Source organism: Rhinoraja longicauda, chromosome 16 (assembly GCF_053455715.1).
Source record: "Rhinoraja longicauda isolate Sanriku21f chromosome 16, sRhiLon1.1, whole genome shotgun sequence".
NCBI classification, from domain to species: Eukaryota; Metazoa; Chordata; class Chondrichthyes; order Rajiformes; family Arhynchobatidae; genus Rhinoraja; species Rhinoraja longicauda.
In genome coordinates, this window is record NC_135968.1 from 40,176,481 (window position 1) to 40,248,569 (window position 72,089).

Below are 72,089 nucleotides of genomic sequence, written 5' to 3' on the forward strand. Positions count from 1 at the left end.
GCCCTACCCTCATCAATCACCTTTGTCACCTTCTCAAAATGAAACTCGATCAAGTTAGTCACATTTGACCTGCTGTGGACAAAAGCCTGGTGATTGTCCCTAATTATCTCATTCTCTTCCAAATATGAGTGAATCCTCTTCCAAAGAATCCTCTCCAATAGCCTCCCACTCATTGATGTGGTCTGTGTTATTTAATACACTGTACATGCTCTATATTAGTGGCCCGGCCAAAATATAGGTGAGAAATGGCAATTATCACAAAATGCTGGAGTAACTCAGCGGGTCAGGCAGCATCTCAGGAAAGAAGGAATGGGCGACGTTTCAGGTCGAGACCCTTCTTCAGACTGATCTAGAAAAGGCAGTTATTAATTAAAAACTATTATCAAATTCTCATTTACTGCCAAAGTCAGTTCTTTTCACAACAGAAGTGATAGAAAGCCTTGAGTTTCCCAATCTCCCATTATTTATTCATCTTTGAAGTGGTGCATGCATAACATATCTACACTGTGTGATCAGTAGCTGGAATTTTGATTACAGTCGTAATAAGTAACAGCAGCAATCTCTGCACATCAAGAAATTAAACATTGCTGGCTGTAATGCTAATTACCCACAAGATTTGATTTTTCTTAAAATATTTATTGTTGCAAATATTTATCCTTTGAATGCTTAAAGTGCATGATTTCTGTTGGGTAAAATGTGAATCAGCCTTATTAAACATATAATCACATAAAAACGATATAAACCTGTTTGGTATATTGATGTTTGCTAAACTCTGCAGGAATATGACAGTTCTCGTCCTAAAATGTTAATGCTTCTATTACTTCATCTATCATGTCATTGTCAACCTTCCTTCATCAGCCTTACTCTTGTCAGAAGCAGTGACCAAGAAGAATGAAATAAAATAGATTGATTTCGTTTATATTTACATGCACATTATTACATGTTAATAACACTGGGTGTTTTCTACATGGATTCCAGTAAGTATATGTAATAATAATATTAATACATGTGTTTATTTCACAAAATGCTGGAGTAACTCAGCAGGTCAGGCAGCATCTCAGGAGAGATGGAATGGGTGACGTTTCGGGTCAAGACCCTTCTACATGTGTTAATGCATATGCAGAGCTAAGAATAATGTGCTATAATATTATTGCACACTATTATTAGCTCAGCATGCGTATTCACTGTAAGGCTGGGTTTAATATATTGCTGGGTCCCAGGGAATTATGTTTGGAGTCCTTGTTCTGTTGTTCCATAGGCAACAAATGTGATTTCTTATTGATGTGTAAGAAGGAACTGCAGATGCTGGTTTAAATTGAAGGTAGACACAAAAAGCTGGAGTAACTCAGCGGGACCGGCAGCATCTCTGGAGAGAAGGAATGGGTGACGTTTCGGGTTGAGACGTCTGAAGAAGGATCTCCACCCGAAATGTCACCCATTCCTTCTCTCCAGAGATGCTGCTTGTCCCGCTGAGTTACTCCAGCTTTTTGTGTCTATCTCTGATTTAAGTATCTCCAGTAGACATAGGCCAAAGCAAGTATTGTGAGTGAGCTGGGAATGAATGCATCCAACACAAATCTTCCCCATTTTTCAGAAGGAAACCAATTTCAGAACTGCATCGAAGAAAAGTATGTACCCAATTGGAGAGTGGTGAGGGACAACAATAATTTACATTTGCACAACTGTCTAGAGATCAGAATGCACAACACTATACCTCAGCACACTATGCAATTCCATTTCAATGAAAAATCTGCTCTAGAGGGAAATTAGCTGCTTATTGCTGGTTGCATATTTTCTTATAGACAATAGACAATAGGTGCAGGAGGAGGCCATTCGGCCCTTCGAGCCAGCACCGCCATTCAATGTGATCATGGCTGATCATTCTCAATCAGTACCCCGTTCCTGCCTTCTCCCCATACCCCCTGACTCCGCTATCCTTAAGAGCTCTATCTAGCTCTCTCTTGAATGCATTCAGAGAATTGGCCTCCACTGCCTTCTGAGGCAGAGAATTCCACAGATTCACAACTCTCTGACTGAAAAAGTTTTTCCTCATCTCAGTTCTAAATGGCCTACCCCTTATTCTTAAACTGTGGCCCCTTGTTCTGGACTCCCCCAACATTGCGAACATGTTTCCTGCCTCTAAAGTGTCCAACCCCTTAATAATCTTATACCTTTCGATAAGATCTCCTCTCATCCTTCTAAATTCCAGTGTATACAAGCCTAGTCGCTCCAGTCTTTCAACATATGACAGTCCCGTCATTCCGGGAATTAACCTAGTAAACCTACGCTGCACGCCCTTTTCTTTCTGGTTCTTATCACATCAAACACACGGAGGGATGTGCAGTGGTACCCAATGCATGCTGGTGCAATGTGCCACGCATTTGAGACCCGTGATTGTCACAGGACCCTGAGAAACATTGAAAATGGGTGCAGGAAGAGGCCATTTGGCCCTTCGAGCCAGCACCGCCATTCATTGTGATCATGGCTGATCATCCACAATCAGTAACCCGTGTCTGCCTTCTCCCCATATCCCTTGATTCCGCTAGCCCCTAGAGCTCTATCTAACTCATAGAGCTCTATCTAACTTCTGTTGCAGCAGGCATTTGCAGATGTTGTGAGGTCGGCTGTGAACTGGATCCACCTCATTTGAGCCATCTTACATCTTTCCTATTGCCACCTCTTTTTTACTTTTCCGTTTTTCCTATCCAACATGACTTCTGCATGACATCAATCCCTTAACCACTAGCCACTGTTCCTAAACCACCGAATACCAATCCATCAGCCTGACCTCCTCTGTCAAAACCCGCAAGACCTCAAAACCCACGACCACGAATGAATATTGATCCGCTGCCTCTATCAACCATTGATTATCTATCAAGAGCTCCTCCCCACGCCTCTTTGACCTCCTACCTGACCTTGTGCTGAAAAATGTTGTGACACAGCTGGAGCACATTTCCGACTGAATTATGAAGTAGAAAACCCCCAAGAAACATCTTCACCGACGTTCTCACCACTCCATTAACAGCCATTTATTTGCTAGTGCCATTAGATTTTGATGGCAACAACTTTTTTTTAAAATCCAAGGCGCAGGTGTGTTTAGAAGTACAACACGAAGAGGAGAATTCAAAACAAAAGAAGGAAGAGGGGTGACCAGGTTCCGGGCCAGAAATGTACTTTACGAGTGATTTTGAAATGAGTGATGATAGAGGGAATTCTGAGTAAATGAAGTGGCCTGGGATTAGGTAAAGGATGAGCAAACAACAGAGGAATGAAGAGGTCAGGAGTCAGGGTAGAAGTCAAAAAGGTGCCGGTGCCTGGCAATTGGTGTTATAGTCGTACAGTGTGGAAACAGGCTCTTTGGCCAACTTGCCCACTCAGGCCAACATTTCCTAGCTACACTAGTCCCACCTGCCCACGTTTGGCCCATATCCCCGCAACCCTGTCCCATCCTGCTGTTGCAGAATAAAGTTTAGCCGAGCTGGTCAATGGAAAACAGAGCGTTTGGAGAAAGAGAAGCTGGCCAGAAGGTCGTTGGAGGATTTAAGGTGGTGAAATGCAAAGTAGGGGAAGGATTCAGCAGTAGAAGAAGGTACAATGAAACTGGAAGTGCAAAGTATGATTCAGCATAATCAACATGGCTTTGGTTGTTGGTTTTTGAGGAGATGGCCAAGAGAAATGATGAAGGCTGGGTGGCAGACTTTGCGTACATGAACTTTAGCAAAGCCCTGCATAATATAGTTGTTTGGTCCAGAATGCTGGAATACTTAGGATCGAGGGTGGGTACAATAGATAATAAACAATAGGTGCAGGAGGAGGCCATTCGGCCCTTCGAGCCAGCACCGCCATTCAATGTGATCATGGCTGATCATTCTCAATCAGTACCCCGTTCCTGCTTTCTCCCCATACCCCCTGACTCCGCTATCCTTAAGAGCTCTATCTAGCTCTCTCTTGAATGCATTCAGAGAATTGGCCTCCACTGCCTTCTGAGGCAGAGAATTCCACAGATTCACAACTCTCTGACTGAAAAAGTTTTTCCTCATCTCAGTTCTAAATAGCCTACCCCTTATTCTTAAACTGTGGCCCCTTGTTCTGGACTCCCCCAACATTGCGAATATATTTCCTGCCTCTAACTTGTCCAACCCCTTAATAATCTTATACGTTTCTATAAGATCTCTCATCCTTCTAAATTCCAGTGTATACAAGGTACAAAAGGAGATTGGTGGTAGGGGGCAGAGGGTGGTAGTGAAGGGTTGCTTTTCAGATTGGAGACCTATAACCTATTGGTGTGCTACATTGGTGTACTAGTTCCTCTATTCATCAGATCTGATTTGGAAAAGAATGTAGAGGACATGATTGGGAGGTTTGTGAATGACGTAGGAATTGGTGGAAGAGTGGACAGTGAAGAAAGTTGTTTAAGGTTACAACAGGATCTAGATCAATTGAGAAAGCAGACAAGAGAATGGCTGATGGTATTTAAGTTTGCAGAGATTAATCCAGGCCAGGGCATACACAGTAAATGGCAGAGGCCTGGGAATATTACTGAATAGTTAAACCTTGGGGTGCAAGTACACAGTTTGCTGAAATGGCAACAAAGTTAGACAGAGTGTGGTGAAGAAGTTTTAGTTTAGTTTAGTTTAGTTTAGAGATACAGCGCGGAAACAGGCCCTTTCGACCTACCGGGTCCGCGCCGACCAGCGATCCCCGCACATTGACACTTTCCTATACCCACTAGGGACAATTTTTACATTTACCAAGCCAATTAACCTGCATACCTGTACGTCTTTGGGGTGTGGGAGGAAACCGACGATCTCGGGGGGAAAACCCACGCAGGTCACCGGGAGAACGTACAAGCTCCGTACAAACGGCACCCATAGTCGGAATGGAACCCGGGTCTCTGGTGCTGCATTCGCTGTAAGGCAGCAACTCCATCACCGCCCAGTTGTGACAGAGTGTGGTGAAAAAGAGGTATTGGCTCTAGGAGTTTGGATGCATTGTTCCAGTTGTACAAACTATTGGTTTGGTCACACTTGGAGTATCGTGTGCTGTTCCAGTCACCACACTCGAGGAACAATGTGGTTTTAGTTAGTGACCATGCAGAAAAATTCACAGGATTGTTGCCAGGACTAAGGGGCTTGAGTCATATGGAGAGATTGGATATGTTTCCACAGGTTTCCCTGGACCAAAGGAGTCTGAAGGGATGACCTTATAGAGGTTTATAAATATAGGAGGGACATGGGGACGGGAGATAGTCATGGTCAGAGAAGAGAAGTCTGAAGCCAAAGGGCACAGCACAGGTTTAAAGTGAGAAGGAAAATATCTAAAGGGAGTCAGAGGATGTTTTGTACACACAGAGGGTCGATGGAACAAGCTGCCAGCGGAGGTGGTAGAGGCAGGTATAGTTACAATGTGTAAACGACATTGGGCACGTACATGGATAGAAAAGGCTAAGGGGAATATGGGCCAAATACAGGCAAATGCAATTAGCATCTTGTTCGAAATGGACGAGTTGTACATAAAAAAAACTGTATAACTAGAATCTAGCAATGGCGGCACGGTGGCGCAGCGGTCGAGTTGCTGCCTTACAGCGAATGCAGCGCCGGAGACTCAGGTTCGATCCTGACTACGGGCGCCGTCTGTACGGAGTTTGTACGTTCTCCCCGTGACCTGCGTGGGTTTTCTCCGAGATCTTCGGTTTCCTCCCACACTCCAAAGACGTACAGGTATGTAGGTTAATTGACTGGGTAAAATGTTTTGTTTTTTTAATTGTCCCTAGTGTGTGTAGGATAGTGTTAATGTGCGGGGATCGCTGGGCGGCGCGGACTCGGTGGGCCGAAGGGCCTGTTTCCGCGCTGTATCTCTAAATCTAAATCTCTACGAAGATTCACATGTGAAGAATGGTCATGGGCAATGCCAATTGAGAATTGCTCACCACCATTACAAGTTACTTAAGCACAAGTTGTTGCTTCCAAAGAAAGTGAGAATGTGAACATTACCTTTGGGCAATGACCAGGCTGAATCAGCTTTGTCTCAATAAGGTTTTTAAGTGGAGTAACAATCTAAAGACACTGCTCCAGGGGGTTGATGTGGATCATCTATAATAGCTCTACAAGATAAAGATGTTCCAAGGGAGGGAAACTGTAGTTTAATTCCCATTGCCATCCAATGCTGACCTGGGGAATATGTACCAGAGTGTCGTCTTTTCTTGTCCTTTTTCTAAATTACAGTGGTGAAGGGCGATGTACATTACTTTGTTAGGTGTTTTGTATGCTAGTTCAGTTAATTCTAACTGATTGAGGACTGGAGCAAAGGTTGCCAGAATAATATTTTAAGAGCCCTTAATCTTCCATAATCAGCTTATTGTCATAATTCCACAGCCTCAGGTGCAGATTTGGATGGGTGGAGGAAAGCTGTTTAAAGATGAGAGGAGGATATTAAACACTGGTAAAGTTTAACCGGGTGTGGATAATTCAAAGAAGGTGGTAGTGAGGTAGAACAGTGAATGTATCAAAGACGCACAAGGTACTTGTTGCCATGGGAGAGGTCTAACATATTTGGGCATGCATCAAAGTCGTTAGGTGGGAACAGTTTAGGATTCATGGGCAAAAAAGGTAATGAAATGTGATAGAAAGTTCATCACATTGAACTTGATGACTGATGTCTGAAGAAAGGTCTCGACCCAAAACGTCATCCATTCCTTCTCTCCAGAGATGCTACCTGTCCCGCTGAGTTACTCCAGCATTTTGTGTCTACAAAGATATATTTATACTAGTGGGTCTATTGCCACCATTTGGGAATGGGAAACTTTGTGATGCTTCTTGTCTCCTTACATGGATATTGTCTTCTGCAACATGGACTTCATAGGGAAGAATCCACTTTGGAAATACCATTGATTGTAGTAATAATACCTTCTTGTCTCCTTACATGGATATTGTCTTTACATGGAAATCCCATTGATTGCAGTAATAATACCTTCTTGTCTCCTTACATGGATATTGTCTTTACATGGACTTGTCCCCTTCTTGTCTCCTTACAGGATTCATGGGCAAAAAAGGTAATGAAGTGTGATCGAAAGTTGTGCCACGATGAGGAGCAATTGGCATGCAGCCTCACGTTCTGGTTGTTTTGTTTAGTTTAGTTTAGAGATACAGCGCCGAAACAGGCCCTTCGGCCAACAGAGCACACGCCGACCAGCGATCCCCACACTTTAACACCATCCTACACACCAGGGACAATTGGCCTTTATACCAAGCCAATTAACCTACAAACCTGTATGTCTTTGGAGTGTGGGAGAAAACTGAAGATCTCGGAGAAAACCCACGCGGTCACGGGGAGAACGTTTAGATAGCGCCCGTAGTCGGGATCGAACCCAGGTCTCTGGCGCTGTGACCCCTGCAAGACAGCTATTCTACCGCTGCGCCAGCGTGCCGCCCCAGTGCTGCATGAGATGCTTGCCTGAATATCTGTGATCTATGCCAATCCGATATCCCACCCCCAATATTCCAGCGAGCAGTTGGAAGCAGATCTGAGGTAGTTACTGTCTCTGCAGCCTCATTGTCCTTGTATAAAGTAGCCAGTGTCTGACTCTCCCACTTTGCTGACCAGCAGCCAGTCAGTTTAGCAGCTCATGGTCTGTGCTGGGAAGCTGCAACAAGGCCTATAAATATGGCTGGTGAACCCTGAGTGGACTCACATAACCAGAGCATTCTGGCCCTTCATAGATACACGATGCCGGAGTAACTCAGCAGGACAGGCAGCATCTCTGGATCAAGGAAATGGGTGACGTTTCGGGTCGAGACACTGGAATTTAGAAGGATGAGGGGGATCATATTGAAACATATAAGATAATTAGGGGATTGGACACATTAGAGGCAGAAAACATGTTCCCAATGTTGGGGGAGTCCAGAACAAGGGGCCACAGTTTAAGAATAAGGGGTAGGCCATTTAGAACGGAGATGAGGAAGAACTTTTTCAGTCAGAGAGTGGTGAAGGTGTGGAATTCTCTGCCTCAGAAGGCAGTGGAGGCCAGTTCATTGGATGCTTTCAAGAGAGAGCTGGATAGAGCTCTTAAGGATAGCGGAGTGAGGGGGTATGGGGAGAAGGCAGGAACGGGGTACTGATTGAGAGTGATCAGCCATGATCGCATTGAATGGCGGTGCTGGCTCGAAGGGCTGAATGGCCTACTCCTGCACCTATTGTCTATTGTCTATTGTCATCCATTCCTTCTCTCCAGAGATGCTGCCTGTCCCGCTGGGTTACTCCGGCATTTTGTGTCTGTCTTCGGTGTAAACCAGCATCTGCAGTTCCTTCTAGCCTTCTAAATCCATTCTAGCCTTTAAACTTTGGAATTGAGGAGACATAACTTCATCCCAATTTGGACTAACCACCCAGTCGCCTAATCTAACAGTGGTCGGCAGGTGGCTGCAAACCTTTCCATTACTTTATACTATCTTTCTGGGATGGACTATGAAGATATGAGAGTAACAACAAGAGAGGCTTTAGGCTCTGCCATGCTCTGACAGCATGGCATATATTGACTGAGGTGATTCATATATTCATAAGTTCTAGGAGCAGAATAAGGCCATTTGGCCCATCAAGTCTTCTCCGCCTTTCAATCATGGCTGCTCCATCTCTCTCCCTAAGCCCTTGGCCCCATAACCCCTGACCCCCTTGCTAATCGAAGTACCATACAGCATTATTGTCAGGAAGGCACAAAGATATCTTTGTGTAGGAAAGAACTGCAGATGCTGGTTTAAATCGAGGGTAGACACAAAATGGTGGAGTAACTCAGTGGAACAGGCAGCATGTCTGGAGAGAAGGAATGGGTGACATTTCGGGTTGAGACCCTTCTTCAGACATCAGTCTGAAGAAGGGTCTCAACCCGAAACGTCACCCATTCCTTCTCTCCAGAGATGCTGCCTGTCCTGCTGAGTTACTCCAGCATTTTGTGTCTACAAAGATATCTTTATACTAGTGGGTCTATTGCCACCATTTAGGAATGGGAAACTTTGTGATGTTTCTTGTCTCCTTACATGGATATTGTCTTCTGCAACATGGACTTCATAGGGAGGAATTCACTTTGGAAATCCCATTGATTGCACTAATAATACCTTGAAAAAGGTTAAAGTAAACCAAGGTAGAAAGAACTTTAATTCAAGATCAAAAGCTGGTAATCCTAAATTTACCTCAAAAAACATCATTATCCCTATGCCAGACATCAAACATGAGTGGAAAATCTGATGCAAGAATTCAAAGTTGAAATCTCCAAAGTGATGTGAGTATTGAGGAGAAACTGGGCAGTTGTGTGGCCCGAACAGTTGATTTACTCATTGGAATTTATCCTCTCGGCTCCCACATGAAGAACCATTAATCATTAACATATCGCTGTCTTCAAACAGAGATATGTCTACAACTGGTTAAGGCAACAGTTTCAAATGAATTAACGCGTAATCTATTTATTCTTGAATTTTACAGGTGTTGGTGGTTTCTCCAGGGACATAAATCTTGCATCACAAACATGATACAAGATTCATTAATATATTAATACTTAATAATATCAATAGGGCGCAGCGGTAGAATTGCTGCCTTACAGCGCCACAGACCCGGGTTTGATCCTGACTGCAGGTGCTGTCTGTACGGAGTTTGTACATTCTCCCCTTGACCTTCAGGCAGCATTTCTAAACTAAACTAAAAAATCATTTGGAATATCATTTAGATGTCAAAAGACTACAGATTCGGGAAATCTGAAATTACAGAAAATACTGGGGATACTGCTGAGTATTTTTACATAGATACATACCTTTTATTTTTTAACATACATACAGTGTAGAAGACTATGAGCAGGTTATGGTTAAATCACAACTATTGTTATTAATCCCAATAATGCACAAAAACTTCAAACTGACCTAGAATGATGGATAGGTAGCATTCTTCACATGAGCATTTTAAACAATTAATCTGAGCAATCTTTATCCTTTTCCAAATGAGCACAAATCTACAGCGCTGAAGTATTCATTAATTTGGACCTAATTGACAGTTCTGCTCCGTGAATCCACAAACATTGCCAGAGGCTACATTGGAAAATTAATATGAAACGCTGGTATACTTTTTCTTATCCTATATACGAGACCAGAAGTCTGCACATGTGATTGTATGCTATTCATTAGATTTTCCACTCACATACAAATTAATGTTTTATGAATTTGCAGATATGTTGGTAAATTAATTGGTCTGACACATTAAGAAAAATTTGCTGGGTGGCTTTGAATCATTTTAGTCGAATAATGATTGAGTACAGTGGCACACGGCTCCTATCTTCTGGAAGATCAATTAAAACCGAACTGTTGGCATGTTTAACCACGATAGACAGATGGACAACTATCCCCAATGCTGGAATTAATTATTCTATATTGATTAGCAGTTGTTTAAAGCCTTTTGAATCCTCGCCCTTTGTGTTTTGATGGTGTTTTGAAAGGATTGGGTTTGTCCTTCAATTTCTCTGCAAGTTGCTAATTATGGTTTAGGCACATCTATTTCGTAGAAGCAATTTGACATTTTCATTTCAAGTCATTAACAAACCCTTTGGGATTGCAAAGTGCCATGTTTTGTGAGATGTGCCAAGCGAACACTGTCAGAAACCTCTGGAGGTTCCAGCTCATGAAAGAAAAACACATGATGAAACAATGCAAATTTTTATTTTTTTTGTTAACTCAGATTTGTATCAACGAACTGAAAGTAATAATTTGTGCGATGACTGGTTGTTTTTCAACCCATTTAAAAATGTTTGGTGTGGCAATGATGTTTTATGCTTTTGGGAATATAAATTACTTTTAAACGCACTAACACACTGATAAATATATACTTTTCAAATATGCTGACACAGTACCTCCAATCATGTAGTGCTTAGATCAATATTTCTCTTTGGTGGCATATAACATATAGCTGTGCCACAAATACAAATTATTAATGTATTTAATAATAATATTGTATTTCTTGGTGAGGTATGAAATATTCCTCTGAAGTAACATACTTCAATTCCTGAGAGCTGGTGCTATATTCAAAATGCTGAGTTGTGCTTTACATTTTACACTGTTGCAATTTAAAAATTCTATCCTTCCCCGCTTTCACTTTTCGCAACAAGGCACTGATTTGTGCACACTTTTGGAATCATCAACAATGAATGTATGCAGGCTTTTTACCTGTGGGAAGCGTTAATCCAACACCAATCTTCTCCCGAAGGTTGACACGAAAATGCTGGAGTAACTCAGCATTTAACTCAGCGGGACAGGCAGCATCTCTGGAGAGAAGGAATGGGTGATGTTTTGGGCTGAGTTACTCCAGCATTTTGTGTCTGCCTTCGATTTAAAACCAGCATCTGCAGTTCTTCCCTACTAATTTTCTCTCGGTACCTTTTCTAGTGCATTTTGCAGTGCTGAATAGGAATGAAGGCTCTTGTGCCCTTCTTCAGACCCTACTTCAGACGTCTTGACCCAAAACGTCACCCATTCCTTCTCTCCTGAGATGCTGCCTGACCTGCTGAGTTACTCCAGCATTTTGTGAAATAAATACATTCGATTTGTACCAGCATCTGCAGTTATTTTCTTACTCTGCTTCATTCTATTTCATTCAGCAAAAAACGGAAGGACAAAGACTTTGCTGAATTGTCACATGTGCAATAATGATATTGTAGACCATACACCAGATATCTAAATGAATAGAAGAAATGTCACATGGTTTCATTTAGTTTCGTATCGTTTAGTTTAGTTTATAGATACAGCATGGAAACAAGTCTCTCTGCCCACCGAGCCTGTGCCGACCAGCAATCCCAGCATGCTAACACCAACCTACACACACTAGGGACAATTCACAATTTAACCAAGCCAATTAGTCTACAAACCTGTACGTCTTTGGAGTGTGGGGAGAAACCAAAGATCTCGGATAAAACCCACGCAGGTCACAGGGAGAATGTACAGGCTCCGTTACAGACAGCACCCAGAGTCAGGATCAAACCCGGGTCTCTTGTGCCGTAAGGCAGTAGCTCTACCGCTGCACCACCTTGTCATCGTGATGAATTGAGCAATAATGATTTTGCAGATGTCACCAGATATCTAAATGAATTGAAGAATTGTCACATTGACTGACATTTAATTGTTGAGTCTAGTTTAGAGTTGCAGCATGGAAACAGGCCCTTTTTCCCCACCAAGTCTGAGCCGACCAGCGGTCCCAGCACACCAACACTATCCTAGACACGCAATTTACAAATTCAACGAGCCAATTAACCTATAAACCTGTACGCCTTTGGAGTGTGGGAGGAAACCAGAGCACCCGGGAAAATCCCACGCAGGTCACAGGGAGAACGTGGAAACTCCGTGCAGACAGCACCCGTAGTCAGAATCGAACATAGGCCTCTGGCACTGTAAGGCAGCAACTCTACCGCTGCGTCACTGTGCTGCCCTGGATTCTGGAGTTTGTACATTTCTTTAAATCGGTGCAAGTACTTGGATATTTGTTGTGTTCCTCGATTTGTCTGGAAGGATCTGGAGATACCTTGGCCAGAGGAGCTCTCTCATTGCCATCTTCAATTATCAAAATTAGCATCAGTACCCTCTCCTTCAGTCCTGCTATTACACGTATCTATTTGTTCTGGTTATGGTTATAAAGATACGCCTGCAACATGAATCAATGATTGATAGAGTATTACACTCTTAATAAATGCCTGTGATAATGCCTTTCAATATCTTGATGCTCCATTTAAACCCTGTATCGTCCACAAACATTTGCCAGGCTTCTGTGAAATGCTTGAAGCATGATGTACTGTATTTAGCAAGCAGACTATAAATGAAAATGGTGGGAAAAGAAATGTTTAACGGTAACTTCGCCCTCCTGATGTCTAGTTTTTTGTTTAAATTGTTTACGTAGCAGAGAAGAGATAAATAGTGAAGCTTTTTGGAAAGTATAAAAAGTACTTGCACACTGTGTAGAAAGCATTGCGTGCCAAGTGGATGTGCAGCAAGGAAAATCCTCCAGTCAAAATAATATTTAACCCCTGAACTTCTGTTGAGAAATATTGAAATAATTGAGCATTTGATAAAGCAATCCCTTATATTCTTCAAATTTTTTTTTTGCAGTATATTTTTGTCAGTTCTCTCCCCGAAATTTACTACCCAAACAAAGACCTCAACCAATGCTTCTTGAAGAAGTTGATCTGCACTGCGATACTATTAAATGATTGGAACTGTATCCCAGGAATATAGATTTGGGAGTCAGCATGGACCTCAAGTGGCAAGTGTCATAAGAAAATATGAGATGACCTGATGGTTCGGCCGAGCGGCCATTTTTTTAATAGCCTCGATGGTAACGTTGAATGGCGCAATTAATTAATTTCAGCTCTATCCAAGTCAGGTGTTCCTGTGGCGCAGTGGTAGAGTTGCTGCCTTACAGCGCCAGAGACCCGGGTTTGATCCTGACTATGGTTGCTTGTCTGTACGGAGTTTGTACGTTCTCCCCGTGACCTGCGTGGGTTTTCTCCGAGATCTCCGGTTTCCTCCCACACTCCAATGACGTGCAGGTTTGTGGGCTAATTGGCATGGTATAAATATAAAATTGTTCCTAGAGCGTGTAGAACATGCCTTAGTGTGCTGACTCGGTTGTCGCTGACTCGGTGGGCCGAAGGGCCTGTTTCCGCGCTGTATCTCTAAACTAAACTAAACTAAATGGGTTCACATATTAACTTTTAAACAATGCCACGGTATTGTCACACGAGCTGCCGTCTGAGTTAATTTTACTTGCCCTCCACATCCCTCGGTCTCGGCACTGAACCAGTACAAGCTGTGGCCAACTAACAGAACAGATCAGTGACAAACCTCAGATCTCATTGGCCTGGTCTCGACCCAAAAACGTCACCCATTCCTTCCATCCAGAGATGCTGCCTGTCCCGCTGAGTTACTCCACAATTGTGTGTCAATCTTCAATTTAAAACCAGTATCTGCAGTTCCTTCCTACACATTTTGCCTGTATAAACCCACTGAACTATCCAGTAGGGAAGTCAAGATGTTTTTCTTGGAAGCTATTGAACAGAAAAATGTATAAGAATAATTGAGAGACTTAAATTCTGCAAAGACAGAATGAAAAATGATCATAGAGACACCATACTCCCAAAATCTTTTATCGATTTAAAAACAAATTTTGGTGAATAGTTAAATCTTTATTGGATAATTAAGAATACTGTAACTAAAAAAAATAAATCATGTATTGATTTTTTTTGGTGATAACGATGTAAAGGAAGGAAACAATAACCTTCTACCATGTAAGAGGTTATTGAAGTCCCAAATAGTAAAAGTTTCAGTTTTAGGTTGGTTACTATAATTGAGTTTGGTCTCACTATTTCCTCATGTAACCGGACATTGTGGTCTTTTCCTGCTCAGCATCTCGACAAATGATAAACAGAGAAGAATTGCTGCAGGCCAACTCCTTGTTCAACGCGCTATATAATACATTGTGATTCTCCCTGTCTTCAGTCATCTTAGAGTCATAGAGTGATATAATGTGAAAACAGGCCCTTCGGCCCAACTTGCCCACACCGGCCAACATGTCCCAGCTACAAAGACCCACCTGCCAGCATTTGGCCCATGTCCCTCCAAACCTGTCCTGTCCATGTACCTGTTTAACTGTTTCTTAAATGTTGGGATAGTTCCTGCCTCAACTACCTCCTCTGGCAGCTTCTTCCATACACCCACCACCCTTTGTGTGAGAAAGTTACTTGCTCTTCTGAGCAAGCTGAGTACTTCAAAATGGGGAGCAAGTTCTAAAACCATTCGATCAACAGCTCTGGCTCTCTGCTTCTCCACTGCCGAGAATGCCTGCGCAGTGTGGGAGCGCTCAGCTCATGCAAAGAAGATTGATCCTGTGCTAAACACAAGCTGTCAATAGACAATAGGTGCAGGAGTAGGCTGTTCGGCCGTTCGAGCCAGCACCACCATTCAATGTGATCATGGCTGATCATTCTCAATCAGTACCCCGTTCCTGCCTTCTCCCCATACCCCCTGACTCCGCTATCCTTAAGAGCTCTATCTAGCTCTCTCTTGAATGCATTCAGAGAATTGGCCTCCACTGCCTTCTGAGACAGAGAATTCCACAGATTCACAACTCTCTGACTAAAAAGGTTTTTCCTCATCTGTGTTCTAAATGGCCTACCCCTTATTCTTAAACTGTGGCCCCTTGTTCTGGACTCCTCCAACATTGGGAACATGTTTCCTGCCTCTAACGTGTCAAACCCCTTAATAATCTTATATGTTTCGATAAGATCCCCTCTCATCCTTCTAAATTCCAGTGTATACAAGTCTAGTCGCTCCAGTCTTTCAACATATGACAGTCCCGCCATTCCGAGAATTAACCTAGTAAACCTACGCTGCACGCCCTCAATAGCTGCATCAGTGCATGCATGAACTACCAAGACTGACAACATCTACCCACTCTCTGGCATTGCACCTCCTGGAATCAGAAGAGTTGCAGCCAGTCAAAAAGAACACCTCAGACAATCGGAGGATGAAAGACACCCCCTACATGACCACTCTTTGCTACTTCAGCGTTTTAAATCACGCAGAAGTTTCCTCTCTTCTGTCCATCCCCTGGACTGCAGTGCATCGTCCAGAAGGCTCAAACTCTGGGAAGAGAGACTAGAGAAATCTCCGGAAGACACTCACATGGCAATCGATCCCTCTGAGAAGCTCCCACCAGGTTCCGACCAACCGTGGATAACCTGGCACAGTCTCAACAGACTGCGGACAGGCATGGGGAGGGGCAAATCAAACATGCTGAAGTGGGGATACACTGAAGATGTGGCAGACTGCGAGTGTGGACGGGGCCTCCAGACTATGGGACATCTCCTGAGCTGTGACATGCTGCATGACACACGCACTGTAAAGGATCTTGCAGAGGCCAACGACGTGGCACTAAAATTTGCTCGCTATTGGCAAACAGCTGTGTGATGACACGAATAAATAACCCCTCATATTCCTATTAAATATTTTCCCCTTCACCTTAAACCTATGGCCTCTGGTCCTCGATTCACCTACATCTTCGTCTGACCAAGAATGAAGTAGCAATTAAAAAAACTTTGGATGAAATTCAGAGCAAAATAATATTGAGTGAAAGAGTCATTCAGCACTATGAAATCAGGCCCTTCGGCCCAACTTGCCCACGCATCTATCCATACTAGTCCCAAACTAGCTACAAACTTTAATCACCTTTTCAACATATCAAAATAATGAATTTGCTTCCCCCTCAGCAAGAAAATAGATGTTCACTTCTATTCATTTTGCTCTGTTGAATCCCTGTCTAAACACTCTGCTGGATAAAGATTTTAGATAGATAAAATATGTAATGGAAGCACACTGTAGAAACGTCTGACAGAAATGCCTATCAGTGTTTGGGAAGAGTCATGGGAGCAAAATCATGTCTTTAACTCAGACACAGGTGTCGATCAAGAATATGTATCTCCAGGCAACAGGATGCTCAATCACACTGAAGGTTTGGGATTTGAGAGAAATGGCCAGTTTCAATGATCTGTGCAAATTGCTTTTAATAACCTTGCAGACAGGCCCCCTTTGCTATGAATATTGATTTCTCTAACTTCAGGTAGCCCCGGCATTCCCTCTCTCTCTCTCTCTCTCTCTCTATTCCTCCCCCACCCAAGTCGCACCAGCTTCTCGTTTTCACCCAACAAACAGCTGACAATGGCCTGTTTCCTTGTTCTTCATTGTTCTTTATCTCTCGACATCATCGTCTATCTCTCTCGTTTCCCTTATCCCTAACCGGTCTGAAGAAGGGTCTCGACCCGAAACGTCACCCATTCCTTCTCTCCAGAGATGCTGCCTGTCCCGCTGAATTACTCCAGCATTTTGTGTCTATCTTCGGTTTAAACCAACATCTGCAGTTCCTTCCTACCACTTTCACATGGAACGGCCAAAATCAAACGCTGCATACCAAGGATTCTGAAGCCATCCGTGTTTCAGCCTTGCTCTGAAGGGAGCATATTTGTCTGTCAGTAAATCAACGGCCTTTCCTTTTGCAAAAAAAACAACTGGCAAAATCACTGCCAGTAACAAAGAATGCACGTCAATATCTAATTACAGGCAAGCAAGATTTTGCTGTCAACAGCTATTTAGTTAAGCTTCTATTCCTATACGAATGCACACTCATTCTGACAATTTTAAATGTCTGTGGCTTTGGCATCGCTTTTCTTTAGCAAAAAGAATGTTGTCAGAAGGCACAGTTGGATGTTTTTATTCATTAGCTTTCTGATATCCAGAAAAAAATCTTCCCACCCGGAAAAAATAACGTTTAAAATAAGTGAAGTTATAAAGAAGGTGGGTTCAACTGAAAGAAAACTTTTAATTGTCATTAATTAATTATTTTAAGATGGTGTTCCACTTCCCTCCAATGCATCGTTCAGTGAGAGAGAGAAAATGCATGGCTTGAGTTTAGTTTAGATTTTTTTTAGTTTAGATTAGTTTAGAGATACAGTGCAGATACAGGCCATTTCGGCCCACTGGGTCCGCGCCGACCAGCGATCCCCACACATTAACACTATCCTATACCCATTTAAGGGCCTGTCCCACTTAGGCGATTTTAAGACGACTGCCGGTGACTAGGATGTCGCCGACAGTTCGCCGGGGTGTCGCGGGCATGATCGTGAGGAGTCTTCCAAAGAATCGTAGTGGATCTCGGCGTCGCTGGCAAACCAGTATGAAATTTCTCGGCGACAGCTGGCTTGTCGCCAGGTATCGTTGCTTATTGCGGGCGCTGTCGCATGCTGTCCCCAGGTTTGCTAGGTTGTCTTAGATGCATTTAGAAGCACATAATATTAAATTAAGTAAAGTCATTTGAAGATACCATCAAATACTTGTGTTTAACCAATTTATTTACCGTCAGGACATTTGACAGGTAGATTGGAGGCGACAGTTTGACGGTCAGGTAAGCGTGGGAATTTTCGCGATGTTAATGGCCATCAGCGATTACTTTTAAAGTAGGCTCCCAACCCAGAAACCAGATATGCATCTCCCGTACATTTTCAAAGAATGCCCACACTCCGCACAAAAATCCACGTTTAAAATTAAATTTCTCAATACTGCTATTAGTAAACCGGAAGTCAATCCAGTTTATGCCTTGTTACCGTGAAGCTTGGCTTTCAAGTAACCTGGGCAAGATGTTATATTTCAAAACTCTCAAGTAATTACCGACTTGTCAGTGATTTCAGCGAAAATTAGGACGCCGGAGAAGCATTGATAAGCGTGGAAATTTTGCGATGTTTCCGAAGACAGTCTAATCTCGACCTGACTCGGCATTGTCGTGGTCATTGTCGGAGGGTAAAAGAAAGTTTCGGCGATCTGCTACGACTTTGACAGTCGCCGGCAGTCGCCTTAAAATCGCCTAAAGTGGGACAGGCCCTTTACCAACCAAATTCACCTACAAACCTGTATGTCTTTGGAGTGTGGGAGGAAACTGAATATCTCGGAGAAAACCCACGCAGGTCACGGGGAGAACGTACAAACTCCGTCCAGACGGCGCCCATAGTCGGGACGGAACCCGGGTCTCCGGCGCTGCATTCACTGTAAGGCAGCAACTCTACCGCTGCGCCACCGTGTCGCACATCTCTGTCAGAGGTTTCTACGGTGAGCTTCCATTACATATTTTATCTATCTAAAATCTTTATTGAGGTGAACAGCAATGGGATATCTTGGCTGTGAATATAAGAATAATTATAAAAATACCATTCAATTGGAAAATCTTCTATCCACGAGTGATTGAACAGTGCCATCTAGACAATATCTCAGGATCTCAGATCATAGCTCAGGTCCATCAGCAAATAGAATAGGAGACAATCAATATCATGGTATTTATGGACAGTGGGACAGGTTTTGGACTCATCAATGGCATGGTAACCACCATCTAACAAGCAATAACTGCCTAGATCTTCAGAGTCCTTGTATGCCACAAGGTTCTGCAGACAGGTCATAGAAACATAGAAAATAGGTGCAGGAGGAGGCCATTTGGCCCTTTGAGCCAGCACCGCCATTCATTGTGATCATGGCTGATCATGGTCTTAGCATTGCAATTTGCCTTTTTGGACATTTGATGCTTCATTTTCTCTGCAACTGAACCTTTAATTTTAAGTGTATCCACCTAATCTGTCAATGTATTTTCTTCCCAGCTCAAAGAAAATTCCATTCTTCCTTCTGCTCGTTTCCCCCTGGCAATAGACAATAGGTGCAGGAGGTGGCCATTCGGCCCTTCGAGCCAGCACCGCCATTCAATGTGATCATGGCTGATCATTCTCAATCAGTACCCCGTTCCTGCCTTCTCCCCATACCCCCTGACTCCGCTATCCTTAAGAGCTCTATCTCGCTCTCTCTTGAATGCATTCAGAGAATTGGCCTCCACTGCCTTCTGAGGCAGAGAATTCCACAGATTCACAACTCTCTGACTGAAAAAGTTTTTCCTCATCTCAGTTCTAAATGGCCTACCCCTTATTCTTAAACTGTGGCCCCTTGTTCTGGACTCCCCCAACATTGGGAACATGTTTCCTGCCTCTAACGTGTCCAACCCTTTAATAATCTTATACGTTTCGATAAGATCTCCTCTCATCCTTCTAATAATGACGAATACCTTTACTTGCTTAAAACCGCCGAGCTCCACCGACTGTGGTTGCACAGCACGCTGTTTGGAAGATTCACTGCAGTCACCTGTCAAACAGCAGCTGCCCAGTTCATGCACTCCACCCGCCAGGCCAAGCATGGAAGGCTTGTGAGAATGTCCCCGTCTCCATTGCCTTGCAATTCGTACGCCATATCGAGGAAGCTTGCAACCTGACCGCTATTGTGGGAGCAACTTACATACAAATGGCAACAATTTGACACAAAGGGTGGCAAGTATTTGGAACGAGCTGCCGAAGGAGGTAGTTGAGGCAGGTACTACTCCAACGCTTGAGAAACATCTTGGCAGGTACATGGATAGGACAGGTTGAGAGGGATATAGGCCAGACACAGGCAAGTGAAACCTATACATCAGGAGGTGCAGATCAAGAGCAAGCAAGATTATGGGGGACCCCTACCACCCCAGCAAAGGACTGTTCCAGCTGCTACGGTCAGGCAAACGCCTCCACTGTCACGCTGTGAAAACAGAGAGGATGAGACGGAGTTTCTTCCCACAGGCCACCAGGACTGTTAACTCTTATATCACCAGGGACTAATTTACTGTATTAATTTATTTTTTGTGTTAAATAATATTTCTATTCTGTTTTGTAGGTTTAGCACAATCCGCAGGCGTTGCAACTTTCATTTCACTGCACATCTTGTATATGTATGTGACAAATAAACTTGACTTGACATGGAGATGAAAGGTTTACAGGAGATGTGGTGATGTGCAGTAAATGAACACCGATGGGTAAGGTCACATAAATGGAATGAAAGAGTTAATTTGGAATTCATGCTTCTACGACTCCTTGAAATATGATTACTACCTATCAAAAATCAAAGTTCGGCAGCAATGCAGGCGGTTGGGCAGCATCTGTGGATGGAAATGGACAGACGACATTATGGATCACATGTTGCCTGGCCCGTTGAGTTTCTCCAGCATTTTGTTTTTGCTCTAATTTTTCCAGCATCTGTCACCTCCAAGGGCGCAGCGGTAGAGTTGCTGCCTTACAGCGAATGCAGCGCCGGAGACTCGGGTACGATCCTGACTACGGGCGCCGTCTGTACGGAGTTTGTACGTTCTCCCCGTGACCTGTGTGGGTTTTCTCCGAGATCTTCGGTTTCCTCCCACTCTCCAAAGACGTACAGGTATGTAGGTTCATTGACTGGGTAAAATGTAAAAATTGTCCCTAGTGGGTGTAGGATAGTGTTAATGTGCGGGGATTGCTGGGCGGCGTGGATTCGGTGGGTCGAAGGGCCTGTTTCCGCGCTGTATCTCTAAATCTAAATTTAAATCTACTGCCTCTGTTATTCATACCCTCTCGCGCCTGCCCGGATAAACAGTTCAAATCTTTGAAGTATCAACAAGTCAGCCAGAAACTTGATTCGACGAGGTGTTCATTAACTCCAACTCTGAAACACTGGGTCAACTGCAGGGGATTGCATAATGGCTCCGGGATCGCCTGGCACGGTGGATCACTTAACCCCCCCCCCCCCCCCCCCCACCCTGTGCAGGGGCACTTAACAACAGAACCGTCTCCCTTGTGGAAAGAGATTCTTGTAAGTGAAACCACATTCAAAAAATGCTTCATCGGTCACTTAGGGAGGTTAAGAAGCAGAATATGTGAAGGCGACCAGTGTGGTTTGTCAAATGAACATGCCTTGACACACAAGACGCATGTAGATGTACGACACAACTTACAAGGATTGGTTGATGTCATAAATGGAGCCTGGGAAATAATATCAATTAAATCCCGTGTGTCAATAACCGTTGGGATGAGATGGAATACATTCTCTTTTCATGGTTTTTGCTTTGGAATTACAATAATTCAGTCCATCGTTAACATCTTTAATACTTACCAATTTCTACAGATGCACAGAGGAAAGCATTTCATTGCAACACAACTTGGTTTGGCAACCGCTCTGCCGTAGACCACAAGAAGTTGCAGAGAGTTTTGGTCTCAGTAAACCAGTCTCCCAATAACCCCTCCGCTCCCTCTCCCTCCCCCTCTCCCCACCACCACCCAGGGCCGCGATCTACACTGCGCACGGCGCTAGGAGAGCAGCTGATGTAATGAGGGACCACTCACACCCCAGAAACAAACGTACACACTACCAGATTCAAGAACAGCTTCTTCCACGCTGTTATCAGACTCTTGAACGCATCACGCATAAACTCAGAATATATCCCCAATCTCCCAATCAACATCAGTGTGGCCATTGCACTTTTTATCTGCAGTTTCTTTGTAGTTGTAACGCTATATTCTGCCCTCTGTCTCCTTTCTCTTTTCTGGCTAACCAGTTGTTCTCATGTTTGATTGTATTCATTATGGTTGATTTACCCGGATAGCATGAAAAACAAAGTTTTTCTTTGTGTCTCGGTATAGTAATTAACAATAATTAACCAATAAACAAAACTGCAATGCCCAAGAAATAGGTCATCCGGCACATTGGGTCCATATGAGCTCCCAGGAAAGCAATCATTTTAGTCCCATTCTCCGTTCCTTATTATTCTCCCATCCATATTCCCCTACAACACATTCTCTCTCACACATATCTATCAACATATCCTTGATCTACATTCAATAGACAATAGACAATAGGTGCAGGAGGAGGCCATTCGGCTCTTCGAGCCAGCACCACCATTCAATGTGATCATGGCTGATCATTCTCAATCAGTACCCCGTTCCTGCCTTCTCCCCATACCCCCTGACTCCGCAATAAAATGGAAAGAATGCTCATATTCCACCCATGTAAAAGCATATTGTGTGGAAATATTCAGCAGCCAGGATGTCAAGGATTTCAAAGGGCGCTGCAATATGTGTGGTCCTGATATTGGAAAGATTATTTTGGCTGTTTCGTTTTTCTTAGGTCAACTAGTTTTTCCACAAGATTCATTGAAACTGCCTTTTTCAGCATTCAGGCAGTCTATAACATTTATATTATTTGGAGAAAGAGGAGCTGGAATAAAAGAAGAAAGGATATCGGTGAGACAATAGATAATAGACAAATGACAATAGGTGCAGGAGGAGGCCACTCGGCCCTTCGAGCCAGCACCGCCATTCAATGTGATCATGGCTGATCATTCTCAATCAGTACCCCGTTCCTGCCTTCTCCCCATACCCCCTGACTCCGCTATCCTTAAGAGCTCTATCTAGCTCTCTCTTGAATGCATTCAGAGAATTGGCCTCCACTGCCCTCTGAGGCAGAGAATTCCACAGATTCACAACTCTCTGACTCTCTGAGGTGCAGTGACATCAATTCAAGACATCTACTGACATTCCTCATTCAAAATCCAATCTATGGGCGAGACAAACCTCCCTGCCTTTGACCAAGGAACCTCCTTCTGGAAGTTGTGATAAATGGAGTCGTCTTTTGGAAATAAGATTGGCACTTTGTGGGCGGCATGGTGGCACATTGGTAGAACCTACTGCCTTACAGTGCCAGAGACCTGGGTTTGAACCTGACTATGGGCACTTGTCTGTACGGAGTTTGTACGTTCTCCCCGTAACCTACGTGGGTTTTCTCCAAGTTCTTCGGTTTCCTCCCACATTCCAACGACATACAGGTTTGTAGGTTAATTGGCTTGGTATCAATGTAAAATTGTCCTAGTGTGTGTTGGGCAATGTTATTGTGCAGGGATTGCTGGTCGGCGCGGACCCGGTGGGCCGAAGGGCCCGTTTCCACTCTGTATCTCTAAACTCTAAACTCTCAATGGCATACAGGCCATCAACTTACTCCAGTCGTGAACCATCATACTCAGTCACTTGGTATCCAAAGTCTTGGACACCATCCATTAATGCGTCAATCAGTTCCCATTAACTGTCACGGATAGGGTTCGGAGCTGATTATCAACATTACTATTGTATTCCCTCATGAATGTGGAACCCTTAAGTTGCTTTCTGCTTTTGCTTTCTCACTTTCACTTTGCTGCTGTTCACCATTAAAATGTTATCTCCCTACGACAGCTACCTCCATGTATCTGAAATGGGTTGGAAGGATATGCAGATGCTGGTTTATACCGAGGATAGACACAAACTGCTGGAGCATCTCCACGGGACAAGCAGCATCTCTGGAGAGAAGGAATGGGCGACTGAAGTCTGAACCCGAAATCCATTCCTTCCCCCCTGCTGCCTGTCCCTCTGAGTTACTCCAGCATTTTGTGTCTGTCTTCCATGTACCTGAAAATGTATCCCAGCTGTTTGTTAGTCTAGTGGTTGACTCGACACGCTAAATCGTTCTCCCTGACTCCCCAGTCAGCCATGTTTACATTCGATACCCAGAATCCTTCTTCATGGAATCATTTGTTCAATCTCTTTAATTAAGGACCTAATGTGGGCCCTTAAGTTAATCATTCATGATTGAGAATGGGTTTACAGGGAAGTTCATATGGGAAAAGAGAAGTTTTCCACCTCAAACCACAAAGCAGTTGATCCTCAAAAGGGGAGTTTGCAATTGAGTCATTCCGCAGTGATTATCACAAGTACAGGCCTTCTACTGCCTTTCTGCTCCTCCATATTTAGTATCAAGTTGCCTCATCTCATGTACTATGGGGGCTTACCTAACAAAAATGTCTAACTGACTTCTATTGTGTGCTGGATTATCGATCTCAGACACGGTGGCGCAGCGGTAGAGTTGCTGCTTTACAGCGAATGCAGCGCCGGAGACTCAGGTTCGATCCTGACTACGGGTGCTGCACTGTGAGGAGTTTGTACGTTCTCCCCGTGACCTGCGTGGGTTTTCTCCGAGATCTTCGGTTTCCTCCCACACTCCAAAGACGTACAGGTATGTAGGTTAATTGGCTGGGTAAATGTAAAAATTGTCCCTAGTGGGTGTAGGATAGTGTTAATGTACGGGGATCACTGGGCGGCACGGACTTGGAGGGCCGAAAAGGCCTGTTTCCGGCTGTATATATATGATATGATATGATATGTATCATTTTGGTGATAGAGGATAAGCGGAAATGAGTGGAAGGTTGGCATGAACTCAGTGAGTCACTTTGTTTGACTCGCAATACAATACAATACAATACAATACAATATCCTTTATTGTCATTGTACAAGTACAACCAGATTTTGATTGGCGCTTCCGTATCGATACTATCAAATCAAATCAATCACGGAGAACATGCAAACAACAAGGGGGGTGGGGGGGGGGGGGGGAGGAAAAAGGAGAAGGGAGAACAAGGTAAAGTGCAAAAAAAAGGTTCATGCAGGGGTGAGTTGTGCCAGATGACCCTGGGGGCAGAGACAGATCATGGCGGGCTCTCAGCAGGACCGATTCAGAGCAGCTATAGCTCTAGGTGGTGTTGGTGGCCCATGTAAGGTCCTGTGAAATGTGTGTGCCCAGAAACCTGAAGCTGGACACCTTCACCACTTCATCCCCGTTGATGAGGACTGGAGCGTATTCCTCATTCTGTGACCTTCTGAAGTTGATAATTAGCTCCTTGGTCTTAGTAGTGTTTAGGGACAGGTTGTTCTCTGAGCACCAGCTCGCCAGGTTCTGCACCTCCGCTCTGTAGGCTGATTCATCGCCGTTGGAGATCAGCCCGATCACCGTTGTGTCATCCGCAAATTTGACGATGGTGTTAGTGGCGAATGCAGGGACACAGTCGTGTGTGAAGAGGGAGTAGAGGATGGGGCTCAATACACAACCCTGTGGTGTGCCGGTACTCAGGGTGGTGGTGGAGGACAGGTGGAGGCCCATTTTCACTGCCTGAGGGCGCTCCGACAGGAAATTCAGGATCCAGTTGCATATATGCGAGATGGGGCCTAGCTGGTGGAGTTTGGAGGTGAGCTTGGTGGGGATGACTGTGTTGAAGGCAGTCTATAAATAGCATCCTCACATGCGTGCCCTGTCTCTCCAGGTGAGTCAGGACGGTGTGAAGAGCCAGAGAGATGGCGTCCTCTGTGGATCTATTCGCTCTGTAAGCGAACTGATGTGGGTCCAGTGAGGCAGGGGTGATGGCTTTGATGTGGGAGAGGACCAGCCTTTCAAAGCACTTCATAACTATCGGTGTGAGGGCAACCGGGCGGTAGTCGTTCAGGTTGCTGATGCTTGTTTCTTTTGGCACCGGCACTATGGTGGACGACTACAGGCACTTCAGGACTGTTGCCAGAGATAAAAACAGGTTGAAGATGTTAGTGAATATCCCAGCAAGCTGGTCAGCACAGTCCTTAAGTAGATTTTTTTTTTTTTTTAGATTTAGAAATACAGCGCGGAAACAGGCCCTTCGGCCCACCGGGTCCGCGCCGCCCAGCGATCCCCGCACATTAACACTATCCTACACACACTCGGGACAATTTTTTTTTTTTTAAACATTTGCCCAGCCAATTAACCTACACACCTGTACGTCTTTGGAGTGTGGGAGGAGACCGAAGATCTCGGAGAAAACCCACGCAGGTCACGGGGTGAACGTACAATCTCCGTACAGACGGCGCCCGTAGTCGGGATCGAACCTGAGTCTCCGGCGCTGCATTCGCTGTAAGGCAGTAACTCTACCGCTGCGCCACCGTGCCGCCCTGGGAGTCCGTCCAGGCCTGCTGCTTTGCGTGGGTTGATCCTTTGCAGCGCGCACTGTACCTCATGTGAGCTCAGTCCATGCCGACCTTCCACTCATTCCCACTTATCCTTCTTTACTTACATTTTATTCCTTCTCTCCGGAGATGCTGCCTGAGCCGCTGAGTTACTCCAGCATTTTTGTTTTTGTAACATAGTTGTTTTTGTAACATTGATAAAATAAATCTGGATATTTAGCTGGGCCAGGATTGGGGTGATCTAATGTAACCAGAGCAACTCAGCACCATTCTTCCCACTCTCACAACCACCCAAAGTAAATTCTTAATGGAAATCTCTTCAGTTTTAGAGGGGAAAGTCTTTACTCTGCTGCTGGTCTTCATTGGGTGTGCAACAAAGACAAGTTTCCTTTTGCCTTTTTAGTCTTTTAAACTCTTTGTACTCACTGTTTCTGTTCCTGGTTTTCCTGGATGTTTCCTTTTGAACTTCAGACAACAACAAAAAATATTTGTTTGGTTTCTATAGGAATGACAATAGTTTGGAGGAAAGGCCGGGAATGGGGCATTTGGCTGACCCCTCAGCTCAGCCTCATATTGTGCCTCTTGTCCCTTTGTAAAAGAAGGAGACAGGGACATATCCTGACAACATCCAAGCAGCATCTGCTAGCCCTCTGTGTTACTAACTAAATTGGCTCAATATCACCATCTACATAATCAAAATATACTTAAAGGTAGAAGGGAAAATGGAGATTAAGACAAAGGATTTTTTTTTTTAAACTACAGACGTTGGACAATTAAGAAAACACAAAAATGCTAGAAATATGCAGCGGGTCAGACTGCACCTGTGCGAAGAGAGATAGAGTCAACATTTCAGGTTGGAGCCCCTTTGTTGGAATTGTGGTTTGACCCGTTGAATATTTCCAACATTTCTGTCTTTGTTTTAGATCATGTTTAGTGTAGAGATACAGGGTGGAAACTGGCCCTTCGGCCCACCGAGCCGGTGCTGACCAGATCACCTGTACACTAGTTCTGTTCGACACATTAGGGACAATTTACAGAAGCTAATTAACCTACAAACCTGCACGTCTTTGGGATGTGAGAGGTAACCAGGCAACCCAGAGAAAACCCACACGGTCTCAGGGAGAGTGTACAAACTTCATACAGACTGCACCCATGAGTTCAAGGTAGGCACAAAATGCTGGAGTAACTCAGCGGGTCAGGCAGCATCTCTGGAGAGAAGGAATGGGTGACCTTTTGGGTCGAGTCCCTTCTTCAGTCTCTACTTGAAAGGTCACCCATTCCTTCTCTCCAGAGAGAGAAAGCTACTCTGCGGCTGTGCTACCGTGCAGCATGGTAAATGTTTACATTTTACTTGCCAGCAGTCGCCTGTCAATTAGTTCAAGCCTAGAGATGTTTGAGGTGATAATGCCTCTGAGTTGAAGGTGAACGAGATTGCAGGTGCTGAATCTGGATTGACAAGTGAACGCTGGAAGAACACAGCAGGCCAAGCAGTATCTGTGGAGGCAAATGTTTTGGGTTGTGACCATGCATCAGGAATGTGAGGAAAGAAGAAAGATTGTCAGTTTGTTGTAATAAGATGGGAGGTGGGATAGAGGCTGGTCGATGATTGGTGGCACTAGACAGTAAGGGGCGTTGGGAGGTTGAACCACGTGTGTTGAGTGGTTGGGAAAGGTGAACAGAGGGGGAAGAAAACTGCTCCCTTTTGAAGAAGGATCACGACCTGAAACATCACCTATCCATTCACTCCACAGATACTGCCTGACCCACTGAGTAATGCAGCATTTTGTGTTTCATTGGAGAAGAAAACTAGGTGGATGGGTGAGCATGTGTTGGGGAGGAACACAGGGGGGGCATGGGTTCCTAGAAACTCAACGTTCATGCCATTGAGCTGTTAGCTACCCAAGTGGAATGTGAGATGTTGTTCTCCCAATTTATGTTTGACCTCTATGTAGCAATGGAGAAGGCCAAGGATGGAGAGGGTGATGTGGGAGTGGGAAGTAGAGTTAAAATGACACGTTCTGGAAGGTGAAGATGGTAATCATGGACCGAGCGCAGGTGTGAGTAAAACAGTTGCCTAGTCTATGCTTGGTTTCACCAGTGTAAAGGAGGCCACATTGCAAGTAGCAAACGAAGGTAGACACAAAATGTTGTAGTAACTCAGCGGGTCAGGCAGCATCTCTGGAGAGAAGGAATGGGTGATGTTTCGGGTCGAGACCCTTCTTCAGACTGATGTCAGGGGAGGGGGCGGGGCAAAGATAGGATGTAGTCGGAGACAGGAAGACTAGTGGGAGAACTGGGAAGGGGGAGGGGATAGAGATGGAAAGCAAAGGCTATCTGAAGTTAGAGAAGTCAATGTTCATACCGCTGGGGTGTAAGCTACCCAAGTGAATTATGAGGTGCTGTTCCTCCAATTTGCGCTGGGCCTCACTCTGACAATGGAGGAGGCCCAGGACAGAAAGGTCAGATTGGAAATGGGAGGGGGAGTTGAAGTGCTGAGCCAGCGGGAGATCAAGACAGACTGAGCGGAGGTGTTCAGCGAAACGATCGCCGAGCCTGCACTTGGTCTCGCCGATGTAGAGAAGTTGAAAGCTGGAACAGCGGATACAGGAGATGAGGTTGGAGGTGGTGCAAGTGATGATTTGCAAACATCAAATGCTGTTGACAGGTCAGAAGAGATGTAGGGAATCTCTGTCTCATTTGGTACGCCTCCAATATGATCAGAGGACCAGTTACAACTTCCCCTTTCTGTTTTTCTGAGGGACTGCTCCCTTTGGGACTCCCTGGTCCACGCATCCGTCCCCACCCATGCCTCCCCTTCCCCTGGCATCTTCCCCTGCCACACAGGGAAGTCTTACATCTATCCTTTCACCTCCTCTCTCACCACCAGCCATGATTGAACGGCGGAGTAGACTTGATGGGCCGAATGGCCTAATTCTGTTCCTATCACTTATGGCTCTGCATTGATAGGCATGCCTTTGCCTTCTGGGCCAGAGTGTTCACCCACCTTGAGAGCCAGCCTGGGACACATCACCTGCTCCAGTCATGGATTGTCACTGACAATGTCCTTACAGAGGCATCCATTGAATAAGCATTTCAGCCGTTAAATGCTGGAGAAAAGACTCCCTGTTGACTCACGTGCACTCTGTATTCTTTGGAAGGTGCAGACAATTCGGAGGCTTCCTGGTCAGTTGTGCCAATACCAACAGGCTGGCCCTTAAATAGCCAGCAAAGCAGCAAGCTGGCGTGAGGTTCTGGGTTCTGATGAGATCAAAACAATATGATGTGGAGCTTTAAGTTCCAGTCTGTGATGGTTTAGTTTAGTTCGTTTAGTTTAGAGATACAGCGTGGAAACAGGCCCTTTCAGCCCACCGGGTCCGCGCCGACCAGCGATCCCTGCACATCAACATTAACCCACACCCACTAGGGCCAATTTTTACATTTACCAAGGCAATTAACCTACAAACCTGTAGGACTTTGGAGCGCGGAAGGAAACCGAAGATCTCGGAGAAAACCCACGCAGGTCACAGGGAGAATGTACAAACTCCGTACAGACAGCACCCCTAGTCGGGATCAAACCCGGGTCTTCTTTAGACTGATGTCGGGGGAGCGGTACAAAGAAAGGATATAGTTGGAGACAGGAAGACAGTGGGAGAACTGGGAAAGGGAAGGGGAAGAGAGGGACAGAGGAGCTATCTAAAGTTAGAGACGTCAATGTTCATACCGAAATATGAGGTGCTGTTCCTCCAATTTGCGGTGGGCCTCACTATGGCACTGGAGGAGGCCCATGACAGAAAGGTCAGACTGGGAGTGGGTGGGGGAGTTGAAGTGCTGAGCCACCGGGAGATCAGGTCGGTTAAGGCGGACTGAGCGAAGGTGTTGAGCGAAACGATCGCCGAGCCTGTGTTTGGTCTCGCCGATGTAGGAAGTTGACATCTGGAACAGCGGATAATATATCTCTGCCTTGGTGGGGGTGGGGGTGGGGGTGGGGGTGGGGGTGGCAAGGTCAAGAAGAGGAAAGCTGTCTAAAGACGAAATTGGGCATGGAATTATAAAACTTGTTCGGCGCGGATAAGTTGGGGTGAAAAGTCTGTGTCCATGCTGGATAACTCCATGATACCATAGCTTCACGGCAAAGAAGAAGGTCTTTCAGCCCAAAATTTCCTGCCAGCCATTGATGGAGGTTGGATTAATATCACTTCCCAGCATTTAAACAGTGACCCTAAAAGTTTCAGTAACTTTAAAAAATGTTTAGAAAGCACCAAAGACTTTGCAGCTGCAGTCTGTAGAAATCAATACGCAACTAACCTGAAAGTACAGATGCTCCTCGACTTACGATGGGGTTACATTCCGATAAACCCATCGTAAATCGAAAATATCGTAAGTCGAAAATGCATTTAATACACCTAACCTACCAAACATCATAGCCACCTAACCTCCGAACATAGCCACCTAACCTACCCAACATCATAGCCCCCTAACCCACCGAACAATACAATACAATACAATACAATATATACAATACAATACAATACAATATATCTTTATTGTCATTGTACAGGGGTACAACGAGATTGGGAATGCGCCTCCCATACGATGCAATAATTTAATTAATTTAAACAACATCAATCCAACGAAACAAATTGTAACAGTTTTAAGACAGAATAAAGTGCAAGTAGACCTGTGCCAGATTACTGTGCGTTTTGACCATCCGGCTCAGCAGGACCGGTTCATAGCAGCTATGGTATGAACATCATAGCTACCTAACCTCCGTACATCATAGCCACCTAACCTACCCAACATCATAGCCACCTGACCTACACAACATCATAGCCTAGCCTAGCCTAACTTAAACATGCTCAGACCACTTACATCAGCCTACAGTTGGGCAAAATCATCTAACACAAAGCCTGTTTTATAATAAAGTGTTATACAGTACACTGTAGAGTATGGGTTGTTGACACTCGTGATGGCGAGGCTGCCTGGGAGCTGCGGCTCGCTGCCGTTGCCCGGCATCACGAGGGAGTATCGTACCGCATGTAGCCAGCCCGGGAAAAGATCATAATTCAAAATTGGAAGTACGGTTTCTACTGAATGTGTATCGCTTTTGCACCATCGTAAAGTAGAAATATCGTAAGTCAAAGCATCGTAAGTCAAGGAGCCTCTGTAGATGATGATTGTTGAACCTCCGTGATACAAGTAAATGCAACTACAATTCCCCATTCCCACATACCTTCCCTTTCCCCCTGCTATTGAATGTACAGCTGCTCCTCGTAACAATGCCAATGTATAAACCCAACACAAATAAACATTCCACCTTGGATTTACAAGTCCATTGACATCAACCCAGTGGCCTTGCACAGAGACTAGCATCGATGAAAAACAGGCGTACACTTTAACTGTGACTTTCATGAACTCAGTTTGTTCCAAAGTGCCTTTCAGTCAATGTCACTTCCGAAGAGTAAAACAATGATAATAGACAATAGACAATAGGTGCAGGAGGAGGCCATTCGGCCCTTCAGCCAGCACCGCCATTCAATGTGATCATGGCTGATCATTCTCAATCAGTACCCCGTTCCTGCCTTCTCCCCATACCCCCTGACTCCGCTAACCTTAAGAGCTCTATCTAGCTCTCTCTTGAATGCATTCAGAGAATTGGCCTCCACTGCCTTCTGAGGCAGAGAATTCCACAGATTCACAACTCTCGGACTGAAAAAGTTTTTCCTCATCTCAGTTCTAAATGGCCTACCCCTTATTCTTAAACTGTGGCCTTTAATGTGTGTAGAATACAAACTGGTTAATGTCCAGAAGAAAAGAAAATCCCACAAACAGCAATTTGATAGCTCCTTGGCAGATTTAAAGAAAACCTAGAATGCCACTTGAGCAGTGGTAACCTTCGAGGCTGGGGAATGAGGTCATCTCTAAAAGTCCACCTTCCTTATAGTGCTCGACCATGATCCAATGACCAATCTGTCATTGTGATATTGAGAGTCAGCTCAGAATTGAATGACGACTTTCAATTCTCTTTCAGGACTGCACTTAAGTGTCATTTCCTAATTTGATGTGACTGGAATGAAGATTGACAACACTATCCCCTAATTCCGAGGAGCGTATGCTGCCAGCGAAGTCTTTTTTTTAATCAAAAAATACTTTATTCAAGAAATAAATATATACAAAACATGTTCCGTCCAAAGCTCCATCCGACATTCTCGGAGGCTATACATACATTCAATACATACATTCAATACACCAATTACACAAAATTACCCCACACCCTTGCCACTGATGTGGCCCACTGGCGTGGAATCCCTTCCCTTATTTGGAGGGGCGTCTCTCTCCACCACACCCCGCCCCCCATGTCCAGCAGCGGAAGGACCCTAGACTGTGGTCCTTCCCCACAGAGCCTTGGCGTTGGCTGCGCCGAGCTTCAGTGCGCCCCTCAGCACGTACTCCTGCAGTCTGCACCGGGCCAGTCGGCAACATTCCCCAACGGACAGCTCGCTCCGCCGGGAGGTCAACAAAGCTCGGGCAGACCAAAGAGCGTCTTTCACCGAGTTGAAGTCATGGCTAACGTACACTGTGCTTGATATGCATGTGCCTTTGGCTGTCCTATGCACCAAGGGGCTGGTGGATAGGCTGTTGACTATCAATGGGGACTCTCTATATGATCTTGGAGGACAACTCTGAGCAGTTCTGGACTTGGTAGTTCTAGTTTTGGACAATATCTTCTCAACGTGAGAGGCAGCAATTTGGACTAATGTGGAATATCATCGCCACTGGTGGAGGAACAGTGAGGGGATTATGAATGTAATCAGACTGATAAACGTTTATGCTCCATGCAAGTCTCCCAGTAAATTATTAAGGAGAGATCAATTCCTTAATGTAAGTGTAGATGAGAGATGACGCCAAAATTGGAGAAGTTGCAGACAGTGAGGGATGATGTTACTTAGAAAAATAGGTGCAGGAGGAGGCCATTTGGTCCTTCGAGCCAGCACCGCCATTCATTGTGATCATGGCTGATGCAGCGGAATATAGAGCAGCTAGAGAAATGGGTGGAGAAGTAGCAGATGGAGTCCAACCCAAGCAAGTGTGAGCTGATGGACTCTGTGAGGTTGGATGTAGGGAGAGAGAATACAGTTAAGGGTGTAGAAATGTCCAACACTATAGGACATAGCTATAAGGTGAAAGGGGAAAGTTTAATGGAGCTAGTTTAGATTTAGATTTGTTTTAGATTTAGAGATACAGCGCAGAAACAGGCCCTTCGGCCCACCGGGTCCATGCCGCCCAGCGATCCCCACACAGTAACACTATCTTACACCCACTAGGGACAATTTTTACATTTGCCCAGCCAATTAACCTACATACCTGTACGTCTTTGGAGTGTGGGAGGAAACCGAAGATCTCGGAGAAAACCCACGCAGGTCACGGGGAGAACGTACAAACTCCGTACAGACGGCGCCCTTAGTCAGGATCGAACCTGAGTCTCCGGCGCTGCATTCGCTGTAAAGCAGCAACTCTATCGCTGCGCCACTGTGCCGCCGGAGTAAGTAGGGCAAGTTTTTTTTAATACAGAGAGTGGTGGGGCCCTGAAACGCACTGCCAGAGGTGGTGGTGGTGGATGCAGATATGATAGTGGTGTTTAAGAGGTTTTTGGATTGACACATGGAAGTGCAGGGAATAGAGGGATATGGATCATGTACAGGCAGATGAGATCCGTTTAACTTGGTCTCATGTTTGGCACAAACATTGTGGGCTGAGGTCCTGTTCCTATGCTGTAGTGTTCTATGCTCTATGATACCACGAAGGCTACGTACACAGTGATGTCTGCAACCAAAATAGCAGCTACATGGAATCAGATTAGATTTCCACTGCATTGGAAGCAATGCGATGGATTAATCAGATTTTGCAATCCCCTTGGGGATTTTCAGGGGCTTTTGAATTTTAACGCACATCATTTCTATTGAGACTATGACTTTTTTTTAAAAATCCCATTCCTTTACTATTCTTTCTGGATGGCACCAAATTATTATTTCTGATGACAAACTTGAATGTTAGTGTCCAGTAAGGCAACTTAAATGGATATTCCCAGTGAAGTGCAGTAAAGGTTTCAATCCCTCTACTTTCAAAAGGTGCTCAGTGGTTTCCAAGACGCATGGCTCCATGACTTAGTTACTGGCGCAGATTAATTCATTTCAGGTATAAAATTAACAAGTCCTAGCATCCATAATCAAATGCAGGAGAATTCCTAACTGCTTCCAACAGCTCCAAATAGAGGTGCTTTCTAATTAGGGTTGCCAACTGTCCCGTATTAGCAGGGACATCCCGTATTTTGGGTTAAATTGGTTTGTCCCGCATGGGACCGCCCTTATCCCGTATTAGGCCCGGATGGCGCTTTAGGCCCGGACAGTGTAGGGCCTGGACACTGGAGGCCCGGACAGTGTCGGCCCGGGCACCGCCTAACAGAGGTTGCATAGCAACCCGCCTCCCGGCCCGGGCGGCTGCCATTGGTGGAGCGGGAGCATGTGGCTGCTGGCTGGGTGAGGTCACGTGAGGCGCGGGGTGGTGACATCACCCTTTGTCCCTTATTTGGGAGTGAGCAAGTTGGCAACCCTATTTCTAATCCACACCTGAAAGGTCAAGTTCTAATTTGCGCACCACTTATCCTAGATTCCTCAAAGTGCGGGAAAAGCTTCTCTCTATCTGCTATTGATATCTCAAACATCAGTGAGCTTTGTGTCCCTTAACCTTCTGAATTCCACCGAATACAACCCTTGTTTTTGCAATTCTCCTTGTAACTTAACCCTTGGAGTCCAATTATCTTTATGTTAAATCTGAACTGGAAGCCTTCCAAGATCAATATATCCAAGTAGTTCCTGAAAATATTCACAGTACTCTCATTGTTGTCGAACCACAGCTTTGTATCATTTCATCATTCCCACCACTGTTTCTTCCGAAAAGGTCAACAATCAATTAACCCTTCGGATCATTTACTGCAACTGCTGATGAGATCTTATAGATCCACATATATGGGCCTTCATGGGACTTTATGGCGTTTGACTGCTTGTAGCTTCCCACCATTTAGAACATTTTACATTTAGGATTTCATTTAGAATGTACAGTACTCTGTCTTTTTAGGAAAATAACTGCAGATGCTGGTACAAATCGAAGGTATCACAAAATGCTGGAGTAACTCAGCGGGTCAGGCAGCATCTCTGGAGAGAAGGAATGGGTGACGTTTCGGGTCGAGACCCTTCTTCAGACTGTCAGTACACTGCCTTTGTTTAGACTGAAAGTGCAAGCCTTTACCTTAGTCTTAATGGAAATCATTTCCTACAATTTTACTCAAAACTCTTCATACCACATCCCCCTGTAATTTAATACTTTTATTTTTTGCTTACATTTGTGTTATTAGCACACTTGGGTAGGTGGTTTTGTATCCCATCATTTAAGTTGTCTATAAGTATTATGATCAGTTTATGCCTGAAAATATGTTAAACTTGCTTTCCCTTCAATTGCAATATGACTCCTTCTAAGTCAATAAGATTTATTTTATCAGCTTGACGAGAGCCTCTTTTGGTAAATATTACACAGAAACTGAAGAGGAAGCTACCAGTCTGTCCCTCGGGCTTCAATTAAGGATAAACTCCAGCGAGCAGCATTGCTTGAATAATACTGCAGCCCCAATAATCCCAGAGAGCCTCACAGTCCATAAAGGTCACCATCAAAAAGTATCGCAAAGCCAGTTTAGAATATAAAGTAAGCAGAATGCTGCAAAATACACCACAGCAGCTCATTCAGCACCTGTAAATAGAAAAGGCAGATTAGTATTTTGGGTCGGTTCATTGTTTTCCAGTGTTTGTAGTTTTATTCTCTTTATTTTTGTTTTCTCCTCCCAGGATAACACACACCCAAGAAAACAGCACTGGGGATCAGCTTTTGTGCAACGGTAATGCTTTAGGCCAGATCCATTTTAGGCTTCATGTCTATTTTTGAAAAGAACTGCAGCCAAAGCATCTTCTGTGTTGATTCTCTGATCCGATTAGTGTTTTTCATTCCTTGTACGTTGAGGCCGTTAGTTTGTGGAATTGGTGAGATGAAGCATGAAGTGGAAGTGGTGTTCCATGAAGTAAAAAGAGAATTTGTACCTAATTATTCCACTCTTCTCTTTATTATCCATCAGTAATTTACTCACTCAGCTGAATGCTCACTTGCCCATTTGGACACCAGCATTCAGCAAACGCATTAAACGAGTGGTCGTTTCATTTGATTTGGCACTGTATCGTTGCAATGCCATGGCCCCTCACTTTAAAACTGCATACATATGCATGCCATGCTGGGGTACCACACAAATTGACTATTTCTCTTTTCTCCGATGACCCTGTGAAAAAATGGATTGTTTATAAGATGCGGTTTGTGTTTATTAATGCAGTTTTTAGTGCGGAGAACTTTTTGCCTAAAGTTTGTCTCTGGGCACTAGCACGGCACAGTAGCAGTAGTGTTTCACACTCTGAAATTCATTCCAATTGAAATCAATGGAGCGGAATTTTTGGAAGCTCAGTGTTATATAGAGTCCCGGTGATGAATCTCCAGCTATTTGTCATTTAACCATGATCGACAACAGTTTCCCACTGATTCAGAGAATAAATAAATCTGGCCTCTCTCATTTCACTCAGGGAAGGCCCAGAGCTGATGCCTTATGAATCCAATTAGTTCAACTCACCCCTAGTGACTGTTATGCATGCTGCAAAGGGTTCACTATCCCAGAAGTAATGAATGCCTGTCTTTCTGTTCTCTATCCAAGTAGCGTTGAATTGAAAATACAAGCATGAGGATGAAGGACAAGGATATTGTTTTTTATTGATATTGGTACTTATTGTGTTGGTTCCTATGTTTGTGCGATTGTTTTTGAAAGATTTGCACAGTCACACTGTTTCAGATGTAGCACTTCTAATTTTGTTGTACTGTTCGTACAATGACAATAAAGGCTTATTATTATTATTATTATTATTATTATTATTATTATTATTATTATTATTATTATTATTATTATTATTATTATTATTATTATTAGTAGTAGTATTATTATTATTATTATTATTATTATTATTATAATTATTATAATTATTATTATTATTATTATTATTATTAGTAGTAGTAGTAGTAGTATTATTATTATTATTATTATTATTATTATTATTATTATTATTATTATTATTATTATTATTATTATTATTATTATTATTATTATTATTATTATGATGCTGCACAGACACTTAGTGAGATGCACTAATATACTGTTGTTTCCAATCATTTATGCAGTTACATATATAAAATATCAATGATCTAGCTGATAGCTTCCCTCCATCAAGGCAACAGGGCTCACAATGCTTTGGGGGACGTTTTGGTTTTTGGTTTCCGTCCATAAGAGCTGCATTTGCAGACATCTGCACTCCGTAGACTTGAAGAAAGGACTTGGAGAAAATCCCTGGATTATCTCTACTTTCATAGAAACATAGAAAATAAGTGCAGGAGGAGGCCCTTCGGCCCTTCGAGCCAGCACCGCCATTCGTGCTGATCATGGCTGATAGTCCACAATCAGTAACCCGTGCCTGCCTTCTCCCCATATCCTTTGATTCCGCTAGCCCTTAGAGCTCTATCTAACTCCTTCTTTCCTTCTTAAACAAACAACATTGGTTGCTCTCCAGGCCTCCAAGACCCCGGCTGTGGCTCAAGAGGATGCAAAGATCTGCATTAAGGTCCCTTCCGTCTCCCATCTCTCCTCTCTGAATAACCTGGGATACATCCCATCGAGCCCTTAGGATTTATCCTCCTTAAACGAGCCTGTTTTTGTGTCAGCACAGTGGCACAGCAGCCGTTCGGCTCCCTCGCAGCACCAGAGACCCAGCTTGGATACTGACCTCTGTGTGGAGTTTGCACGTTCTCCCTGTGACTGCGTGGGGTTTCCTCTGGGTGCTCTGGCTTCCGCCCACCTTCCACATTTGTAGGTTAATTGGCCTCTGTAAATTGGCCCAAGTGTGCAGTGGGATAACTGGTGTGAACAGGTGAGCAATGGTCGGCATGGACTCGATGGGCCGATGGGCCTGTTCTATGCTGTATTTCTAAATGAAACTGAACGAAAATAATGAATTTCCAAAGGGATGAAATTTCAACCCCACTTTCTTATGTGCGTTAAGAATGAACAATACGTACAAAATGTGAGATCCTAGAGAAATGAAGGTACCTGCAGAACCAGTTCTTAGTACATGTTGCAACCTTCAGGATAGAGGATGATTGCCTCCAACAATGGTTAACTTACCATGTCTAATTTGCTTCTCAGGTAAGTACAATGCTTTCATCTGCTTGTATGAATTGTTTTCTTTAGAATTTCTATATTTAGTTTGGCAATTTGATTTGATTTTGAAAACAGTCATACGAATTCTGGAAATTTGGTCTTAGTGCTTAATAATGTAAACATGCAAGAAAATGATCATTAATCTTCTTTGGTATCACAAAATGCTGGAGTAACTCAGCAGGTCAGGCAGCATCTCCCTCTCACTCTCCCTCACACTCACTCTCTCTCACTCTCCCTCTCACGCTCCTACCCACTTACTTTCTTTTCTCCCTCACTCTCACTCCTACCTACTTTCAAAGAAGGGTCTCGACCCAAAACGTCACCCATTCCCTCTCTCCTAGATGCTGCCTGACCTGCTGAGTTACTCCAGCATTTTGTGATACCTTCGATTTTTGTACCAGCTTGTACTGCAGTTATTTTCCTACATTAATCTTCTTAAGCTGTAAGCAAGTGATTTTAAGGATGAGTTTATTTCAACTGCAATGTTGGGTTTGGGAATGTAGAGTTGTCTTTCTTGCAGCAAAGAAAGCTGAGGGATGATTTGACGTAGGTGTAAAATGTAATGAGGGGTTTAGAGGGGGATAAATGAAGAAAAGCTGTTTCCATGAGTGGAGGGATTAAACATTAGGAAACAGATGCAAAGTTTTGTTTTGAGTTTAGAGATACAGCATGGCAACAGGGCCACCGGCCCATCGAGTCCACGCTGACCATTGATAACTGGTTCTACGTTATCCCACGTTCATATCCACTCTCGACACACCGGGAGCAATTTTACAGAAGCTAATTAGCCTACAAATCCGCACGTATTCGGGATGTGGGGGAAAAGCAGAGCACCGGGTGGAAACCCACGCAGTCATAAGGAGAATGGGCACACTCCACTCAGAGAGCAGCAGAGGTCATGGTCCAGGGTATCTGGTGCTACGAGGCAGCAGCACCACCAGCTCTGTCACTGGTCAAAAGAAAACGGAGAATCATTTTTTTAACGTATTTATGAACCCACTGACTGTAAGCCGAGTGGAAGCAAAAGGGAAGCCTGACTTTCAATAGGGAAATGAATGGCAATAATTTACAGGGCTACACTGTAAATGGCAATAATCTACACTCATCCCCCTGCAGGACCTATACATCAGGAGGTGTAGATCGAGAGCAAGCAAGATTATGAGGTACCCCTACCACCCCAGCAACGGACTGTTCTAGCTGCTACAGTCAGGCAAACGCCTCCGCTGTCACGCTGTGAAAACGGAGAGGATGAGACGGAGTTTCTTCCCACAGGCCATCAGGACTGTTAACTTTTATAACTCCAGGGACTAATTTTTGTCTTCTCTGTATTAACTGTATTAACTGTATTTATATGCTGTAACTGTAATTCTTTTTTGTGCACAATCCGCAGGCATTGCCACTTTCATTTCACTGCACATCGTGTATGTGCATGTGACAAATAAACTTGACTTGACTTGACTTTAGGAAATGAGTAGGGGAATAGGAATGACAGGTTATCCAATCAGGAACCAGAGTGGACTTGATGACCAAATGACTTCCTCCTTTATTATAACTTTTCTATGATTCTGTGATAACTCTCTCATCAATGCTTTGTGAATGGTACAAGTCTGCTTCACCAAAATGGTAATGCTGTGGTCGGCCTTCAGGAAAAGGTGTAAGAAGATAAAATAATTGAAGCAAAAGTAGCTATTCAGTCCATTAAACATGCCCCATCATTCAAAATGGAATTTGAGTGTAGGAGCAAGGAGGTCCTACTGCAGTTGTACAGGGCCCTGGTGAGACCACACCTGGAGTATTGTGTGCAGTTCTGGTCTCCTAATTTGAGGAAGGACATTATTGCTATTGAGGGAGTGCAGCGTAGGTTCACCAGGTTAATTTCCGGGATGGCGGGACTGACATATGATGAAAGAATGGGTCGACTGGGTTTATATTCACTTGGAATTTAGAAGGATGAGAGGGGATCATATAGAATCATATCAAACTCTTAAGGGATTGGACAGGCTAGGTGCAGGAAAAATGTTCCCGATGTTGGGGGAAGTCCAGAACCAGGGGTCACAGTTTAAGAATAAGGGGTAGGCCTTTTAGGACTGAGATGAGGAAAAACATTTCCACCCAGAGACTTGTGAGTCTGTGGAATTCTCTGCAACAGAAGGCAGTGGAGGCCAATTCACTGGATGTATTCAAGAGAGAGTTAGATACAGCTCTTAGCGCTAATGGAATCAAGGGATAGGGGGAGAAAGCAGGAGGGGGTATTGATTGGGGATGGTCAGCCATGATCATATTGAATGGCGGTGCTGGCTCAAAGGGCCGATTGGCCTCCTCCTGCACCTATTGTCTATGTTAATATGATCATGGCTGATTTACTCCAGGCCGCACTTCCTCTTCTGTGCCAGTTCCTCATATCCCTTGATTCACTACTTTTTCAGAAATGTACCTATTTCCTCTTAAAATTCTCCCCATGACTGACAATAGATAATAGACAATAGACAATAGGTGCAGGAGGAGGCCATTCTGCCCTTCGAGCCAGCACCGCCATTCAATGTGATCATGGCTGATCATTCTCAATCAGTACCCCGTTCCTGCCTTGTTCTGGACTCCCCCAACATTGGGAACATGTTTCCTGCCTCTAACGTGTCCAACCCCTTAATAATCTTATACGTTTCGATAAGATCTGATTTCGATAAGATTTTATACGTTTCGATAAGGTTTCCCCCAACATAGAGGATGCCAAAAAATCAACACCCTTTGCACAAAGGAAATGAAATGTGTCATTTTCCTCTTCACATGAAAAGCCACCACGCTGGCATTGCGCGAGAGAACCACGAACTGAGAGAAGTTCAATTTAGTTTCGTGCCTCACTCAGTTCCTAATCTGTGTCACAAAACCAACCTGGGAATCGAGTTACATAAAGGGAGAAGGAAAATTGCCCCGTGTCAATTCCCCATTTAATGCTGGGTCAGTGGAGGGATAATGGGGACGGTGGCTGTAATTGAGTCGGTCAAGTGGTTGTTTGGGCTGGAGAAAGAATAAGACCAACTTACGTTGCAGAAAGTTACCAATGTGAAAAGCAGAGCAGACAACACCGTGCTTTTCATCGAAGATGGACGCAAAATGCTGGGGTAACTCAGCGGGACAGGCGAGAAGGAATGGGTGACGTTTCGGGTCGGGACCCGTCTTCAGGCTCCCGATCCGAAAGGTCACCTATTCCTTGTCCCCGGAGATGCTGCCTGTCCCGCTGAGTTACCCCAGCATTTTGTGTCCATCTTCGGTGTAGACCAGCCTCTGCAGTTCCTTCCCACACATACATTGCCATTTTCATCAATGGCAAAATGCAGCTTTGTTCCACAGGTTGCCAATGTGTGCAACGTCACAACAGAGGCGAAAATAGAACAAACTTCTTTGATTTCAATGCAGGAAGAGTATTAACTCGGATGATGCCGGAATGAAAGGAGATTCCAGAAAAAGAGCACAATTACAGACTGCACGCAGATCTCTGTTGCCCTGATGACGAAGCCAAATCTCGCCCCTTTGCTCAGTTTTGCGAATTTAGCGGCATCCCTCTGCAGGGGTTGAAAGAGATACTGATCAGTCTGCAATAAATGTATCTAAATGTTTTCATTATTTGCCTGCCATTCCCTCCTACCACACACGTAAAACAATAAATCGTCAAATAGCCAACTGAGAAGTAGACAATAGACAGTAGGTGCAGGAGGAGGCCATTCGGCCCTTCGAGCCAGCACCGCCATTCAATGTGATCATGGCTGATCATTCTCAATCAGTACCCCGTTCCTGCCTTCTCCCCATACCCCCTGACTCCGCTATCCTTAAGAGCTCTATCTAGCTCTCTCTTGAATGCATTCAGAGAATTGGCCTCCACTGCCTTCTGAGGCAGAGAATTCCACAGATTCACAACTCTGTGACTGAAAATGTTTTTCCTCGTCTCAGTTCTAAATGGCCTACCCCTTATTCTTAAACTGTGGCCCCTTGTTCTGGACTCCTCCAACATTGGGAACATGTTTCCTGCCTCTAACGTGTCCAACTCCTTAATAATCTTATACGTTTCGATAAGATCTCCTCTCATCTATCTAAATTCCAGTGTATACAAGCCTAGTCGCTCCAGTCTTTCAACATACGACAGTCCCGCCATTCCGGGAATTAACCTAGTAAACCTACGCTGCACGCCCTCAATACAAGAATCTTGCAGAGACCTTTCATTTGAGCATGTCTCTGTCTGTGATCATTTTTCATTCTTCAATCTGTAAACCCATAGATCAATCAAGATATGCTTATCAGAAAGTTGACATCACAAGAGACTGCCAATGCTGGAATCTTGAGTAAAAAGCAAACTGGTTCAATGGTTCTTTATTGTAACACATCCACCAAGGTCCAGTGAGATACTTTTTTTTTTTGCGTACGGTTCAGCAAAGTGTTACTATACATAAGCACAATCTTAAATTGGGTACAAAACGTATCAAAATAGTCCACTGAGACGATATACAAGAGTCGCCAGGTTTTGATGGTGTTTTCAAGTTGCTTTAAGTGCAGCTGACGATAAAGGCCAGTTGTCCTGGCGGTGTTGCAAGATCGGCCTGCCCATGTGAGCTTGTAGATGCCCTCCAGATGGTCCATTGCTGCTCCACTGTTCTGTGTTGCTGCAGGCATGTCCGTTCTGTGCGCTGGTCTCTTGGAGTGGAGCCCCATCCAGTCGTGCCCCAGGCTGGTCCAGGGCATCCAGTCATTGTCTTTCAGTTTAGTTTAGTTTAGCTTAGAATTTTTTTTTACATTTAGTTTTCTGTTTGTTGTTAAAATACTCAACCTGGAACACTGACTCCATCTCTTATATTGCTGTTAACAGTATCTCTTAAACACTGTTTCCAAATACACAGGACAAGATGTTAGATATCCAAAGTGCCAAATGTCAACTTGCTCCCGGTGGTGATGGGAGGCTTATGCACTCACCTATGCTCCTCCGATGTTGAGAAAGGCTAGGCAGACACGTCATTGGGGTTATCAAGTGGGCACCTACTTTCATCGATGTTTCACTGACTGGACCCACGACGTCTCCAGTAGGTTCAGCAGTGCATTCTGGCGTCCCAGAACCACCCCCCTCTGCATCTGCCTAGCCGGCTTATTTGGGAGAAGTCATCAGCAGTTCATTACACTCTTGTGGTAATATGGCCGACTGACCACTAGCCAAGCTGATGCTCATGTGTCTCTTTTGAGGCAGTGGCACTTTAGGTTGAGGTTGCCAATGGGAAAGCCATAGTTTCTGGCTCTGACGTTGTCTGTGCTCCGACCATTGCCTCACCAAACGCTCTCAATGAAACAAGGAGCCTATCAGGAGGAGGACACTGCAGGGCAATGGCTGAGGACATGGCAGCACTTAGCTGCTGCTTAATCGAGCGAGGCTGGATGGATTCCAGTTCCTGGGAGAATGTGGATGGTTGGCAGGGAAGCTGTTCCATGTGCCACCACATTATTTACTTGCCATAGGGTGCAACTTTCCCTTCCCCAATGCTGTGCTTTAAACGTGTTATGAAGGACCTGTAATGAGCTACATGCGTCGTTTTATCACTTTATGTCACTGCTCTTGCAATATTCTCAGTATACCACGAGTACTGAAACCAATTAAAATTCCCTCTTTGGGTCACATAACTCAGTGCAGCCAGAAATCAAATCTGAGTGTACTTACTGAATATACAGTGCAGAATATACCTATCCATAATCTGTAGGAAAAAAAAGTGCAGATGCTGGTTTAAATCGAAGCTAGACACAAAATGCTGGAGTAACTCAGCGGGTCAGGCAGCATCTCGGGAGAGAAGGAATGGGAGACGTTTCGTGGTCGAGACCCTTCAGACTTCACCCATTCCTTCTCTCCCGAGATGCTGCCTGTCCCGCTGAGTTACTCCAGCATTTTGTGTCAACCTGTCCATAATCTAGATCAATCACGAAGGAAAATGGGACATTTACTCTGAGTTCAATAAAGGCTGTGGTTTACTGTCTGGAACCCCCGCGCATCTGATGCATGAAGAGTCCAAGCAGGTGTAGCAACTACTAATAAATGCCTGAACACCGCTGTTGGATGTGACCGACACACAATGCTTGTGAGGCCCACTTCACTGGTTTCCAGGGGGACCATTTTCAAGGTCAAATGTTATTGTCAGCGATGCCCACATCCAGTGAAGGAGTAACTAAACCAGACCTCCCGTGAAGAAATTATTCATTGACCAGCCTTAAACGGCCCTGATTAAATGGTTATTCACGCATCAATTAATATATTTGTCCTCCGTTTAAGTGATTTGCGTGAGCCAGCATTTCCGACTGGAAGGAGGCAAATATTGTCTAGCAACCTCCAGCAGTGTCAAATAGTGAGGCTAACTGCCCTCGAATCAGCCATAGCTCCTTGTTTACCATTGCAAACAGAGATCTTCCCAACACATCACATCATAGAAAAACACTCACGCAAGAACCAGCCAGGATGCACACATGAACTTCCACATTAACAATTTAAAATTCCCTTCAGCTTAATTGAAGGAGGTCTGGTATTTTCCCACGCCCAAAGCAAACCAAGAGGTATCAGGTTCGATCGCTGTGTATGCGAATTGGCCAGGATAGGAGCTGTTCGACTGAAGCTGATGTCAATATGCCTGACCTGTGGAGGGGCATAGAAAAGAGCTGGGATGTCATGAGCATTACATTGAAACCCAAGTGCACATATACAACACTGATCAGCCAAAACATTATGACCTGATGAGCCAAAACATTATGACCACCTGCCTAATATGCTGTTGGTCCTCCGTGTGCAGCCCCATACATGCACTGTGTATTGTGACACATTCCTCCCGTGACCACCATTAAAATTTTCTGTGACTTGTGCCACAGTAGACCTTCTGTCGGTTCGGACCAGACGGGACAGCCTTCGTTGCCCTCGCGCATCGATGAGCCTTGGGCGCCCAACACCCTGTCTGTTGCCGGTTTGTGGTTTGTCCCTCCTCGGACCACTGTCGGTAGGTACTTACCACTGCTGACCGGGGGCACCCCACAAGCCTTGCCGTTTCAGAGATGCTCCGACCCAGTCGTCTGGCCATAACAATTTGGCCCTTGTCAAAGTCGCTCAGGTCTTTACTCCTGCCCATTTCTCCTGCACCCAACACATCAACTTCAAGAACTGACTGTTCACTTGCTGCCTAATAAACGCCTACCTTGACAGGTGCCATTGTAACACGATAATCAATGTTATTCACTTCGCCTGTCGGTGGTCATAATGTTTTGGCTGATCGGTGTATTAGTATCAGCTTATAAGGTGGTGAATTCAAGTCAAGAGTGGTTATTTGTCATGTGCACCAGATATGGACAGGAACAATGAAATCCTTATTTGCTGCAGTTTTACAGACACAAATAGTTTGCTGACCTTTGTCAAACCAATCGCTCACGGCTGCAGATTTCCATACAGAACCTGTTATGTCAAATCCTGTGCTGTGTGGACTGTTCACTGCACACAAGCTGCTGAAAAGATCATTTCCTCATATTTTGAGGTTTAGTATTCACACCATCTGCAGCTCTCTGTAATGTCATATATCATCTGATTACTTATTTACATTGCTGGGGTTTTTTTTATTACCAGGTCTGTGCTATTTTTTTTCTTCTGTTTTGTGTTTGTTTATTAAATTGATTGGAGGCATTTCAACCCACAGACTGTCAGAGAAAATGGAGATTGCCATTTGGGAAGCAGGTGGGCGGGGTTCATTATAACCTGAAGCGTGGTCACAGTGAGATGGCTGTCCCCTGGTGCAACTGAACAATGCTGGGTGAGAGACCTTCTCTTGAAAGGTGTGTCAGTAATGTTTAGTTTAGTTTAGAGATACTGCGCGGAAACAGGCCCCATCGGCCCACCGAGTCCGCGGCGACCAGCGATCCCCGCACACTAACACTATCCAACACACACTGGGGACAATTTTTGACACTTTTGCCGAGCCATTTAGCCTACAAACCTGTACGTCTTCGGAGTGTGGGAGGAAATCGAAGATCTCGGAGAAAACCCACGCAGTTCACGGGGAGGACGTACAAACTCCACACCGGCAGCACCCGTAGTCGGGATCGAACCCGGCACTGTAAGGCAGCAACTCTACTGCTGCGCCACCGTGCCGCCCTAATTAATACAATGAAGATATGTCAGTGATCCAGTGTGTCTGGGGTTTTTGGTTAAACGTCAGTGGTCTGGCTTTCTCAGTGTGGGGGGTCGGGCAGGTGAACGGTGGCAAAATCATCCAGATCCTGTGGCTAAAGTTCCTTTTCTAACCCTGTCTGTGATCAACATAGAACATCAAAGTCTGAGGAAGGGTCTCGACCCGAAATGTCACCCATTCCTTCTCTTCAGAGATGCTGCCTGTCCCGCTGAGTTACTCCAGCATTTTGTGTCAATAGAACATACAACAGTACCGTGCACCACAGGAACAGGCATTTGGCCCACCATCTCCATGCTGAACATGATGCCAAGTTAAATTAATTTCCTCTGCCTGCATGTGATCCTCTCCCTCCATTTCATTCACACACATGTGCCTCTTAAACACCACGATCATATCGTCTTCCACCACCGCCCCTGACAACACATTCCAGGAAAACAATGACCAAAAACATCTCCTTTAAACCTTCCCTCTCTCACCTTAATGTATGGTCTACTCTTTAACATTACCACTCTGTGCAAAAGGTTCTGACGATCGACCCTATCTATGCCTCTTATAATTTCATACAATTCGACCAGGCCTCCCCTCAACCTCAAACACTCTAGAGGAGATATTCCAGTCAACCACAGGCTGATATCCCACCAGCCCCTGAAGCTACTCTACCATGGAGAAACAAGAAACTGCAGATGCTGGTTGACAAAAAAAGCCACGCATGTTGGAGTAACTGAGTGGGTCAGGCAGCTTCTCTGGAGAGCATGGACAGGTGATATTTTGCATCAGGACACTTCTCCAGATTGTCGTGTTGGGGAGGAATGAAAGCTGGAAGAGAGGAAGGCTATGACAAAGTCTGGCGAGTGATTGGTGCATACCGGTGAGGGGGGGGGGGGGGGGGGGGGGGCAGACGGTTGGACAAAGGCCAGAAACAAAAAGGCAGAAGGTGTGAAGAATTACAAAGTGTGACGCCAGAGGGAGGAATTTATGTAAGTTTTCAAGAGAGAGTCACAGTAGATTTAGGACTTTTCCAATGAGATGGTAATAACTGGGACCCAAGGCCCAAATCTGCACCAAACATGAACAATGTGAGGTGGTGGGTAACCTTTTTTTAAATATATATATATCAAAAAATACTTTATTCAGGAAATAAATATATACAAAACATGTTCCTTTCAAAACTCCATCCGACATTCCCGGAAGCTATACATTCATTCAATACAGATATTCAATGCAAAATGTATACAAAATTAACCACCACCATTTCCCCTCATAGACAATAGACAATAGGTGCAGGAGTAGGCCATTCGGCCCTTCGAGCCCCATACCCCCTGACTCCGCTATCCTTAAAATCCTCATGTGGCCCACGGGCGTGGAATCTCTTCCCTTATTTGGAGGGGCGCCTCCACCACACCCTGCCCCCCCATGTCCGGCAGTGGAAGGACCCTAGGCTGTGGTCCTCCCCCACAGGGCCTTGGGGTTGGCTGCACCGAGCAAAAGCACCAGGAGGCATTTTTATCGTTTCTTTTCCAACTTTGAAAATCTCCCGAAAGGGGGAGTGCACTGTTCCCAGAGGCACTGCAATACCAGGTTGATGCGCAGAGTGAACGGAACAAGTCCCTATTCCATCTCCCTGTTCCAAAAATCAATTTAATATATGGTCCCTAGATAAGGGACGTATCAGATATTAAACCGATAAGAACAGATTTTTAAAAATACATATCAAAAAATATTTTATTCAGGAAATAAATATATACAAAACATGTTCCTTCCAAAGGCCCTTCTTCAGACTGATGTCAGGGGGGCGGGACAAAGGAAGGATATAGGTGGAGACAGGAAGATAGAGGGAGATCTGGGAAGGAGGAGGGGAAGGGAGGGACAGAGGAACTATCTAAAGTTGGAGGTTGATATTCATACCACTGGGTTGCAAGCTGCCCAGGCGAAATATGTTCCTCCAATTTCCGGTGGGCCTCACTATGGCACTGGAGGAGGCCCATGACAGAAAGGTCAGACTGGGAGTGGGAGGGGGAGTTGAAGTGCTCGGCCACCGGGAGATCAGATTGGCCAATGCGGACCGAGCGCACGTGCTGAGCGAAGCGATCCTCCTTCCCAGATCTCCCTCTATCTTTCTGTCTCCACCTATATCCTTCCTTTGTCCCGCCCCCCTGACATCAGTCTGAAGAAGGGTCTCGACCCTAAACGTCACCCATTCCTTCTCTCCAGAGATGCTGCCTGACCTGCTGAGTTACTCCAGCATTTTGTACTTCGATTTGTACCAGCATCTGCAGTTATTTTCTTATACTATATGTTCCTTCCAAAACTCCCTCTGACATTCCCGGAGGCTATACATTCATTCAATACAGATATTCAATGCAAAATGTATACAAAATCAACCACCACCATTTCCCCTCGTGTGGCCCACTGGTGTGGGATCCCTTCCCTTATTTGGAGGGGCGCTGGAAAAGCATCGAATTTAGAGTTGAATACAGATCCAGATATTTTGTCCATTAAAGAAAAACTCCTGGAACAGGCGACTCACTGTTAAGATGTGGTGGGTGGAATTAAAAGAAGCTTTTAAGAAAATTAATGAATGCTGTGTACACTGCGTTTGCTGAATGCAGCAGAACGTAATGGTAAATAGTGAGGATTTCAAATTCTGCTCGGCTTGTAGTGGAAGTTCCTGCACAGAGAACAGAAAGAGATATTACTGCTCAGGAGGGCATTTTGATATTTAATCTGCACACTGGTAACATAGCCTGTCTGCACTAACCTTGTACAATGCTTTGTCTGAATGGTTATTGAATGGCTCGGATCTTTTTTAGAGAGAGCTAAAAGGATTGCTGTCAGCATTAGCAACTCACGCAACTAAGTACCAAACCGCTAACTAAGCTGTATTTTCATTTCTTCCCCCATTCCATTCCCTAATACGGTATCGGCAAAGGTAGCTCACTCATGACTGAAATATTTGCTTCGAAGTGCCCTCGAACCACATTGTAAAAAAAATCAAATATTAGTCATTTATGTTGACAGATACCAGTTCTGAGATCATTTTTTCAAACGCCTTTCCAATTTTTTGCATTTAATTTACAATTTTGTGCAATCCAATCTTCTAATCACATCAGTTCCAGTGTCATTGTGTGGTAGGAAGGAACTGCAGATGCTGTTTTAAACCGAAGATAGACACAAAAAGCTGGAGTAACTCAGTGGGTCAGACAGCATCTCTGGAGAAAAGGAACAGGTGACGTTTTGGGAAGGGTCACGATCCGTAAAGTTACCTATTCCTTTTCTCCAGAGATGCTGTCTGACCCGCTGAGTTACTCCAGCTTTTTGTGTCTGTCTCCAGTATCATTATGACTGGATGTCCGTTGCTTCCACGTAGTAAGAATTAGCCAGAAAATTAGAATTATACAGAAATTGTTATCTAACGGCATAGTTCAAGATCCAATGAAACCTTTCACCCAAAATGTCACAAGTATTCTATCTGGTCACAATTGTTTCTCAGACTGATATCTGTTCCCTTTCATTTGAGACTTTTTTGTGCACTATTTCTGAAACACCTGGGTATTAAGAATTTTATAGGGGATCTTATAGAAACATATAAAATTCTTAAGGGATTGGACAGGCTAGATGCAGGAAAAATGTTCCCGATGTTGGGTGAGTCCAGAACCAGGGGTCACAGTTTAAGAATAAGGGGTAGGCCATTTAGGACTGAGATGAGGAAAAACATTTTCACCTAGAGAGTTGTGAATCTGTGGAATTCTCTGCCACAGAAGGCAGTGGAGGCCAATTCTCTAAATGTTTTCAAGAGAGAGTTAGATATAGCTCTTAGGACCAAGGGAATCAAGGGATATGGGGAGAAAGCAGAATCGGGGTACTGATTTCGGATGATCAGTCATGATCATATTGAATGGCACTGCTGGTTCGAAGGGCTGAATGGCCTGCTTTCCACGTTTCTATGTTTCTATTGTTGATTAGAGGCTGTGCTGTGTCTATGTGTTCTTGCTTTTGTGCCATTTAACTTGACCCAGTTGACATGTCAACATTATTTTGTTTGAATCAGTTGTGGATAACAGGCGGGAAGTCAAGGACTCTGTCCCAATATTTTCCCAAAGTTCTTTCAGGATTTGCAGAGTTATGTTTGGAATACAAGTGGGTACTGCTTGTCCCCCGTCACGGACAACATTTCTTTTGATCTGCTACTGCTGGTGCACTCATGAGTTTCGACAGTTTCGAAATCAGCAAAGACTGCCAATTGTTGGGTGGGACCTTTATTGGTAAAAATCCAAATGCTTATTTTATGCAGCAAGGAGCAGTTTAATGTGCAGAATCAATGCAAACCAGGACCTATAATCGCAAAGCACCAAAGGCTAGAAACGTATTAACTCTCCTTTGGTATAAATGGCATTGAAAAAGCAGAGTGGGTCACTCGAACAATGATGGCAAAGTTGCTTAATGATAAAGATCTTTAGTCGAAAGGTTTCACAGAGTTTATAGTGGCCCTCCCCCGTGTAAAGTGGTGCTCAAAAATCAGTTTCAGTGCAGCATTCATGCAGTTGCTGGTAATTAGCTTTGCTGCAACCACTTCTTAAAGGGACACACTGCAAGGCCAACAAAACTCCAGTCTGAAGAAGGGTTTTCGACCCGAAAAGTCTCCAGCATTTTGTGTCAAACCCCTCCAGTGCTGGAAATGCTGCTGCTGATTGAACTGATGCTGCAATGATGGGAGGTGGGTGTGGGAACGTGCCGAGCGAGGCATGAGAGGTGACAGGGCAAGCTAACGATGAATAGTGCCTGAGGCAATCAATGCATAGATAGGCTAGACAGTCAGAACCTTCCTCCCAAGGTGGAAATGCCAAATGGCAGCACGGTGGCGCAGCGGTAGAGTTGCTGCCTTTACTGCGTCACTGACCCGGGTTCGATCCTGACTACAGCTGCTGTCTGTACAGAGTTTGCACGTTCTCCCCCTGACTGCGGGTGTTTTCTCCAACTGCTCCGGTTTCGCTGAACACCTTCGCTCAGCACACGTGAACCTACCTGATCTCCCGGTTGCTGGACACTTTGATTCTCCTTCCCATTCCCACACTGACCTTTCTGTCCTCGGTGTCCTCCATTGTCAGAGTGAGTAAACGCAAATTGGAGGAACAGCGTCTCATATTTCGCTTGGGCAGCTTACAGCCCAGTGGTATGAATATTGTTTTCTCTAACTTCAAGTAACCACGGCATTCCCTCTCTCTCTCTCGCTCCCCCACCCAAGTCGCACCAGTTTCTCGGTTTCACCCAACAAACAGCTCACAATGGCCCGTTTCCTTTATTTTTTTGCAGATCTTTCATTCATTGTTCTTTATCTCTCGTTTCCCTTATCCCTAACTAGTCTGAGGAAGGGTGTCGACCCGAAGCGTCACCCATTCCTTCTCTCCAGAGATGCTGCCTGACCCGCTGAGTTACTCCAGCATTTTGTGTCTACCTGATGGAGGGACTCAGCAAGTCTGCTTCTCTGTCGGCAAAAGGATAGTCGTGATACTGCATCAAGATCACATCAGGTCCTCTTGCAGGGTGTTGACCTGAAATGGCTACTATCCTTCTGCCTCCAGAATTGCTGCCTGACCCACTTCCCTCCAGCAGCTGGTATTTTTGCACCAGAGATGGGGAGCTTTGGTGAACAGAAATCAGGGTGAAAAGTCAGGAGTTCAATGTCACAAATGTGCAAAGACACCCAGGGTACACAGAAAAATTCTCTTTTCCAAGTTGCCACTTTTTCTTGTGTAGGAAAGAATTGCAGATGCTGGTTTAAATCGAAGGCAGACGCAAAATGCTGGAGTAACTCAGCGGGTCAGGCAGCATCTCTGGAGAGAAGGAATGGGTGACGTTTCGGGTCAAGACCCACTGAGTTAGTGCAGCAGTTCTTTTTTGGAGAGGAGAGTTGTGTAAAGGTACATTTTAGCCCAGAGGTTGTCAGACAGCCTTGATTGTGTTTTGTTTTGAAGCACAGCCAATGTCTCATCTGCAGCCAGCTGTCATGAATTTTAAACTGCTTTTCTTTACATGTGGTAAAGGCACATGCATAAAACCAGCAGGATCCCACCTGAAACGTGTAAATGGAGGTCTAATGGCCACCAAATGTGAGGAAGGATATTCTTGCTATTGAGGGCGTGCAGCGTAGGTTTACTAGGTTAATTCCCGGAATGGCGGGACTGTCATATGTTGAAGGCCTGGAGCGATTAGGCTTGTATACACTGGAATTTAGAAGGTTGAGAGGAGATCTTATCGAAACGCATAAGATTATTAAGGGGTTGGACACGTTAGAGGCAGGAAACATGTTCCCAATGTTGGGGGAGTCCAGAACCAGGGGCCACAGTTTAAGAATAAGGGGTAGGCCATTTAGAACTGAGATGAGGAAAAACCTTTTCAGTCAGAGAGTTGTGAATCTGTGGAATTCTCTGCCTCAGAAGGCAGTGGAGGCCAATTCTCTGAATGCATTCAAGAGAGAGCTAGATAGAGCTCTTAAGGATAGCGGAGTCAGGAGGTATGGGGAGAAGGCAGGAACGGGGTACTGATTGAGAATGATCAGCCATGATCACATTGAATGGCGGTGCTGGCTCAAAGGGCCGAATGGCCTCCTCCTGCGCCTATTGTCTATTGTCTATAATGGCATAATTGAGACCCAATCCCAATTTTAACTCTGGCACCAATGGAGGAATCTGCTTGAATTGTCTTGCCAGACTCTAGAACAGGTCGCTCACTAAGATAAGCTTCTACTCCCTATACCAGGGCTCATGTTGTTTCTCCAGGCCCAGATATAAAAATGCAGACTTGAATGGAACTGAGTTTTTGGAGGGGATTTCAATCGAGGCCTAGCACACTAAATTGCATGGACACAAAAAGCTGGAGCAACTCAGCGGGTCAGGCAGCATCTCTGGCGAAAAGGAAAAGGTAACGTTTCGGGTCAAGACCCTCCTCAGACTGAGAGGCGGGGAAAAGGAAACCAGCATCTGTAGTTCAATCCTATACACTAAATTGCATCTTTAGTATGAGTGCGTAAGCACGAAAATTTCCACTCCAAAGAGTCTTTGATTTTAGTCAAATTGGTTAGTTGCTGTTGATCTCGATTATTTTGCTCTCTCATTTTTTAAACTATTAGGACCAATCAGTCAGCTCTGTTCTGATTTTTAAAGCAGACTATTTTCACGATGAAAGATTCCATCATAATTTAAAATAAATCATCTTTGCTTTAATCCTCATAATCTTTCATTAGCACAAGGGCCTTCCACGTCTCTCTTCAGTTATCAATGTCATGGTGTGTATGCAGTTGCCTTGCAGTCTGTTTAATTGCAGTGTCTCAGTCAGTACATTATTGATCTACATGTGCGAACAGTAGTCTCAGTGTTTTTTTGCTGCAACGTAGACTTTCAGTCTGTTTACCCTCGTTATTTAAAGTGTTATGTACGATGTGCCCGGCTTGGCAAGAACCAGTGCAAATTCGATGTGCAACAGCTTCAATATCAGAGCCTCTTGCTCATAAATGAGCTTCTCTGTATCAGTTTTCTTAAATTCGTATTGACATTCTAAGGTACATACGCTTGGATTTCACCCGATCAAAAGTATATTCATAAATTGAAAACCTGATGTTGGGGGTAATAGTAGAAGCACGTAGGCAATAACCTCGAGCTAAAAATGGTGTGAGAATTTGCAGTACAGTGTGCTGTCTGAGGCTCAGTGTACACATCGAGCAACTGCAAAAACCAAGCGGTCCATGGAAAGAAACCAGAGCCAGCCAAGGATCGGAGGGAGCAGGCCGAGAACACAATAGAAGGGTTGTGTCAACTTTGAGAGGCGCAGAGCTGCAGCTGAAAGTAAGAAGTCACTGGCAATCTTATCTTTTCAAAAGGTAATTAAAAATAAATTGAAGGAGCCATTTTATTCTAAATTGATCTCCTGGCAGAGGAGGCTGGAACAGAAGAGGTTGCCCTTGTTAGCGTTGAACAGAACAAAATAGGGAATTGTTCAGAATACGTTCCCCAAAACCATTGGAAATCTTCAACATACTTCTTCAAATGGTTATTGCGTGAAGAAACAAGGGATGGAAGAGTTGCAGATGGCTCTGTCTAAACTGTTTGAGAATCAGGATGATTTCTTTTTACATAGGCACGGGAGTTTAGTGTCATTGTGGGTTAAGTTACTGACTTGGTCACTGATCACGTGGAGACACGGGTTCACGTGAAAAATGAGGGAATTTTACTTTCAAGTACACCGAAACATGGAAACATGGAAACATAGAAAATAGGTGCAGGAGTAGGCCATTTGGCCCTTCGAGTCAGCACCGCCATTCAATATGATCATGGCTAATCATCCAAAATCAGTACCCCGTTCCTGCTTTCTCCCCATATCCCTTGATTCCGCCTGCCCAAAGAGCCATATCTAACTCTAAATACACAACAAAACTTCCAGACAATGGTAAAAATAAGGCCGGTTTGCAGATAAGGAATTTTAATTCCCTTACTTGGTCCAATGCAGACTCTTAACTGCCTCTGAAATTACAAGATAAGATATTCATTTTAGGGGCAATTAAGGATGGATGATAAACACTGGTGCTATATAGATATACAAAGGAATTAAATAACAAACAATTCTTTGAGTCTTTCTTGATATCAGGGCATCCCAGGGCATGTTGCAGCCAGCAAAATGCTTTATAAATAAACCCATCTTCTCAGACTCTGTATTGCAATATAATGGACAGGCAATGCACACATTTTACAGGGCAGCAGGTGTTTAATACTGTGTGAGTGGGAACCAGAACTAAGCAAGCAATAAAACACAGATGGTGCGCATTATGTCCACATAAAGAATTGGAAAATTAAATGTTTTTCTGTCATACCATACAACTACACTAAGACAGGGTTTTGCATTCAGTTTGCACGTCTTCAGTTCTCTGTTTCAAGGATTCTTCAGTGATGTGAATAATTTCCTATCTTTATCTCGTCATTTTTGTTATTATTTGCGACAATAGAGATCTTGCCTGCGTTGAATGGGTTGGATTCTTCAAACATAACAAGAGGATTTCAGTACAGGAGTAAAGAGGTTCTTTTTCAGTTGTATAGGGCCCTGGTAAGACCACATCTGGAGTATTGTGTACAGTTTTGGTCTCCTAATTTGAGGAAGGACATCCTTGTAATTGAGGCAGTGCAGCGTAGGTTCACGAGATTGATCCCTGGGATGGCAGGACTGACATATGGGGAAAGATTGAAAAGACTAGGCTTGTATTCACTGGAGTTTAGAAGGATGAGAGGGGATCTTATAGAAACATATAAAATTATAAAAGGACTGGACAAGCTAGATGTAGGAAAAATGTTCCCAATGTTGTGCGAGTCCAGAACCAGGGGCCACAGTCTTAGAATAAAGAGGAGGCCATTTAAAACTGAGGGGAGAAAAAACTTTTTCACCCAGAGCGTTGTGAATTTGTGGAATTCTCTGCCACAGAGGGCAGTGGAAGCCAAATCACTGGATGGATTTAAGAGAGAGTTAGATAGAGTTCTATGGACTAGTGGAATCAAGGGATACGGGGAGAAGGCAGGCACGGGGTATTGATTGGGGATGATCAGCCATTATCACAAAGAATGGTGGTGCTGGCTCGAAGGGCCGAATGGCCTCCTCCTGCACCTATTTTCTATGTTTCTATGTTTCTATAAATTGTTTCCATGAACTTAAATTCAACACCTTCTTTCTCAACAGTAAACCAGCAGATGCAGATAGCATTAATTAACTAACCAGCGGGTGAAGGGTTTATTACACACGATTTCAAAAGATTTAGGGCCATTGTGAGCAGTACCCCAGGGAGAATGGGTATCCATCCATGTACTTCAGCCAACAGAGGTATCACAGAATGCTGGAGTAACTCAGCAGGCCAGGCAGCATCTCTGGAGAGAAGGAATGGGTGTCGTTTCGGGTCGAGACCCTTCTTCAGACTGATGTCAGACAGACAACAGAGGGCTGCATAAGGGTATTCATATGGACATTTGTTGCTCACATATCCCAAGGCATTGGCATTACTGGATAAGTGACATTTAGACCAATGTCCCAATTTTGCAGGATAAATGCAAATGACAGGAAGGGCATTTTCTTTCTCTCCCAGAAAGGTTAACCTTCTCCACCTGCCATCAAATGATAATTTACACCCCACCTCATGTCAGGATTCTGATGGACTAATGCAGTTAATGGCAGGGCTAAGAAGTCATCAGTGTGTATATAAGTGGGGAGAGAAAGGAATGTTGCAGGGTGACCACCCAACCCCATTTGCTTGGGGCAATGTAAGCCTTTATAGGCCCAATCCGAAGCCTGAGTTAAATGACTGTGGTATGGTATTCCAGTCGGGTATCAGAGGCAACAGGGTAGGGCATGGAACTTGCAGGACGCACCAATCACGATCTCAGCAGAAGGCCAATGCCACTTTGGAGTGAGTGTCCTGTTTCCTTTTATGCAATTTGGTTTAGAGATACAGTGTGGAAACGGGCCCTTTCGGCCCACCGGGTCCACGCCAACCAGCGATCCCCGCACATTAACAATATCCTACCCCCACTAGAGACAATTTTTGCATTTACCAAGCCAATTAACCTACGTACCTGTACATCTTTGGAGTGTGGGAGGAAACCGAAGATCTCGGAGAAAACCCTCGCAGGTCACGGGGAGAACGTACAAACTCCGCACAGACAGCGCCCGTGGTCGGGATCGAACCCGGGTCTCCGGCGCTGCATTCGCTGTAAGGCAGCAACTCTACCGCTGCGCCACCAGTGCTGGAAGAAAGTTTCCTGGTGACCTGCGTAACGCAGGATCAGGAACCCAGCACAAAGTGAGAAGATTATTAGCTCCAACCCTGCCGGCTTTGAATGTCATTGTAGAAACACACACGTCATTAGAATGTCAACACGAATTTAAGAAAACTGACACAGTGAGCTAATGCTGGAGTAAAGGTCAATGGGTCAGGCAGCACCTCTGGAGAAGACGAATGTGGCGTTTCGGGTCAAGACCCTTCATAGTGTTTATTTACTAAAATAATTAAATATTTCCCTTACTTTAGATTTTTCTTTTAGATTTAGAGATACAGCGCAGAAACAGGCCCTTCGGCCCACCGGGTCCGCGCCGCCCAGCGATCCCCGCACACTAACACTATCCTGCACCCACTAGGGACAATTTTTACATTTGCCCAGCCAATTAACCTACAAACCTGCACGTCTTTGGAGTGTGGGAGGAAACCGAAGATCTCGGAGAAAACCCACGCAGGTCACGGGGAGAACGTACAAACTCCGTACAGACGGCGCCCGTAGTCAGGATCGAACCTGAGTCTCCGGCGCTGCATTCGCTGTAAGGCAGCAACTCTACCGCTGCGCCACCGTGCTAACTGCTGAGAACCAGCTTGATACCTCAAAGTGAGAGCTGGACTCCAAAGGTCGCCTGAGAGAGATTGAGCTGAGCCCCACCTTTACACACCCACAATTATTTACTTTGAAAATGCAGAGCATTCTTGCTGCAAAACCAATTTTAATAACCACTAAACGTAGCAAACTCTACTCGACTAATTTAATGTCGTGAATTGTATTGAATGTCCGTGGAATGCTGAATTACCAGGCGCTAAAGTCAGGATAAAAGAGGTCGAATGTCAACCCGTCATGCTTCTTTTGTCTACCCATCATTCCCAGGGTGTCACCTCAGGATGGAGGTGTACATCGAGTATGCAGGTGCAGTCGACGGTGGAAGCAAGGAACTGCAGATGCTGGTTTACAAAAGGAGACACTAAATGCTGGAGTGATTCAGTGGGTCCGGCGGCATCTCTGGAGAACATGGAGAAGTGATGTTTTGGGTCAGAACAATTTCTTCAGACTGATTGTAGGGAGTGGAAAGAAAGCCGGAAGAGAGGAGGGGCAGGACAAAAGTCATACATTGATACGGATGAGGAGGGTGTTTTGAGAGGCAGATGGTTAGACAAAGGCCAGTGATGTAAAGACAGAAGGTGTGAGACAAAAGGATTGAAGAGTTGTGAAGCTAGAGGAATGAATGTAGGTGAAAGGTGGGGGGGGAGACGAGTGGGGAGAAATAGCTGTGAGTCCATGTGGGGCGAGAGGAGAAAATAAGGCGGAGATTATATGGGAGAAGAAGTGGAGGGAGGGTATGTGGTTACCCAAAATTGGAGAATTCAATGTTAATACTATTGGGTTGTAAGCTACACAAGCAGAATATGGGGTTGATCTTCTCATCTGTGAGTGGCTTCACTGGTGACGGAAGAGGCACAGGATGGAAAGGTCAGTATGAGAATGAGAAGAGGTGGCAAAATGTTTAGCAATGGGAAGAGCTAGCAGGTCTTTGTGAACCAAGCTTAAGTGTTGGGCGAAATGGTCACCAGGTCTACGCTGCGAAGATGTCACAAAATGCTGGAGTGACTCAGCAGGTCAGGCAGCATCTAGGAGAGAGGGAGCCTCCGGGTGACGTTTCGGGTCGAGACCCTTCTTCGCACTCAAGTAGAGATGGTTGAAAGTTTCAAGTTCTGAAGAGTAAAGTCACCAGCAATTTGTCCTAGCCCAGCCATATTGAAGCAATTGGAGCCTTAAGAAAGCACGGCGATACCTCTATTTCTTTACAAGGCGAAGGAAGTTCAGCATGTCCCCAACAACCCTCACCAATAGACAATAGACAATAGGTGCAGGAGGAGGCCATTCTGCCCTTCGAGCCAGCACCGCCATTCAATGTGATCATGGCTGATCATTCTCAATCAGTACCCCGTTCCTGCCTTCTCCCCATACCCCCTGACTCCACTATCCTTAAGAGCTCTATCTACCTCTCTCTTGAATGCATTCAGAGAATTGGCCCCCACTGCCTTCTGAGGCAGAGAATTCCACAGATTCACAACTCTCTGACTGAAAAAGTTTTTCCTCATCTCAGTTCTAAATGGCCTACCCCTTATTCTTAAACTGTGGCCCCTTGTTCTGGACTCCCCCTACAACCCTCACCAGTCTACGCTTGGTCTCACCGATGTACAGGAGGCCACATCAGGAACACCAGATGCAGTAGATGAGGTTAGATGAGGTGCACGTGAACCCCTGTCTCCCCAGGCAGGGCTGCTGGGGTCTCTGGATGGAGGTGGGAGAGGAGGTACAGGGATAAGTGTAACATCTGCTGCGGGTTGCTGGGGGAGTGACCTGGGAGAGGGTAGTTTGAGTGAGAAGGTATGATTGAACCGTGGATTTGAGGAGGGAGTGGTTTCTGTGGGAGGCAGAAAGGGGTGGGGATGGGAAGACGTGATCGGAGGTGGGATCATGTTGGAGGTGACATAAATGTTGGAAGTCAACATCGGCAAGACAAAGGAGATTGCAATCAACTTCAGGAAGAGAAATATAAGAAAATAACTGCAGATGCTGGTACAAATCGAAGGTATTTATTCACAAAATGCTGGAGTAACTCAGCAGGTCAGGCATGAGAGAGAAGGAATGGGCGACGTTTCGGGTCGAGACCCTTCAGTGATGTCAGGTGGGTGGGACAAAGGAAGGATATAGGTGGAGACAGGAATATAGAGGGAGATCTGGGAAGGAGGAGGGGAAGAGAGGGACAGAGGAACTATCTAAAGTTGGTGAAGTCAATGTTCATACCACTGGGCTGCAAGCTGCCCAGGCGAAATATGAGGTGCTGTTCCTCCAATTTCCGGTGGGCCTCGCTATGGCACTGGAGGAGGCCCATGACAGAAAGGTCAGACTGGGAATGGGAGGGGAAGTTGAAGTGCTCAGGAAGAGATTGGGTGCACATATCCCAGCAAACATTGATGGCACTCAAGTAGAGATGGTTGAAAGTTTCAAGTTCTTAAGGGTAAAATCACCAGCAATTTGGCCTTGCCCCAGCCACATTGAACCAATTGGAGCCATAATCTGAAGAAGGGTCTCGACCCGAAACGTCACCCATTCCTTCTCTCCCGAGATGCTGCCTGACCTGCTGAGTTACTCCAGCATTTTGTGAATAAACACCTTCGATTTGTACCAGCATCTGCAGTTATTTTCTTATACTTCTTTTACAACCCAACAGCATGAAAATTGAATTCTTGAATTTTAGGTAATAAACCACCAAATATAACCCTCCCTCCCCCTCCCCTTTTTCCTGCCTCTCGTCCCTGTGTTGGACCTGGATGTGCACTTATTCTTTCCCCAACCCTGCTCTCATTTCCACTTCACCCCATCCCCTTCCATCTGTACCCCTTCATGTAGCTTCACATTTCACGAATCTTCTCTCTTATCACGAACTGAAATGTAATGTAGGAGCATGACTAAGCAGAATAATGGTCGCTGTTCGGAATAGTCGGCTGCTACTCAACCTATTACATTTACAAGAGACTTTAAAATGATTCTTCAGAGATTTGTTGTGAAATAACATCTCCTATATCAGAGGCAGGAAATGAGCCAATGTGTTCAAACCTCGTTTTGACAGTCGTTCCCGTTTACAGGCTCAGCTTGCAAATCAGGATTTAATGCCTTCTGACTATCGTAAATAATGACATGTCATGAAAGAAAGCTCCTGCAGTAATCTAACACCGAGAAGGTTATACTTAAAGAATACTCATTTAAACAGCTTCCTTTGTCCCGCCCCCCTGACATCAGTCTGAAGAAGGGTCTCGACCCGAAACGTCACCCATTCCTTCTCTCCTGAGATGCTGCCTGACCTGCTGAGTTACTCCAGCATTTTGTGAAATAAATACCTTCGATTTGTACCAGCATCTGCAGTTATTTTCTGACACTACTCATTTAAGCAGATACATTTCTAAACAAACTCGGTTTATTGTAGTGAATAAAGCCACAATTGTAGATTTGAGGTATCAATAGATATATCAATAAGTGGATTAACTTGTTTGCTGTGACTAAGGACTGGACACAAAATACCAAGCTAATGATATGGAATGAAAATGCATTGAATTCTGATGAAACTATTTTGAAGTAGATTTCTTTTTTTTAAAGAGATGCAGGTTCTATGGCCCACCGAGTCCGCGTCGACCAGCGATCCCCACACATTAACACTAACCGACACACACTAGGGACAATTTACATTTATACTCGGGCATTCCATGTCGTCAGAATGCCCGAGAGTCGACTGCCAAAACAGCTTCTGTATGGAGAACTGTGTCAGGGCAAGCGCTCAGTAGGAGGACAGAAGAAACGGTTTAAGGACTGCCTCAAAGTGTCCCTCAAAGACCTGGACATCAACCTCAGCACTTGGGAGTCTCTTGCTCTGGACCGTCCAACCTGGCTTAGCAAGCTCACCACAGGAGCCCGTGCAGCAGAGAACAGACGCACTGCAGAGGCCCAGAGGAAACGCACCGCGCACAAGGCCCGGGCTACCTCCACTTCCACTGCAGCACCCATCCACTTGTGTCCTACGTGTGGGCGTGCCTTCCGGGCCCGGATTGGCCTCACCAGTCACTTCCGGACCCACAGTCACCAATCCTCCCAACTGAAAGTGAAGTCATGGTCATCTTCGAACCCGAAGAACGAACAACAACAACAACAACAACTAAGCCAATTAACCTACAAAACTGTAAGTCTTTGGTGTGTGGAAGGAAACTGAAAATCTCGGAGAAAACTCACACGGTCTCTGGTGCTGTAATGGCAGCAACACTACTGCTGTGCCACCATGTCGCGGATGCTTGGAATGTTTGCATTGTCTTGAAACATAAAACGATATCAATTTTTCGTTCATGGAATTATAGAATACTTATAACACAGCATGAGTCTATTTGGCCCATCAACTCCTTGGCAACTCCGCGCAGTGCGAGAAGCAAGGAACTGCAGGTGCTAGTTTACAACAAAAAAAGACACAACGTGCTGGAGTAATTCAGTGGGTCAGGAAGCATCCGTGAAGAACATGTTTTGGGTCGGGACCCTTCTTCAGACTGATTGTAGGGGGGGTGGGAGGGGGGAATGACAACTGGAGGAGATAAGGGGCAGGACAAAATGTGGCAGGTAATAGGTAGATTGTGGGGGTGGGGGGAAGAAGCTGGAGATTGTAGAGAGCGGAGAAAACTGGAGATTGTCGGGGGGGGGGAAAGAAAACTGGGAGTGAACTGTTGTCTGCCACTCTTTTTCCTTCCTCCCCCTCTTTTCCAGCTTTCTTCCCCCCCCCCCCCCCCCCCCCCCACCTCTACACAGTCTGAAGTAGACACAGGAAGCAGCATGTGAGGCTGGGAAAGCACATCTCAGACCCGCTGACCCTCAGCATAGGAGCACCGCAAGGCTGCGTACTCTCCCCTCTCCTTTACTCTCTCTACACCAACGATTGTACCTCCACAGACTCCTCTGTCAAGCTCCTCAAGTTTGCGGATGACACAACCCTGACTGGACTAATCCAGGATGGGGAGGAATCTGCCTACAGAGGGGAAGTGACCCAGCTGGCGTCCTGCTGCCATCGCAACAACCTGGAGCTCAATGCTCTCAAGACAGTGGAACTAATTGTAGGCTTTTGAAGAGCTCCCCCTCCCTTCCCCCCACTCACCATCATCAACATTGTCACATCTGTGGAGTCATTTAAGTTCCTTGGAACCAGCATCTCCAGGGACTTTAAATGGGGGGCCACCATCGACTCCACAGTCAAAATGGCCCAACAGAGGATGTACTTCCTGCGGCAACTGAAGAAACACAATCTGCCACAGGCAATGATGGTCCAATTCTATACTGCTATCATTGAGTCCGTCCTCACCTTCTGCATCATGGTCTGGTTTGGCTCAGCCACCAAGCACAACATCCGGAGGCTGCAACGGATCGTTCGCACAGCTGAGAAGGTTGTTGGCTGCAACCTTCCCCCCATTGACGAACTGTACACTGCAAGGGCCAGGAAGCGAGTGGGCAAGATCATCTCTGACCCCTCTCACCCTGGCCACAAACTCTTTGAAGCACTTCCCTCTGGAAGGTGACTCCGGGCTGTCTAAGCAGCCACAGCCAGACATAAAAACATTTTTTTTCCACAAGTGATAGTTCTACTCAATAACCAAAGTCTGTAGTCTCTTTTTTGCTCTGGTTTATTTTCACCCACATGTTTAGACCGTAATGTTGTATCCTTATTGTTTTGATGTGGTTATGCCTTATTCTTAATCGTTAACTGTATGTTTGTGTTGTCATTTGTGAGTGGAGCACCGGCACATTCCTTGTATATGCACATACTTGGCCTATAAACTTATTCATTCATTCATTCATTCATTCATTCATTCATTCATTCCCAGCCAGAAATATCACCCATCCATGTTCTCCAAAGAAGATGTCTGACCCGCCGAGTTACTCCAGCACTTTGTGTCTTTTTTTCTGAGCAGTGGAATCCTGTCAGTCCCTTTCTACTGTGTCGGAAAGAAGTGCAGATGCTGGTTTAAATCGAAGGGAGACACAAAACGCTGGACTAACTCAGCGGGACAGGCAGCTTCTCTGAAGAGGAGGAATGGGTGACTTTTCGGGTCGAGACCCTTCTTCAGTCTGAAGAAGTGTCTTGACCCGAAACGTCACCCATTCCTTCTCTCCTGAGATGCTGCCCATCCCGCTGAGTTACTCCAGTGTTTTGTGTCGACCTGTGAGCCCTTTCTGCTGTTCGTTTCCCTCTGTCCTGCACATGATTCTCTCTTGACTGTACATTTCTCTTTTGAAACACTTGATTAATTCTGTTTGCACCACCCTAACAGCTTGTGAGCCCCACATCATTGTATGTTGTTTGTAGTTTCATTGAACAATTTGGTGTGAGTAAAATTAGCTTATGTAGAATCAATTTCTATGTTTATTGTGCTTTACATTAGAAGCATAGAAACATAGAAAATAGGTGCCATTTGGCCCTTCGAGCCAGCACCGCCATTCATTATGATCGTGGCTGATCATCCACAATCAGTAACCCGCGCCTGCCTTCTCCCCATATCCCTTGATTCTACTAGCCCCTAGAGCTCTATCTAACTCTCTTTTAAATTCATCCAATGAATTGGCCTCCACTGACTTTTGTGGCAGAGAATTCCACAAATTCACAACTCTCTGGGTGAAAAGGTTTCTTCTGACCTCAATTTAAATGGCCTCTCCTTTATTCTTAGACTGCGGCCCCTGGTTCTGGACTCCCCCAACATTGGGAACATTTTTCCTGCATCTAGCTTGTCCAGTCCGTTTATAATTTTATATGGCTTGAAAAGATCCCCTCTCATCCTTCTAAACTCCAGTGAACACAAGCCCAGTCTTTCCAATCTTTCCTCATATGACAGTCCCGCCATCCCGGGGATTAACATTGTGAACCTACGCTGCACTGCCTCTCCAACAAGGATGTCCTTTCTCAAATTAGGAGACCAAAACTGCACACAATACTTCAGATGTGGTCTCACCAGGACCCTATACAATTGCAGAAGGACCTCTTTACTGAAATCCTCTCGTTTTGAAGGCCAACATGCCATTAGCTTTCTTCACTGCCTGCTGTACCTGCACGCTTACTTTCAGTGACTGGTATACGAGGACACCCAGGTTTCGTTGCACCTCCCCTTTGCCTAATCTGACACCATTGAGATAATAATCTGCCTCCTTGTTTTTGCCGCCAAAGTGGATAACCTCACATTTATCTACATTATACTGCATCTGCCACGCATCTGCCCACTCACTCAACCTGTCCAAGTCACCCTGCAACCTCCTTACATCCTCTTCGCAGTTCACACTGCCACCCAGCTTTGTGTCATCTGCAAAGTTACTTCTAATTCCATCATCCAAATCATTAATATATATTGTAGTTACGGTCTCAGCACCGAGCCTTGCGGCACTCCACTCGCCACTGCCTGCCATTCTGAAAAGGACCCGTTGAATCCTACTCTTTGCTTCCTGTCTGCCAACCAATTCTCTGTCCATGTCAATACCCTACCCCCAATACCATGTGCTCTAATTTTGCTCACCAATCTCCCGAGCAATACATTATCAAAGGCTTTCTGAAAGTCTAGATACACTACATCCACGGGCTCTCCTTCATCCATTTTACTTGTCACATCCTCAAAAAATTCCAGAAGATTAGTCAAGCAGGATTTCCCCTTCATAATTCCATGTTGACTTGGACCAATCCTTTTACTGCTATCCAAATGCGACATTATTCCCTCTTTAATAATTGACTCCAACATCTTCCCCACCACCGATGTCAGGCTAACTGGTCCATAATTCCCCGTTTTCTCTCTCTCGCTCCTTTCTTGAAAAGTGGGATAACATTAGCTACCCTCCAATCCATGGGAACTGATCCTGAATCTATAGACCATTGGAAAATGATCACCAATGCGTCCACTATTTCTAGAGCCACCTCCTTGAGTACCCTGGGATGCAGACCATCAGGCCCTGGGGATTTATCAGCCTTCAGTCCCATCAGTCTACCCAATACTATTTCTTGCCTAATGCAAATTCCTTTCAGTTCCTCTACCCCCCTAGATCCTCTGCCCTCTAGTACATCTGGGAGATTGTTTGTGTCTTCCTTAGTGAAGACAGATCCGAAGTACCTGTTCAACTCTTCTGCCATTTCCTTGTTACCCATAATAATTTCATCCGTTTCTGCCTTCAAGGGACCCACATTTGTTTCTACTAATCTTTTTCTCTTAACATACATAAAGAAGCTTTTACTGTCCTTCTTTATATTCTTGGCCAGCTTCCCCTTGTACTTCATCTTTGCAGCCCCTAATGCCCTTTTTGCAATCTTCTGTTGTTCTTTGAAAGTTGCCCAATCCTCTGGCTTCCCGCTACTCTTTGCTATCTTATACATCTTTTCTTTTCGTTTTATTCCATCCCTAACTTCCCTTGTCAGCCACGGTTGCCTCTTACTCCCCTTAGAATCTTTCTTCCTCTTTGGAAAGAAATGATCCTGCATCTTCTGGACTTTGCCCAGAAATTCCTGCCATTGCTGTTCCACCGTCATTCCTGCAAGTACCCACAATGTCATATCTACCAATCTCTAACTGAGACTCAAGCTCATCCACTTTATTTCTTATACTTCGCGCATTCATATATAATACTTTTAATCCATTACTCACCTCACCTTTCACATCGGTTTATATTACACTTGGCCATGCTCTCCTGTCCCTTTCTTGAGCTTTCTGTCTCGTTAATTCTGGGGTCTTTCTTAACTTTTCCTATACTCTCTTTCCCTTTAACTCCATCATTGTCTATCCCATTTGTCACCCCCCCCCACTATTTAGTTTAAACCCACCCGTGTAGCAGTGGCAAACCTGCCTGCCAAAATGCTGATCACCCACCTGTGAAGGTGCAATCCGTCCCTTTTGTACAATTCCCCCTTACCCCAAAACAGATCCCAGTGGTCTAAGAATCTAAATCCCTGCCCCATGCACCAGCTCCTCAGCCACACATTCAGATGCCCGTTCTCCCAGTTCCTGCCCTCACCAGCACGAGGAACTGGAAGCAAACCAAACACGAGGAACTGGAAGCAAACTGGAACCATTGTAACTTTGTGTGCTGGCCTCTTTCCCAAAGGGAAAATACTGTGACTGTAATACCCATTTATATGAGCTGATTTGTGCCTTCTTGGTTGTAATCTTGCAATGTTTAGATGTTTTAGTTTAGTTTAGAGATGCAGTGTGGAAACAGGCCCTCCGGCCTACCGAGTCCGCACCGACCAGCGATCCCCGCATATTAACAACTTTCCTAAACACACAAGGGACATTTAAAAAAAATTATACCAAGCGAATTAACCTACAAACCTGTACGTCTTTGGAGTGTGGGAGGAAACCGAAGATCTCAGAGAAAACCCACACAGGTCACGGGGAGAAGGTACAAACTCCGAACAGACAAGCATCCATGGTCAGGATCGGACCCTGGTCTCAATCTGTTGTTCTTGAGTGGATGCTAATAGGAAGCTCATTGATTAATGGCATGGCTTCTGTGAAGCTGAGCTCAGACACTGGGGAGACGAGTGAGAAGCTTGTGTAGGAAGGTAGGAACATAACTGCAGATGCTGGTACAAATCAAAGGTATCACAAAAAGCTGGAGTAACTCAGCGGGTCAGGCAGCATCTCGGGAGAGAAGGATTGGGCGACATTTCGGGTCGAGACCCTTCTTCAGACTGAAGGAAGGTTGTTTAAGAAAATAACTGCAGATGCTGGTACAAATCGAAGGCATTTATTCACAAAATGCTGGAGTAACTCAGCAGGTCAGGTAGCATCTCAGGAGAGAAGGAATGGGTGACGTTTCGGGTCGAGACCCTTCTTCAGACTGATGTCAGGGGGGATATAGGTGGAGACAAGAAGATAGAGGGAGATCTGGGAAGGGGGAGGGGAAGAGAGGGACAGAGGAACTATCTAAAGAAGGAATGGGTGACATTTCGGGTCAAGAAGAAGGGTCTGGACCCAAAATATCGCCTGTTCCTTCTCTCCAGAGATGCTGCCCGTCCCGCTGAGTTACTCCAGCATGTTGTGTCTATCTTGAGTGAGAAGCTTGGTTACCCTGCTCCCACAAAAGACATCTTGTTGTTTCCACAGTGGCCTCTAGTTCTTTGGTGGTGCCAGTGATGGTGCGACAGAAATTGCATCCATGTGTCTATTGACACGTGGCGTCTGTTTGTGTTAGAATTAGGTGATAACGATCAGGAAATCATTTAAATGAATGCAAAGCTTATGCATGCAAATAAAAGAAGTTACACATTTCACGATCGTTATCGCCTAATTCCATAATGTTCTAACACAAGCACAGAGGGTGGCGGGCATATGGAACAAACTGCCACAGGAAGTACTGAGTAGGAAAAAAACTGCAGATGCTGGTTAAAATCGAAGGTAGACACAAAATGCTGGAGTAACTCAGCAGGTCAGGCAGCATCTCAGGAGAGAAGGAATGGGTGACGTTTCGGGTCGAGACCCTTCTTCTCGACCCGGTCTGAAGAAGGGTCTCAACCCAAAACGTCACCCATTCCTTCTCTCCAGAGATGCTGCCTGACCCGCTGAGTTACTCTAGCATTTTTATGTCCGCAGAGGAAGTATTGAGGCAGGTCCAACGACAAGATTTTTAAAAAACATTTGGATCGGTGCATTCAACACTGGACTTTGTCTAAGGAACTGATGCGCTACAGCGTACTACAGTGCTGATAACTATATTCTGCACTATCTATTGTACTTGAGGATGAACTGAATGTATCTCGGTATGGAACAACTGATCTGTTTGGTCTCAAGTGTACATCTGACAATAATAATCCTAAACCTAAACCTAAAATTTAGAGGGATGTGGGACAATGGGATTATCTTCGATGGGGCATCTTGTTTGGGTTGGATGAGTTGGGTTGAAGGGCCTGCTTCCTGGATGACGATGACAAACAGAAGTTCATTTTCAATATACACACTGATGCAATTTCTGCCCCACCGTCACCACCATCAAGACAACTGAAAACGACACGATACGATAAGATCGAACTTTATTTATCCCGGGAGGGAAATTGATCTGCCAATTGTCATAAAACACAAGATACATGAAACATGAAATGAAAGTGACGAGTGGAAATAGACAATAGACAATAGACAATAGGTGCAGGAGTAGGCCATTCGGCCCTTCGAGCCAGCACCGCCATTCAATGGATTGGGGATGTGCAAAGTTTGGGGAGTGTGAGGAGAGTCAGTCTACCCTACGTCAGAATGGGGAGGAGTTAGACAGTTTAATAGCCACAGGGATGAAGGATCGCCTGTGGCGCTCTGAACTTAAAACAACAAGGATAGACACAAAATGCTGGAGTAACGCAGCATCACTGGAATGGGTGATGTTTCGGGTCAAGCCCCTTCTAAACACTGAGTGTCAGGGGAGAGGGAAACTAGAGATATGAGAACTGGAGAAACAACAAGGTGGTTTTTGTGGAAAGAGTATCATCAAGTTGCTCACCAGAATGCCCACAGCATCCGAGCTCAGCTTTACAGTTGGATCTGTGTGTATTGTGAAACGTTCCCATTAAGTTGGCCGCATTATGTTTACCCGTACACGGGGTAAATTTAATAAATTGTGAGATGAGGTCTAAGTTTATCACCACTACAACCTTGGTCTCACCCAGATGGAAATGTTTTCTTGTCTGATTCAAGGCTCCCCCATCATCTTTGCAACATAAAACTAACTTGGGCGGCACGGTGGCGCAGCGGTAGATTCGCTGCCTTACAGCGGTTGTAGCGCCAGAGACCCGGGTTCGATCCTGACTACAGGCGCTGTCTGTACGGAGTTCGTACGTTCTCCCCGTGACCACGTGAGTTTTCTCCGTGATGTTCGGTTTCCTCCCACATTCCAAAAGATGCACAGGTTTGTAGGTTAATTGATTTGGCATAAGAGTAAATTGTCCCTAGTGCGCATAGGATGGTGTTAATGTGCGGGGATCACTGGTTGATGCAGACTCGGTGGGCCAAAGGGCCTCTTTCAGCGCTATGTCTCTAAACTAAACCAAACTTAAACTTCTTTTCTTTCTGCCCCAGTTCCGAAGAAGGGCCTTTAATCTGAATTGTTAATCTTATTTCTCTTTTCACAGGTGCATCTTGACTCGATGAGGTTACAAATTTTCCCAATAAAATGTGCCAAGTTCAAGCAAAGTTGCTGCATTTTCTGCCTCGTTTTTAATCCTCGTGGGATTTTGTACAAATAATATTGCTTAGACATTTTGAACAATGGGTGGGGAATCATTAACAGGATACTTTGACGTATGATAGAAGCTCATGGTCGACACTGTGGGGCAGTGTATCTGACCAACCAATGAGTGGTCACTGCTGTAGTTGCCAGTTCTGATCTCCCAGATTAAGTGAGCAGACTAACAGAGGTAGCCACAAAATGCTGGAGTAACTCAGCGGGACAGGCAGCATCACTGGAGAGAAGGAATGGGTGCCGCATGAGTCTGAAGAAGGGTCTCGACCCAATACGTCACCCATTCCTTCTCTCCAGAGAAGCTGCCTGTCCCGCTGAGTTACTCCAGTATTTTGTGTCGATCTTCAGTTTAAACCAGCATCCTTCCTACGCAGATTAACAGAGTTGCCCAACTGTCCACCTTCTGACCGCTGGTTTTCGGTGAAGCTGCCTGCCCATTGCAATCCCAGGAGGAACCTCCAGTCCTCTGTCGCCAGCCAAACTTGAGATGCCAGCCATCCAAGATGGGCAGAGTCGTTTTGGTGCATCTGAATCATTGAGAGCCAGGAGACCTGGTGAGACCACATCTGGAGTTTTGTGTGTAATTCTTGTCTCCTAATTTGAGGAAGGACATCCTTGCTGTTGAGGCAGTGCAGCGTAGGTTCACAAAGTTAATCCCCGGGATGGCGGGACTGTCATATGAGGAAAGATTGGAAAGACTGGGCTTGTATTCACTGGCGTTTAGAAAGATGAGAGGGGATCTTATAGAGACGTATAAAATTATGAAAGGACCGGACAAACTAGATGGATGAAAAATGTTCCCAATGTTGGGGGAGTCCAGAACCAGGGGCCACAGTCTAAGAATAAAGGGGAGGCCATTTATAACTGAGGTGAGAAGAAACCTTTTCACCCAAAAGAGTTGTGAATTTGTGGAATTTTCTGCCACAGAAGACAGTGGAGGCCAATTCACTGGATGAATGAAAAAGATAGAACTCTAGGGGCTAGTGGAATCAAGGGATAAGGGGAGAAGGCAGGCACAGGTTACTGATTGTGGATGATCAGCCATGATCACAATGAATGGCGGTGCTGGCTCAACGGGCCAAATGGCCTCCTCCTGCACCAATGTTTCTATGTTTCTATGACCTCCGGGTGAGTGATACGCTGGGGAAGAATATGGTCTCTTGTTCCATCTGGGAGTTGTGGTTGGAGGGCAGGTGGCCAAGGGTTTCGCTGGAGCCTGCAAAGCCTGCCTTATTAAATTACATGATAGGAAGTTGAAAACTAAATGACATTCATATGTCGAAAAAAAATGTTTTCCAAGTTCTTTCTTCTGACTTTCATTGTCTGATGACTTCCGAAGGCAAAGAGGGATTTACTTTGATGCTGCCTCTAAAATGGAGATTATATTTCCATCACCAGAAGTCATTATCCTCCAAGGTCCTTGGAAAGTATCAAATTATAACATCTCAACAGAGGGAAACGATGGCTCACTTAGTGGAGTCTCTGCTTCAAACATTGCTCCAGTTGCTGATCGCCTTTTTTGTGTACCCAGGTGCAGCAAATGGAGAAGATTGTGCTTTATGAAGGTAGATTTTTCAAGTTGTGTCAATCGTGAGTGGAGATGGCATTAGCTGGAACGAGTGAATATGTCCCTTCAGGAAATCCTAGACGACTAACTCAGCAGGAATGGTCCGCACAGGTTGTGAACTCTTCCCCATTGACCGGGTGGTCATAAGGTCATAAGGAACAGGAGTAGAATT

General features: G+C 44.9%; 1 pseudogene; it reads right to left on the minus strand.

Moving 5' to 3' along the window:
* Window positions 1-48,300: 48,300 nt before the first annotated feature.
* On the minus strand, window positions 48,301-48,480 carry LOC144601536 (U2 spliceosomal RNA; annotated as a pseudogene).
* Window positions 48,481-72,089: the final 23,609 nt, after the last annotated feature.